Here is a 71927-nt window from a genome sequence, read left to right on the forward strand (position 1 = left end):
GCTGTCATTGAGTGTTTCAATGACGCTGCCTAAAATAATACTTTTTTCTTGTATAATTCTTTCCCCGAAATATTAAAATTAAATTCTAAACTGGTCTTAAAAATAACTTATTTGTTTTTTTTTTTCCTAGTGTCATATAGGTCTTGCTGTTTGCCTTTTCAAAAATGTGAGCCTTTTAAAAGGATATATCTTTGCTAAATGAGCCCCAAATAAAGGTGGAAAGGTGGGCCTCTGTGTCCAACAGTATCTCACTCATTTTGTGAAGTATTCACGAAAAAAATTAATTAATTTTCGTGGTGCATTCACGTTATTGCCCGCCTTTCGTAAAGTCTTCACGAAAATAATAGATTAATTTTCACGCTGCCTATTCACTTGAATTGCCTGACTGTTGCCTAGCGACCCACTAGTTTGATGCCCTTTCGGTACATGGTAATCAAACATTTCAAACAAGCAATTTAGGGTTAGGTTTAGGGTTAAGGTTAGGGTCACGGTTAGGGTTAGGGTTAGGGTTAAGGTTAGGGTTAGGGTTAAGTTTAGGTTTAGGGGACATAAGGCGTAAGTACCGAAAGGGCGTTGAATTAGTGAGTCCCGAGTGTATCAGCAGTGTTCTGTCAGCACCCCCTCCCCGCCCCTGCAGACGTTGGGATAACCATAGCAGCAGTGGGGCAATTCAAGTGAATAGGCAGCGTGAAAATTAATCTATTATTTTCGTGAAGACTTTACGAAAGCCGGGCAATAACGTGAATGCACCACGAAAATGACTATTTTTTTCGTGAAGACTTTACGAAAGGCATGAGATAGGGCTCCTGTGTGAGACCGTTGGTGGTGTTTTAGACTCGATCCAAATGAAAATCTTTTATCACACAGTTTGCATTGGAAGGGTCTCTCTCCGGTGTGAGTGCGTTGGTGCTCTCTGAGATTTCCTGCTGTTGTAAAACATTTCCCACACAGTCCACACTGATAAAACTTTACTCCTGAGTGAGTGTGTTGGTGCACTTTGAGACTTGATGCGTGTGAAAAGCTTTTCTCACACAGGTTGCATTGGAAGGGTTTCTCTCCGGTGTGAATGCGTTGGTGCTCTCTGAGATTCGCTGTCCTTGCAAAAGTTTTGTCACAATGTTGACAGCAGTAGTTCTTCTCTCCTGAGTGAAGGATTTGATGCGTTCTGGAGATTTCCTGCTTGTGAGAAGCATCGGCCACACTGATCACATTTGTAGGGTCTCTCTCCTGAGTGAGTGCGTTGGTGCTGTCGAAGAGCTGCTCCACCAGCAAACTTTTTACCACACTGATTGCAAAGGTAGGCCCTCTCTCCTGTGTGTCCTGACTGATGGAGACTTCTCAAGTCCACGTCCATTCCATCTTGTTCCTAAAACCCATGAAGAGACAAAAGAATACTAATCGAGTTAATCAATAATCGATCAAATCGAAATTCACATAATCGATTCACAGGGCACAAAATCATTTTTTTTGGATCTTTTTCTTTTTGTTTAATTTAGGTCTATGGAAAATACCCAGTAGGTATTAGTCAATTAGGCCTAGGCCTACTTATTACAAATTAGCAATCTGTTAACACTGTCAAGCCACAGCCCTTTGACATTTTTATATAAAAATAAATCCTGGCACCAAGAAGGGAACGGATTGAATCGATTCGGAATGAATCGAATCCAATTGAATTGTGATTAATTGATTCAAAGCCCTAAGAATCTAAATCGAATCGATACAGGAACATGGCTGCAATACCCAGCCCTACTAATCGCAATAATTTACAAAGCGTCACATTTAGCACTTTTGATTTCAACTTGGCATTTATAATTGAGCTGAAGTAGTCACTGACATTTCTCAAAGCCATCGCTATGCCACTTAGAATTACAGCTACACTAGTGCAATGCATTGCTCAATGATGCAGATGTTTCCCTACAGCAAAGTTCCACTTGTTGTGGAGAGGAATTGAAAATACATTACATTGTGTTCCTTTTTTATTGCATCTTTGTCTGCCTGTCCTCTGAATTGGCTACAAATCTCATAATGCAAGTTCATTGATTCATTGCTTAGTGGCTTAGCGGAAAAAGCGGAAATAGTCGAAATTTCTAATTTCACAAACGATTTTCAGAGTGCTGTCCTGTCATAACCAGACGTTTACATTCAACAACATTTCATGATTTGCAAATTATGATGACTCATTTACATTGATGTTTTGAAGTCAGAGGCGTGCTCAGTCCCTTTAGAAAGATGAAAAAGGTATTCTTGTGGGTGCTCTTTGGTTCAAGGCGCAATGTCAAAAAAAGTTGCTTGAAAAGAGAAAAAACTTTTCTTCACCAAGGCACTCCAAAACGTATAGTTAAAAATGTCTTTATTAGGCCCTATTATGACATGTCCATTAAGGACTTTAAATTTGCCCATGCGTAGCGGCAGTTGAGCCTTTTTCAGGGCATTTATATGAAGGAGCGCAGAGGCAGTCAGAACCAATGAGGTCCTATAGAGCTATTTAGAAGATTTTTTTCAATTCATTTCCCTAAAGGCTGTCTGCCTTACTTTAGTCAACTAGCCTACGTCTAGGACAAGGATAAGAAAGTTAGCCCCCTAGCTTAATAGAGACATTTTTTTAGAATGTCATTGGGCACGTTTACATGATGTTTTTAATTCGGATTCGATAATTCAGAATGAAATAATTCTGTAGAGTTTACATTGCACTTTAATTTAATTCCGAACTGTGTAGTGTTTACATGACCTTTTCAAAGCGTAATTAAGCTTAATTAAATTGAGTTCATCCTGAATTAAATGTCTCATGTAAACGAGGCCATTACGAACAGATTTACTTTGTCTACCTGTCGAACCTGTCTTTGCCGGGGTAGGGCTTATTTCTGTGTGAGAGCGTTGGTGTTGCTTTAGACTCGACGCTGCTGAAAACCTTTTCTCACAGTGGGTGCAATGATATGGTCTCTCGCCAGTGTGAGAGCGTTGGTGGACTCTCAGGTGTCCTGCCCACGAAAAAGTTCTGTCGCACACTTGCATTGGAAGGGTTTCTCTCCGGTGTGAATGCGTTGGTGCTCTCTCAGATTTCCTGCCCTCGAAAAACGCTTCCCACAATGATCACATTGATGGGCCTTCTCTCCCATGTGAAAACGCTGGTGTTCTTTGAAGCTTGATGCAAATGAGAATCTTTTATTACACAGTTTGCATTGGAAGGGTTTTTCTCCAGTGTGAATGCGTTGGTGGTCTCTGAGCAACTGTATCTCACGCCTTTCGTGAAGTATTCACGAAAAAAATAACTTCAATTTTCGTGGTGCATTCACGTTATTGCCCGTTTTTCGTGGTTGGGCAACGAAACGCTGCCTATTCATTTGAATTGCCCGACTGCTGCCTAGCGACCCACTAGTTTGACGCCCTTTCGGTACCGTCACCAAACATTTCAAACAAGCAATTTAGGGTTAGGGTTAGGTTTAGGGTTAAGGTTAGGGTTAAGGTTAGGGTTAGGTTTAGGGTTAAGGTTAGGGTTAGGGTTAGGTTTAGGTTCAGGTTTAGGGTTAAGGTTAGGGTTAGGTTTAGGTTTAGGGTCGTATGACATAAGGCGTAAGTACCGAAAGGGCGTCGAATTACTGAGTCCCGAGTGTATCAGCAGTGTTCTGTCAGTACCCCCTCCCCGCCCCTGCAGACGCTTGGATAACCATAGCAGCAGTCGGGCAATTCAAATGAATAGGCAGCGTTTCGTTGACCAACCACGAAAAACGGGCAATAACATGAAAGCACGTGTTATTTTTTCGTGAAAACTTCACGAAATGACGTGAGATAGGGCTCCTCTGAGATATCCTGCACTTGAGAAACATTTCCCACACAGATCACACTGGTGGGACTTCTCCCTTGTGTGAATGTGCTCGTGTCTGTCTAGTTTTGCTGCCGTAGAAAAATGTTTCCCACAATCTCTGCAACGGTTCGGCTTCTCTCCCGTGAGCCTGCGTTGATGCGTCCTGAGGTTTCCCGCTTGTGAAAAGCATTGGCCACACTGATCACATTTGTAAGGCCTTTCTCCTGAGTGAAGGCGTTGGTGCGCTTTGAGACTTGAAGCACCTGAAAATCTTTTGTTACACTGTCCACACTGATAAGACTTTACTCCTGAGTGAGTGTGTTGGTGCACTTTGAGACTTGATGCAAATGAAAACCTTTTATCACACAGTTTGCATTGCAAGGGTTTCTCTCCGGTGTGAATGCGTTGGTGCTCTCTGAGATTTGCTGCCCTTGAAAAGGTTTTGTCACACTCATCACAGCGATAAAAATTCTCTCCCGTGTGAGTGCGTTGGTGTCCTTCTAGTTCTGCTGCCGTAGAAAACTCTTTACCACACTGTCCGCAAATGTTCGGCCTCTCTCCCGTGTGCCTGCGTTGATGCGTTCTGAGATTTCCTGCTTGTGAAAAGCATTTGCCACACTGATGGCATTTGTAGGGTCTATGTCCTGTGTGAATGCGTTGGTGCACTTTGAGACTTGACGCAGATGAAAATCTTCTGTCACACTGTTTGCAGCAATAGGACTTTTCTCCCGTGTGAATGTGTTGGTGCATTTTGAGACCTGATGCAAATGAAAATCGTTTATGACACTGATCACATGTGTAGGGCTTCTTTCCTGAGTGAGAGTGTTGATGCACTTTGAGACTTGATGCAAATGAAAATCTTTTCTCACACAGTTTGCATTGGAAGGGTTTCTCTCTGGTGTGAATGCGTTGGTGCACTCTGAGATTCGCTGCCCTTGAAAAGGTTTTGTCACAATGTTGACAGCAGTAGGAATTCTCTCTGGTGTGAGTGTGTTGGTGTACTCTTAGGCTTCCTGCCCTTGAAAAACATTTGCCACACTGTTTGCAGTAGTAGGTCATCTCTCCTGTTTGCCCGGAATTGGGCAGACTTCTCATGTCCATGTGCATTCCATCTTGTTCCTAAAACCCACAGAGACGAAACAATATTGTTCATCACAATCATTTACAAAACGACACATTTATCACTTTAGATTTCAACTGCCATTGCCAGGCATGGGCATTTCTCAAAGCCATCATTCCTGCTATGGCGCAACAAAAATAAAGCTACACTAGTCCAATGCATAGCTCAATGATGTATGTGTTTCCCGACAGCAAAATTCCACCTGACATGGTGATGAATTGAAAACACATTACATAGTGCTCCTCTAATATCACACACTGTTCATATGTAACAATAAAATAGAAATAAACAATATTAATTTCATCATTACAGGTAACTTGTTAGTGGTTAATGAGGAAGAAGAAACTGTGACACTGAATACACTGCATTACAAATTATTTTGCAAATATAGTCTCGTTTCATTGGGGTCATTTCACGTGGAATCAGACACTGGGACCAGACCGACACAGATTTCAATCATACTTGCTGTGCCTGTTTAGTAGCAAGGTAGCACCCCAGAACTGCATTTGTGTGAATCTGACACCAATATTAAGGGAGAAACAGACTAGCAAAGGTTTACATATGAGGGTAGGACACTATACATTCAGCCTTGATTATATCAGTCAGTGTAAGTCACAACAGGATGTCTGAGGTGTTGTTTGAAAGCTTTTTTCTGGCTCTACAAATTACACACACAGCATGGAATACAACAACCTTCAGAATATGAATTATGATGCATTGTAAAATTAGAAATTGAACATAAAAAAACCTCAAATTTTAAAATGGCCGGTTTCTTGTCTAAATATAGCCTGTAAGGTCATAAACAACACCTGAAAAGGGGGTGTTTGGTTCTTTATTCATTTCAGAGATAATGGAACATAAATGTTGAAATGAGTTGTAATGAAGTAGTAATAGAGTAGTGTGAGGGACTGGACTGGACTGGACTGGCCATCTGGCATAGCAGGCATTTTCCCGGTGGGCCCTGCACCCTCGTCGGTCCCTATTCAAAGCATTCAAAAATGACACAGCTTCTGCCCGTTGTCAATGGACACAGTGGAAGCCTGACCATTTTCAGCATTCAGAGAAGGCAGGGTTGAAAGAAAAAGCTCAGTAAAGGAATTTTCTGAATGTTCAAGCATCAAAGGGTATGTTGTACCTTTATATGATGGCAACTAGTGGCTAGCATGTGTTGAGGAATGTATGCCGAGCACTGGAGAGGTGAAACTGAACTTCCTGCATCCTCATGGACCATCTCCATCCTTCACATATTCCGTTAGACATGCTGTCATGTGATATTACTATCGTATTACCATATTATTTACTAGATGATTTGTATGATGCCATATTTTTGAGTCCCATTATCTCTGAAATGAATAAAGAAACAAACAGCACAGCAAGTATGATTGAAATCTGTGTCGGTCGGGTCCCAAAATGTCTGATTTCATGTGAAATGACTCCCTGATCTCAATGAGTAGAGCTGGATTTCGATTCAAATTTCAAGACTCGTTTTTTTTTCGACTCGCTCCAATTCAATCTGATTTCGATCTGATTTCGATTCGATCCGGGAGTTAAAAACGTAGGCTATTTCATGACTAGAGAAGCAACATATTAAATCTCATATTATATCGATATTACTGTAGACAGCGAATCTTACAAGTATTTGGTAGGTACTGATGGCTGGAAGACTGATGAAAATGTTAACCACGGGGGAAATTAATAATAAAAAAAAATATTTATAACAAATAACTATTAATAAGAAATCGATCTTTGGACGGATGAATCGATTATCGGAAATTCAATCGATTTTTTCAACACAGCTCTATCTTGAGACAATATAGTCCTGTATGTAACAGTGTAGCTACTTGAGAACACAATGGCAAGCAGCCTAATGACCATTGTACATAAGTTTGCCATCAACTTGGCTGAAGAATCCGACATACAGCTGAAATGAATCGATGGACACTATGAGATTCGAGCACATTGAAATGGACAAAAATCATCAGTCACACTTTATTCAGTTGACAGGCTTTCATTAGGCCTACGCCACAACCATTTTTGACCACAGGTCGCCATTATTCTTTGACTTGTGTTTGTAGACTGGTCTTGTCATCGTTTTGTTCAGTGCTCATTGGACCTTTTTTATCTCAATAAAGCAAGTGAGTGTCACAAGTAGTGTGTGCGAAGCATCAAACACAGTGGATAAACACTGGCAAGTTATTCCATTTTTGGTGAAACCGGAGAGACTGGATAAGATAGCCTACTTTTAGAATCTCTGGTGACACTATGGCCATTAATAGGCCTACTTGTTCCCTGGCATCTCAGCGAATTGACAAACAAACAAAACTAGGCTATTCTGTGGAGAAATGAATCGGCTCGGCCACATCAAAATGAGAGATTATCCTTAAATGTAATTTTGAACAAATGTTATGCTCATTAAAGAAGGAAATAGTAGCCTATGTAGCTCAGGTTTTTATTTGTTTAAAATCCCTCAAATCAAAAGGCGAGGGACCTGATATCTCCAATCAACTTCATCAAAGACTGTTCACTTTTTCACCCCTCCTCTCATTCTCTCTCCCTCCCTTGTGTTTGACCAAAAGCCGCCTCACCCGTACCCATCCTCAGCTGTTAGTAACAGGAGCCTGAGGGAGTTGTTTCATCATAGATGAAACAAATGTATAGGCTGGGAGTATAAAATGTTCTTCATCCATTTATTGAATTTACCGCAAGCTCAACGTGGAAGTTCAGAAAATCACCCCTCGTTTGCACTGTGCGCACGCGTTTCTAGATATTGTGTGCAGGTGTGCCACCCTGCACAAATTTGACATGGAACCGTTCGTGCACTAAATATGCATGCGCAAGCATACCTTAACACATACAAGGCAGGGCACATAGGACCCTTTCTTTGAAAATGGGTCCCAAGTTCCCCGATCCCATACAAAGGGCGGGGAACATAGGGCTCAGGGAACATAGGACCCGGGAACGCTCCCCTAAATGGCTATTTTTCCGAAAGTAATATAGGACTATACCTGCTGCAAGTCAGCTGTGGTGCCTACAGATGAGGAGGGGCTCTGGTCTGTGGGGGTGTCATCTCCACCTGCTGGAGAGGATAAGAACAGCACAGACATTGTATGTGTGTGGATAGTGAAAAGGTATCCTGGCATTGTCATCAATATGCTACAGTCAGATTACATTTCCCTCAAGATTACGTCTGGGTCAGGTGATTTGGGAGAACAATGTTCTTGCTGCTAGACTACCGGCCAATTATCGAACAGGGGAGGGGCAAGGGAGTGGAATGCACATTATTTCTCAATGTCAAGGATGATTTTGATCTGAGTGCAGCTTAAAATGCCTTCATTTAGCAACATAATTTCGTATTTTGTATAAGGTATTTCCACAAGAAATAACACACTTGCCGACACAGATGTTTAATTAAACTGAAGTGTGCCTTTTTAGTGGCAAGGCAGAACCCCAGAACTGCACTTGCATGAATCTGGCACAAATATGAAGGATATGAGGGAAAGAAACAGAATGTCTTAAATAAGGGGGCGCAACCGTCATTCTGACACCAAGTAGCTCTTGAGGGGAGCTGTCCACCCGGGAGCGTAGGCTACACACAGGGCTCGAATTGTAGGGGGATGGAGGGTATGCCACCCCCTCCCCTACAGTGAAACCATTGTAATGGTAAGCGTATTGTTGCAATACTCTGGCCACAATCTTACACAGTGCACCTTTAACAACTACATTTTCACAATTTTCTCGGGGAGAAACCCCCAAAAATTTTAATCCATCTCTGACCATACCCCCTGCTTTGATTTTACAACTCGGCCACTGAGGCTACACCTTCATCGGCGTGTCCAGAGCTGTCCGCATGTGTGGTGCTGAAATCTGTGTAGGCCTCCGAGTGAAGCACGTTGCCACTTCATGATTGAGGTCAGGGTTTTGCAGGCCCTAAGTATAACTGATCAGGAGGTCCTCTCATAATTAAATAATAATAATCTACTGACCCATATACTGTGTGTATATATATATATAATCAAATTCGTAGTTTGTGATGTTGTATTTTAGTCAATCTCAATTTAAGAGGCCCCAATTTTGGAGGCAAAGTGGTTGGTGCCCCCAAACACTGGTTGGACGCAGAGATGGTTTTGATGTTGTTTGAAAGCTCTTTTCTAACTCCACAAATTGCATTGAATAAAGCATTCGCCCGACTATGAATAATGATATAATGTTTAAAATGAAAAAAAGGTAGCAATCCGAGCAGCAGATGGATTGCTAGCAAATGAACGCATTGCCAACATTGCACATCACTTGTCAGAGTTGGTTTTTATTGCAAACGAAGGATGGGTCTACCTAGGTCTAGCCTACTTACTTTTCAGTAGACCATTATCTTCCTCCAGGTACTCTTCCTCCTTCACAGTAGCCTCCAATGTTGATTCTTCGAAGTCCAGTGAAGGTGAAATTGACGATTCACAATTCTCTTCTTTCACCGTGTTTACCTCTGTCGATGCTGAGGCGAAGGCAAAGGCAGCCTCACTAAACATTCTGGCGTGACAGCGTCTATCCTGATAAGCTCTAGTTTCATGGTCGGCATTTCATGATCCATGGTTGCTTAACATTACAGGTTGCAACCTAAAGTAGCCTACTAGTTTTCACAGTTGGTTCTGTCCACATTCTGTGCAGACTTGCTGTTTGGTTACTGAAGCCTCTTTCCTGGGTCGGTCCCTGTGAAGGTAGCGACAGTACCGATTGTTTTCAAGATAGCTCCCACTCAACGTTTTAGCAAAATAAAAGCGTGACTTAAAATGTAATCTCTCATGTTAAAGGGACAGTTTGGTCAATTTCAACATGCAGTTGTAATGCTCACACTACCCTGGACTTGTCAGTGCCTGGGATTTTTTTTCTTCTTCTTCAGCCGTTTCCGAGATCCTGGTCATTGTAATGGGGGCAGCTCTTTGTTTACAATTCAAAAAAACATTTTTATTTATTCCCCAAAACATCCAAAAGGTTATAAAACATCAGCAGACAACTAGCAAACAGCAGTACCTTTTGGGAAAATATTTGGAGTTGGCCTATGTTTCATTTTTTGAAAATGTAAACAAACGCTGCCCCCATTAGAATTGCTCATATCTCGGAAAGGGCTGAGCCGAAAAATGTGGCATCACCAGGTACTGACAAGTCAAGGGTAGCGTGAGCAATACAACTGCATGTTGAAATTGACCAAACTGTCCCTTTAAAGGGACACTGTGTGAGATGTGTTGTTGTTTATTTCCAGAATTCATGCTGCCCATTCACTAATGTTACATTTTTCATGACCACCATCAAATTCTAAGTAGGCCTATTCATTATGACTGGAAAAAATGCACTTTTCATTCATGAAAAGGGGGATCTTCCCCATGGGCCGCTATTTTGAATTTCCAGAAATAGCTCATTTTAGCTGCAAAAATGACTGTACTTGGGCCATACTAGAAAATATTAGTTTATTACTTTCATGTCAAGGTCAAATTTGGCAATAGGCAGCACAGTTGAGCAGCATAGTTGCAGTAGGCTACCTTTTTTGACCATTTCCTGCACAGTTTCCCTTTAAATTAGCTTATGCCAGAGCCGTATATACGGCTCTGGCTTATGCCATGCAAGAAACCAAGCCGCACTCAACAGCGCTAATTGCAACAACCACCAAAACATGTAAAGGAAACCTTTATTTTGATATTGATTTAGGCGCGACTTTGATGTTTCTCGCTTGTTGTCGCTGGCTACAGGAAACTTACGTTCGGTCTTTTTATCACTTTTATTTTATGCCATTTGCACATGTATCCGCTGTTGATTATTTGAAGTTTCCAACTTACATGGTAAGCGGCGGAGTAGGTGACCGTACATACTCTGGGTCTTGCCTTGTTTGGACTATTCTTTAAAAACAACCAAAAACGACGTCAGATGCTCAAGGTAACCCCGCTTGTACAGATGTCAACATCCGCCACGTGTGCTGGTGGTGCACTGTCATTATATGGTGAGTGGAACAAAGTCGTTTGCATCTTCAAAGCAGATGCAATTTGCAATCAGTTATATTTTACAGTGTTATATGGATGTTGTATTACAATCTAGAGTAGGCCCTAGATCATGTAGGCCTAGTTTTTAGAACGCGTAGTAAAGTTGTTCTATCTACAGAGGTTCTCAAAGGTCTACACAACCCGTTCAAAAGTCTTTTTTTTTTTTTTTATTAAAAAAATGACAGAAAGACAAATAAATGTAGGCCTACAGCTTTTCCACCGTCAATCTAAACGATGGACCTGTACAATGCAATTGAGAACCAAACTTAAAGCTTTAAAGGTGCACCGTGTTAGGCCTATATCTTTAGTAATTTCCAGAATCCATGCTACCCATTCACAAATGTTAGGCCTACCTTTTTAACAAATACCACAGTTAAATTCGAGAAATTTGCAGTTTTCATACATGAAAAGGGGAATCTTATTTCTAATCTAATTTTTAGCTGCAAAACTTACTGTGCTTTGGTCATACTGGTAAATTGGTTTATTATTTTAACATATTAATGAAAAGATCAAATTTGGCAATAGGCAGCACAAGTTTCAATGAGCTGCATAGTTGTAATGCCATTTGGCCATCCCAAAACCTCAGTCTTACTCTGGTGAAGCCATTCTTTTGTTGATTCAGGCATGTGCTTAGGATAAATGTCATTCTGAAAGATTAAGTTCCTCTGCATCTTCACCTTTCTAAGAGGGGGACGAAGATTTTGTGTCCCTACCTCAGTCCCTGTGGAAAATGTTCATAATTCCCTTCTCCCTGATTAAAGCCCCAGTTACTGCTGAAGAAAAACAGCACAAAAGCACAATGCTGCAACCACCACACTTCACTTTAGGACGATATGGTGTTATTGGGGTGATGTTTCGCATCAAACATACCCTTTGGAATTATGTCCAAAAGACTTCTGTAATCTCCCAAATGCATGCTGGAAGGTGTGTTGGGATCTGCTGAAACTGAGGTTGAACATTTTGGACAATTCCAAAAGGTGTGTTAGGCACAAAAAGAACACTATAGCCAAGGTAACACCATGTGTAAAGTATGGTGGTCCATCATGCTATGTGACTGTTGTTCTTCAGCTGGGACTGGGGCTTTCGTCATGGAGGAGGGAATTATGAACATTTCCACGGGGGCCATGGTAGTGGCACAAAACCTTCGTAAACCTTCTGTTAGAAAGGTGAAGATGCGGAGGAACTTAATCTTTCAGAAAAACAATAACCTTAGGCACACGCCTATATCAACAGAATAATGGCTTCACCAGAATAAGATTGAGGTTTTGGACAGAGTTCAGAGTTCAGACCTGTATCCCATTGATCATCTATTGGACGATCTGAGGCGGACTGTGCACAAGACATGCACTCGCAATCTGTCAGACTTAGAGGGCTTTTGCGAAGATGAGTGAGCAAATATTGTCACGTCCACGTGTGCCCTGCTGACAGACTCTTATGGGTGTGCATATTTATGAAACCATGTTAATTGAAGTTTTTTTTAAATGTTCTCTTCTTTTGTACAGGTTAATAGTTTAGATTGAAGGTGGGGAAAGCTTTGCATTTATTTGCCTTTCTGTCATTGTTTCACATCACAAAAATCTGGCATTTGAAGAGGGGTGTGTAGACTTTTTATTGGCACTGTATATCTTGATCATCACCACAGTGCAAAAATATAGAGCCAACACCACACACTTAAATGCCAATATTCTTCTTTCTCGTTGATCTGTTCCCTGCTAGAAAGCATCCATAATGGAAGCAGATTTGGTTGGTCATAAAATAAAGAAGAAAAAGAATAAAAAACATTCATCCGGGGAGGTACCAGAATCTACCAGTAGGCCTACACATCAGACATGTGAGGAAACAAGACTACACAAGAAGCAGCAGGAGAAAAAGAAGAAAGTGAAACCTAAGGATAACAAAATGGATGATGGCACACCAGTTGTGGCTCATGGTGATGGAGGAGACAGAAAGGCTAAGAAAAAAAGAAAGCATAAAGCAGAGAAGGTGGTAAATGTGACGTATGTGGTGATTGGTGAAGTGGACAGTGGTAGTCAGGAGAGGGGGGTGACGAAAAAGAAGAAAAGAAGATTTGAGGAGAGCGAGCAGCAACATGCTGTAGGAAGCATGGTATCAGAGGAGACTCTCACACCAGTGAAAACAGACGAAGAGGGGGCAGATCATACACCTGGGAACGGCAAGTCCAAAAAACTCAGGAGGAGTGCACCTGCATCAGCAGCCTCGGCAACACAGCCCCTTGCAGACATAGCAGATGACAAAAACCTTGAACTCAACAAGGAAGCCTTCCTGAAGGAGATCAAAGAGTACTTACCTAACCGCAGGTCATGCCCTCGGTGGTCTTTTCTGAGATCCACCATCAAGTATGACCTTTCCCGTTTCAGAGAGTTCAAGGACCAAGGTTTGTTTGTTTTGGTGACTTAAGTAAGTGTGTGTGTGTGTGTGTGTGTGTGTGTGTGTGTGTTTGTGTGTGGGTTTGTGTGGGTTTGTCTGGCAAAGCATGGTGCGTGTGTGTGCGCTTGCGCGAGAGAGAGTGTGCGTATGTCTATACTTTACAGGTGTTCCTGAAAAGTTAACTGAAGTTTTTTCTTTACATATCACACACACAAACATCCCCCCCCCCCCCCATGTGGCAGGTATCCCTGTGAACATAGGGAAGTTTACCAGGGCTGAGATCAAGCGCCTGAAGCAGAATGTAAACAACTTCATGGCTCTCTCGGGGATAGAGAGTGAGGCCAAGCTCCTCATGCCCGATCGCTTCCCGGACGATAAGAAGAACATCATCTCACGGAGAAGGAGGATGGGATTCCTCATGTCTTTGTGTGAGTATACAGTCCCATCAGCTTTTTACATGTACAATGCAAGGAAAACCAGCAATGGCTCCACTGCTCACACACCACATTCTTCTACAATGGCATGGTTTTGGGCAGTGGCCCAGTGACATTCAGGGGTGTTCATTTCAGGGCCATCACATCCAGCTCATGATTATGCATTTGAAGTGTTGAGAACACAAGTCTAGTCTGAAATGTTGGGATATATTGCTGAAATGATACCTTTTTTGACTTCTTTACTTTTCTGTACATAACACTTGTGTTAGCAGGGTAGGAATGTGCATCAAAAGACTTTGCTGGGTGATAGGAAACAAGTTGGTCCACTTCAGAGAGACTGGGCTAAATATGGAGCACTCAGGATATCATTATTTTATTGTGGTGCAAGCACGACTAACACTAACGGCAAAAAAATATCATGTGTGCTCCAGTCATCCTTGGCCCAATCTCTCTAAGTGGACCAACTTGTTTTCTACTGTCTACAGTCCTGGGGTGAGTTCCTCAAAAGAGAAGTTGTTAGCCTGTTAGCAACTTCGGTAGTTGCCAATGAGAAAATGCATTGAAAACAACAAAGTAGCTAATGTAGTCAGCAACTTTGGTTTTGAGAAATTCACCCCTGAACTGTGAGCACTAAGAAGGCTAGTGCGCAAGTGACCCCGATTTCTCTCTGCTGGATACGTACATTCAAACTTTGTACAACTGTCAAAAACAGTTGTGTTTACACACAAATTTGAATCTAATTTCATTGCATCCAGTAAACTTCCACATGCTTTGGTCTCCTAAGGGTTGAGTGAGTCAATGAGGAATATTGCTCATTGTAAGATATCAGCAATCAGTAATATAGCAACAAAGGTAATGGTCTCCATGTACTACACACTATGGAAGCACTGGATCCAAATACTTTTTCAGTATCACTTTAACAGGTTTTAATTTTGAAAAAAAGATGTTAAAATCCAAAATATAGAAGTTATTTTATCACTGCACAGCTGTGCAGCAATGTATCATAACAACCTCTCAATGTTTTTTTCCCCATAAAATAGGCTCTTACTTTGTTTTTGTGGGAAGTGTTTTTGTCTGTTTTAGCCTCGTCCTCAAGAATCAGTGATATATTTTTACACATTTTCAATTTCTCTGCTAACGTTGTTGGGTTAAAGCCCAGTGTTAGATACATTAGTTTCTGGTGAAATACAGTACAATGGTTGAGATGGAATTTGGTGCACATGCTGCTGATCAGAGAAATGTTGGTTACTGTGGCAACCCCTCAGTCCCTAGCAGCATGTCTCCAAATTGTAATGTTAACCATGGTCGTGTATATCACAAACTATCTGAAAAGGGTGTGTGTGTGTGTGTGTGTGTGTGTGTGTGTGTGTGTGTGTGTGTGTGTGTGTGTGTGTGTGTGTGTGTGTGTGTGTGTCGGTGTGTGTGTCGGTGTGTGTGTCGGTGTCGGTGTGCCTGCCTGCCTGAGCTGCAGAAATGCATTTAGTTTCAGAAAGAGTACAAATGTCTTGAGCAGAGGTCTGAAGTTGACCAGGCCTGAATGTAGTGCTGATAGTTTGTTTGTGGCTGAACAGGTGCAGGGATACCACACTCTTGGGTTGGCATACTCAACCGAGCTAAGAATATGTACAACAAGGAGAATTACTTGGGAAGGTAAACAATGTGTGAAGGGTTGCATATGAAATGTGAAATTCAAAATAAATATTGACTTTGAAATGTAAACCATGTGCACACACACACACACACACACACACACACACACACACACACACACACACACACACACACACACACACACACACACACACACACACACACACACAGACAGACAGAGACACACACACACACACACTTCCAGTCTACCGCAGGTCAGGGCCAGCTCATGATTGTTTACATGATAGCCGTAATGACTGAATGTGGCACAGTCTCAGTCTTCATTGGCAGTAGCTGAACCCCTGTTGACGAAGCTGTTTACACGTATACTGTATGGATATGTTTGAAAATGTATTGGTTTTGGCCTCTCATTTACACATAAACCGAGTTCTAGAAATCTTGTTTCTCCACTCTGCTTTTATAAAATCCTTAATCCCTTAATCTCTTTTAGGGGGCTAAAACGTACCCTTCACAATGGAGATTTTATTTTAATACATATCATGTTTATTTGTAAATGGATAACCAAAATAACTACATTTTAAATTATTTGCATACGTGTAACCAGTGCCTGTTGTGCTAGACTCCAAACTTAAGTGCTGTGGTCGTGACAGACTTTCGAAGAGTGCAAGGTAGAAGTGCATGAAATGAAAAGTGCTTGCAATGGAAGAATTGACCCAAAAATAATCCAGTTCAAGTGTGCATTTCGTCTGTCATGTGCAGGTTCACAGATAAGGAGAACAAGGAATTGATGCACCTGCACACTCTGCATGGGAATAATTGGAAGATCATCTCAGAGAAGATGGGCCGCAGTCGATTAGCAGTGATGAGTCGCTTTTATGCGCTTTGTAAGTAATCATCAGACTGAATCATACACCCAGAGACACTGATGCACTGGAGCGTGCTGCCATAACATAGATTTTCATTGTCATTCCTTCACACAATATGATCATAATAACAAATAAGTAGTACATAAGTCAACAAACCACAATTAATTTGTTAATTTTTGAAAAATAAAACAAAGACAACATTTTGAGAATATCAGAATGACATTAATGGCATTGGTAATAATAATAATAATAATAATAATAATAATAATAATAATTGTATTTGTATAGCACTGTATCATACAAGGGATGCAACTCAAAGTGCTTAACAAATGGGGGAAAAAACATAATTGTTAGAGATTGATTTAAAAGGAAAGGAAGAGATATAGAGATATAGCAGGAATGCAGAGGAAGAAGAGATAGAAAGAGATTGTAGAGTCATAAGGTCAACGTAGGTTAGGACCAGGATTCTTAGAGGTGTAAGGTCCATAGTGGCTGGGTCTAGCATAAGTCAGAGATATAGTCACACTGAAATTGGGCGCTCTGATGCGGCCCCTGGTGGAATCAGGGGTGAGGAAAAACTCCCTTTTGCCCGATTCATAGTTTGTAGGGGGAAAAAGCTCAATGAGGTCTGAGGGAAAAAAAAACCTGTAGTCAGGAAGAAACCTCAGGCAGAGACCAGCGGCCACCTAGGAGAGCCCCCTTCCAGGGCTGGTGATGACACAAGTAATTCATCTGAATGGATGTTTGGTGTGTATATTAGAATTTGGAAAATGCTATAGGCTATGGTAGCCATGTTTTGCGGGCGGCTTTATTATGCAATTCGTGGCACTATGGTCAATGATCAATAATTTACATGCCTAGTAGGGCTGTAACGATACACTCAACTCACAATTCGGTTCATATCACTCACAATTCGGTTCGTATCAAAAAATGTTTGACCTACGGTTCGATACACCCCACGTTTTTTTTTATGTGTCTTTTTAAATGTGTCTTTGTGGAATTAATTTACTGTTTTCACATTTGCCAACATAATAAAATAAAATTATTAATGAAAACTATGATTGTTTTTTATAGGTAGAATAGGTTACAAGAGGATTTTAATCATTTTTAAAAGTTTAAATATAATAAGAATGGAAGCACTATCACATATCATGTGTTTTTTCTGGACTGAAGGGTTACAGAACTTTGAAAGGGTGCATCCCAATACTGCCTACTTGCACAAGCGATACAGTATCGTAACTCTGTGTATCGCAATTTCCATACAATATTGTTACTGCCCTAATGCCTACGGACCCTCTAACTCGGTTCAAGTGAGACATTCCCTTAACTCCAGACTTTGAGGGATGAGCAAGACCGCAATTTGCACATGCTAGTTTGCTGGATCACACTGTTTTGAAGTGTTTTGAATAAAGTGCCTACTAAAAAAAAGTATTTGGCCGTAGCATGCCCTGGCACAGTTTCCTGGTGTCCCTAGTGTCTTGGGACAGTTTATGGGACACCAGCAACAATACAGAGCAGTTATCACTTCCACAGCTACAGGTATTTCAAGCCTGAACAGTTCCAAGACAGGATGACTCACTGTGTGAGTTTTGAATGTTTCAATTCTCATTTTACATCACAATCTCCCCAGGCGAAGGCTCTCCTGATAATCCAATGGTACATATCAATTATTTGAAGGTCATTATTTGAGCCAGCTTACCTCCACATCTGAAAATGAACCTCATGTTGTGTGCTAACTATGGTAGAAATTGTGCTTTCTTCACAAAGTGCACAAAGTGCAAAATGTATTCACAAACATAGTTGCTTGATTGCAGTGTGGCTTGGACAGGTTGATTTCACAGACCTGTGATTGATTTTGGAGTTGAGCTGTGTTGTGTTGGCTTCAGTAGTTACAAAAAATAGACGGCCTTGATGTTGAGCCTCTAACAGTTTCCAGAACACGAGGACAGACTAGAGGAAGCAGGTGGGGACTCTAGCAGGTGGGGACTCTCTGTAAACTCTGGGTATTTCTCAAAACCTAGTGCGCACACTTCCAAGTGTGCTCAGCCTAATTAGACACGCCCAGTGATTGGATACTCCATAGAGTTCACCAAAGAGTATCCTATCACTGCGCGTGACTAATTAGTCTGAGCACACTTGGAAGTGTGCGCACTAGGTTTTGAGAAATACCCTCTGTAATCTGACTGCTGCTCACATCTTCACTTCCTGTTCCATCTGTCATTCTTCCTGCTACTCAGGTGAGGGTCGTGGGCCATGGACAGAGGAGGAGTTTAGGACCCTGCAGAAAAGTGTGCAGCAGCAGCTGCTCAAGCGAGCAACGCCTGGTGAGGATGGAAGCATCGGCTCTGCTGTTGTCACGAAAATGGACTTGTACAAGCAGCTACCCTGGACAGCCTTGAGCAGGAAGGTTCGGACTCGTAATCGGCACCAGTGCAGGGGCAAATGGTAAGACTGGGCCTAGAAACATAACACAAACACTGTTGGCACAAGCACAACATAATCCAACAAATATCATCCCAAACATGCAACATCAGCAGACACCTTAGAGCAGAGCAGTATGTTAACTGAAGGCTTTCTCTCTTAATTCTGTTGCTACTGCGGTATTTTGAATGGGTTGACCTCCAAGATTGTATCTGTTCATGTTGTATTACCACACAAGATTTGGCGCAAATATTTCCCCCGTTCCAAATTCATCTTGCGGACAAATTGTCATCCAATGTGCCTACCTTGAAAGCTTTGCCTTCCTTTTCTGTCATCATTGCATCTGCATTGCAATGAGAGTCCGTGAGTCTGTGATCCAGAGTGCTACTGAGGACTGTGTTGGACTGTGTGCATGTGTGTTGTGTGATTGCCAATAAGAGTTTAGACCAATTGCCAATAAGGGTTTTGGGGACACTTATTGTTTTGTGTGCGTGTGTGTGTGTGTGTGTGTGTGTGTGTGTGTGTGTGTGTGTGTGTGTGTGTGTGTGTGTGTGTAGGCTGGACTACCTGAGAAATAAAATGACAACTGGCGGAGCTATGAAAGGCAGGAAGATCCTTGTGGGACAAATCCAGCTAATTAAAGCGTATGTGTCAAGTTTTTTCTTTACATAAGTAAAGCTGAGCATTAACCTGTTATGGTTATGTACAGTAAGCATGCACAGCGTGCATGGCACATATGCTTTTTAAATTAAACTGTTTGTTTACGAGTTATTGATATCAGATTTTGCACATCGTTTTCTTCCGGAAATCCAAGTCTACTGTACATTGTCAAGCTTTTTACATGGTCAGAATGCGTTATATATCATCTGACTAATACGTTTGTCGTCCACCTGTTACTGGGTGGTTGACGTGACGCCTTGTTTTTTCGTAACATTGGTTAAAAACCTACCAAACTGTTATTTTTCCTTATAAAAACAATTGTCAATGAAAGAAGATGTGGTACATTATGTTTCATATTAGTCTTAGATGAGAAGACACATTTTTGTTAAGATTTATGTAAAGGCTTATATGTCAAATATCCTGCGGTGTGACTGTAACATTAATGAAACCTGGAATATAATATATATATATAAATTAACCAACAACATTTTGAATAATGTATGAAGCATTTGGCATGATTGCATAAATATTAACTTTATATTAAGATATGTGAATGTGAAAAAACTCAAGACAGTAATATTAACTACAAGTTCAATTTCGTAACACAAATTGCGTCCTGTGGGGTGACATGTATGTCAATGTATGTGAACGGGTTGCTGCAAGGCCAACTATAAGGGTCTTAAAGACTGGCTCCTATCCAGTCAGTACCTCAGTTATTGGAGAGTCCTGTGGAAATTTAAGGTGACTATTAACCTCTTAATATGTCTTCATATTGCAATGTTTCTGTCACGCAATGCTTAGGTTCATTTTATGGTGTCCTGTGGTGTGACTGCTCTTATAGAAGGAAAAAAAAAAGGTTTTTTTTCCATAAATGAAAACACATATTAAGATTAAACACAATATCATTATCAAGTTAGCATGAGCTCAGATGTCAGTCATGTATACAAAAGGATTAAAATGGCCATAATGCAGTGAATTTCCTGTGGTGTGACTTCATTTTCCTGCGGTGTGACATGCCTATGCAATGTGTTGATGCAGGATACATTTTCCCAAAAATGGCATTAATTAGGCGAAATTCCACTGACCACTAAGTGCTTAATTTTCACTCTTTTCAATCATAAGGCTTGTTTTAATACTTTCAGTGAGTCAATTGATCTCCTGTGTCAAACACTTTGCTTGCTATAGGGTATAGGTTCACATCAACTTTCAAGCTTGTTTTGTCTTGACCCAAACCAAATGACAAATTCTGTCAGCCGTAAACACATGACTAGTCCTGAGGCCAGGGCTATACTAGCTTAATGAACAGCACTTTTTAAGCCATGGAAATTTTCTTTCTTTACTGTTTTGTGTGTGTGTGTGTGTGTGTGTGTGTGTGGATAAATTCCCATTATCAATGAAATGGCTGTGGATGACATGAATTACATTGTATGGGATGACCTCACTCATCTCTCTGGGTAGGTGGATTCTGTCTTTACTAGAAGGTTGACCAGTTGGTCTGAGTTATTTAGTGAGGTCAATCTTTAAGGCACTCTCCTACAATATTTGTGTCCCTATGTGTTGGTTTGATTGGTCTTCCTGCTAAGATTATGACCAGTCTGGGTAAATATCGTGGCCTAGTAAACTAGATTAACCCGCCTATTACATGGCTCAACCTATTATCACCCTACCTACATAATTAAGCCTTAAGCTACGTACGTGTGGTGTAATAACTTGACAGTGTGTTATACGAGATGCTACTGTTGTTTGCATGTGGTGTGGCCCCAAGAAAAGGAGGTTAGGATTGGCTTCCCATGCGAGGTGGCCAGTACAAGCCATGGCTCTATGCCGGTCACCGCACGCAGCGCATTTCAGTAGTTCATTCAGACGAATAGGAGTAGGTCTAGTTGTCTTCCCCCGACCGTGTTCTTCCTCCACAATAAATCCTTCATCACAGGTTTAGAACTGGTCCATAGGGGGTCGCGTAGGCCCTCTCACCCTGTGACCTCAGCTGTGACCATGGAACTCTTTTGTTCTCATCCACCTGTTCTTATATGGTGGTCCCAGACCAAACCAGGGTCATTTCACGTGAAATCAGACACTTTGGGACCCGACCGACCCGGATTTCAATCATACTTGGTGTGCCTTTTCAGTAGCAAGGTAGCACCCCAGAACTGCATTGGTTTGAATCTGACACTAATATTAAGGGAGAAACAGACTAGGAAAGGTTTACATGTGAGGGTAGGACACTATACATTCAGCCTTGAATATATCAGTCAGTGTTAGTCACAAAAAGATGCCTGTGGTGTTGTTTGAAAGCTCTTTTCTGGCTCTACATATTACACAATCACCTTGGAATACAACTACTCTCAGAATATGAATTATGATAAATTGAAAAATTAAAAATTGAATATCTAAAAAACTTATATTTTAAAATGGCCAGTTCCTTGTCCAAACGTAGCCGGCAATGTCATGAGCAGCACCTAAAATGCTGGTGTTCGGTTTGTTATTCATTTCAGAGAGAAGTTGACTCATAAATATGGCATCATACAGACCACTTACTAATAATATGGTAATACCATAGTAGCATCACATGACAAAACAAAAACAAAACAAAAATGGTCAGTGTCCATGGTCCCAGGTTTCAGAAACTAAGGCAGATGTCCATTTATACACACCAAATGATGATACGTGAATGTTTCAACATTCCTTCTCTGTGTACCTGTGCCATCTTCCCTTTACCGTACTTTAAAGAGATAATCAATGGCTACACTCTCATTTTGTACTCTACCAGTGCATTTGAAGCAACAGCTGTGTCTTTTGTAGATAATGTATAAGTACGTCCCATTGCAGTTACAGGTTCCACTACCAGAAGCACATCCTGATGATCCATGACAAGTCTATCTAGTCTGAAGGGAAAAGTGAAGGATGGAGATGGCCCATGAGGATGCAGGAAGTTCAGTTTCACCTCTCCAGTGCTCGGCATACATTCCTCAGCACATGCTAGCCACCAGTTGCCATCATATACAGCTACAACATACCCTTTGATGCTTGAAAATGTAACACATTCCTTTACTGAGCTCACTCTTTCAACTCTGCCTTCTCTGAATGCTGAAAATGGCCTAACTTCCACTGTGTCCATTGACAATGGGCAGAAGCTGTGTAGTTTTTGAGTACCTGGAATAGTTCTTGCAGATTCAAACCTTTTCAACAGGTTCTCAGCGTCATGATGGTACATCTCTGTTGTGGCAAACTGGCAATGGATGTTCTTGACATTATCCTTGACAAATTCAAACAGTTGGTATGGCGTTACAATTTAATTGTCAATAGGACGTTGCAGACTTGCTCGTGCAGCAAGCCATTTAACTGTCCCTCCAACGCCATCACATGGACCTTTGCCATGTGATGTGGCAAAAAAGTGCCACTCTGCAGGTATGTGAAAATCTGCCTCGTGGTGGCACAAATTTGTTGTGTTTTTAAGGTTCTTATATTGTGCAGCACAGCCATCAGAAAAAAATATAGGATCTTCTTTGGACGTTCTGTCATTGATGAAGTGTCACTGAGGAACTGAATTAGGAGCTTCTGAAACAGATGTACAGCAATTGTATCATGAATGTTGCAGTCTGAAATAACAACAAAACAGATTTTTTTTTCCCCAGTTTTAACTGATCTTGGTAGTAGCATACAAATGGATGGATTGTGGCCTGCACTGGTTGTTCCAGTGAAATGATTGAATAGCATCTTGAATTATAAAACTATAGTTTTAAAAACGTTCCTGGTTCAAGGGAGTCAGTCAAGGATAATGTCAAGAACATCCATTGCCAGTTTGCCACAACAGAGATGTACCATCATGAAGCTGAGAACCTGTTGAAAAGGTTTGAATCTGCAAGAACTATTCCAGGTACTCAAAAACTACACAGCTTCTGCCCATTGTCAATGGACACAGTGGAAGTTAGGCCATTTTCAGCATTCAGAGAAGGCAGAGTTGAAAGAGTGAGCTCAGTAAAGGAATGTGTTACATTTTCAAGCATCAAAGGGTATGTTGTAGCTGTATATGATGGCAACTGGTGGCTAGCATGTGCTGAGGAATGTATGCCGAGCACTGAAGAGGTGAAACTGAACTTCCTGCATCCTCATGGGCCATCTCCATCCTTCACTTTTCCCTTCAGACCAGATAGACTTGTCATGGATCATCAGGATGTGCTTCTGGTAGTGGAACCTGTAACTGCAACGGGACGTACTTATACATTATCTACAAAAGACACAGCTGTTGCTTCAAATGCACTGGTAGAGTACAAAATGAGAGTGTAGCCATTGATTATCTCTTTAAAGTACGGTAAAGGGAAGATGGCACAGGTACACAGAGAAGGAATGTTGAAACATTCACATATCATCATTTGGTGTGTATAAATGGACATCTGCCTTAGTTTCTGAAACCTGGGACCATGGACACTGACCATTTTTGTTTTGTTTTTGTTTTGTCATGTGATGCTACTATGGTATTACCATATTATTAGTAAGTGGTGTGTATGACGCCATATTTGTGAGTCAAATTCTCTCTGAAATGAATAACAAACCGAACACCAGCATTTTAGGTGCTGCTCATGACATTGCCGGCTACGTTTGGACAAGGAACTGGCCATTTTAAAATATAGGTTTTTTAGATATTCAATTTTTAATTTTTCAATTTATCATAATTCATATTCTGAGAGTAGTTGTATTCCAAGGTGATTGTGTAATATGTAGAGCCAGAAAAGAGCTTTCAAACAACACCACAGGCATCTTTTTGTGACTAACACTGACTGATATATTCAAGGCTGAATGTATAGTGTCCTACCCTCACATGTAAACCTTTCCTAGTCTGTTTCTCCCTTAATATTAGTGTCAGATTCAAACCAATGCAGTTCTGGGGTGCTACCTTGCTGCTAAAAAGGCACACCAATTATGATCGAAATCCGGGTCGGTCGGGTCCCAAAGTGTCTGATTTCACGTGAAATGACCCACCAGTGCTTTCCCCTCACCTGGGCCGGAACGAGATGAGTCATGTGGTCGTGTTCAGTCTTATCTACGTTGTAGGTAAAACTACATTTATTGGACGTGAGGAATATTCTTCCTCACGCAGGGGCACCAAAATATGTAGGTAAAACTACATTTATGGGTACGGGGACTATTCTTCCTCACACACGGGCACCAAAATATGTAGGGTCAACTACAATTAATGGGTACGACGTTAAATGTAAGGGAAGTACAGTAATGTCATTATAATTACAAGTATACAATTCTTATACAGTTCCAAATATGTAATGTGTTATTACTATATGTGAGGAATAAGAGTATAAGAAATGATGCATGAAGAGTGTGTTAAACTCTTCACGCTGGGTATCAATAATGTGTAGGTGTGTACTTATGGAATCGTCAATTGTCTAATTAATGATTGCATAAAACACGGTTCATGACCGTCTCATAAAATCATGACCATTATTGACAAATAATCTGAAGGTTTTGTGTGAATTCTTTTCTGGTTGACTTCGTAGAAATTGTTCAAATAAGACAAACACAGTTCACCACAATGTACATTTATTGTAAAAGCATCATCCGGTCATAACACTGATACAGCCAATGTGACTTGCAGGGCATAAGAACTTAGGTAAAATATACAATATATACACGGGGTATGAGAGGATGCGCTCTGTGTGTGTGTGTGTGTGTGTGTGTACGCTATGCGAGAGAGAGAAAGAGAGAGAGAGAGAGGAGGGGCGAGTGGCGAGCGCTTTCTGTGAGCGCCGCGCACCTCTATTACCGCGTGTGCCGAGCGGTGGGAGGAGAGAGAGAGAGAGAGAGAGAGAGAGAGAGAGAGAGAGAGAGAGAGAGAGAGAGAGAGAGAGAGAGAGATGTATGTTCTATGAACTATGGCTCAAATGATTCTGCGCAGCGCTGCGCGCAGGACCGAAATATGAGATACGAGGAGGGGCGTTAAGCTTTCGGCTGATAAAGCGGGAACTTATCTTCAAGATAGAATTCAACCTAATCAGAGAATACTGTCCTTTGTCTAAAGGCGTTACAGTATGTGTGGGGGGAGGGAAAAGGGAGCGCTTGGCGCGCTTTTCCGACAATAGCTTACGTCCTCAACTCGATAACTCTATGGGTTAAAACACGGGTACGTGTATCTCTGTGAGTGGATAATTTACATGTGGGTGCAAGTATGCCAATCCTGCAACTACAGTAAACTAAGAATAGCGTGTGGCTATTTGTGGTGATGAGAGGGGAGAAGGAGAGAAAGAAAAGAAAGAACAGATAGAACAAAATAACCCAAAATAAAATATATCACACTCTACAAGTGTGGATATTTAAACACAACTCCTCAAAGCTATGTAACAGTTCTAACTGCGTATGTGCCCCATTTCAGTGCTTACTGTTATCCTTGGTAGAAGGGGAAAGAAATCCTTTGATCTCTCGGGCAAGGTGGGTGTGTGCGCCTTGGTGCGCACGAGTTCCTTTTGTTCTCTAAGCGATACCACGCGGTTCCGGCGCGAGGCTGCGATATGTCCAAAAAAAAGGTCTTGCTTCGTTGAACGGGGAAAAGGAAAGTGGTATTTCGTTGTGTAGTCCGATTTTCTTTGCGGTGCCGTCCTGCGAAGGTCCAGTGAAAGGCGGGTGCACGTAGGTCCGTTCCACGCGTAGTCACTATACTGGCTGTCCACACTCTCTTGGGGGACAGACCATCAGGCTCAGCCGAGTCTTCGTAGACTCTAGGCGAGGTCCTTGATTTCGGTACTAGTAAAAGATTAACAATTGTCCGTACAAAAGTTATCCTATAGCGCGTGAGTTCCTCGTGGGTCCTGACTCACTGTTCTCCTTGTAGGGTCCGCAAAAGTCAAATGCAATACAAACGAAAACCGGTTGAAGGAAGAAATATATCGACTGTAGTGTTAACCTGGCCAAGATAACTTACAGTTTCAATAATTTCTAAAATAGACGTCTCTCCAAGGAGACGTGTCCCGGCACGTTTCACATCTCGATGGAGGAAGTCGGGGTCGCTAACTCTATTGTTTCATACCTCTACCTGGGCTTTATACATACGGGGCGGGGCTGAGCCGCGTATGTAATTTGATCAGGTACAGTAGGAAACAAAATGGTGTCTGTATTTTACAAAATGGCAGACATTTGTAAAATGAGGGGAAATGAATTAAACTTTAGGGGTAATAACGCCTACAACGTGTACAGACCTGTCCCTTCGTAACACCGTCTAGTGGACAGAAATATTCTTACCTGCCGAGTTGGTCCCTGTAAGCCCTGGTCCTTGTACTGTAAGGTTGCCACAACGGGCACCAGCCCTGACCCACCAATCACAGCAAAGATTTCCCCTCTCTGTTTGAATCTTTCAGGTAATCTGATTGGTCATAACATTAGCCAAAGTCGTGCAGAGGCAATCTGAACCATAACAACAACCGTTTGATCTCACCCACAGCCCTTAGCTATCTTAATGGGGCTATGTCAGACTAATATTGTCATGTTACTCTGGTTAGCCAGGCTACAAATATTGACCTTCAAAATGTCCAAGCAGGTTATGATACGTTATGATTTTGTTGACGTTTGGTTTTATGTTGGCTGTACTGCAGAAACACCCACCCGGACTATTTAAGGATGAGGTTCCACCAGCTGAAAGTGACCGAGGTACCAGGATGGAACACAATGGAGGATTTCTGTGGTGAGTGCTGCTGCCCCTGCTGGTTAAAGCTTAATAGTGCTGTCTTAGTGCTGTCTTACACGTCACGTGTCTGAGCTTTCCAAATAATGGGCTTGTTGTGTGGTGGTGAATAACGTGATGTATAACAAGATCAGAGAAGATTAGGTGGTGGAGGAAGTATAAAAATTCATATTGAAATGGCTTACATTTTCAAACATGTTGTTTGAAGTTCTTGAAGTAATTTCTTGCTATTTGTATTGTGTCGTACCCAGCAAAGTCACATGGCAAAAAATGATCTGGTCTGATGTAATTGTGTATGAGCCGATATAAAGTAAACACTTTGTAACCTCTTTCTCTTACTCTTTTTCTCTCTCTTTCTCCCCGGTCTTTGTCCTTTGTATTGTTCAATGTGCTATGAATTTTGCCTCTCCTTCCCTCCCTGCTTGCCAGATATCATCAACTACTTGTATGAGAAGACGCTTCCACTGCTGGAGGAGGAGGTGAAGAATTGCCCGGAGGAAGAGGAGGAGCCTACGGAGGAGCGTGACTCTTTTAAGCTCTCGGAGATCTTCCCAGACCTTTAAACAGCTGTATGAGACGTTTCCCTACCTCTGAATATCATTCTATGGTCTCCCCCTGCCTGTGAGCAACTGAATCAGATTTCCATCGACCTCTGAGCTTTTGACCTCTCCAGTTAAGGTCGCTTAACACACCAAACTTGCATTTCTGCTTGCAATGGGCCTCCCACTGGACATATGAAAACCCACCTATAATGTGAAGTGGATTTTCCACCTGGAACCTTTTTCCTGTTCAATCCACTCAGGTGGTAAATGCCTTCCACCTTCTGCCGAGTGGAATGTTAATAGTTCAATTTGCATCAATGTTCAATGAAAGAACGGTTTGTGTGTGTGCTTTGTGTGTGTGTGTTCAAAATGTTCGAATTTTTCTACAATTTTTTATGCTTTTAACAATAAAAGGTCTATGTTTTTTCTCTGTGTGAAGAATTTACACATACAGTATATATACACCAGACCTGAACTGAAAATTGATGTGTGATGTACACCCAAAGCTGGGGAGCCTGGGTACATGCACCTCATTTGAAGGTCTAATTCATGGTTAAGTTTACAAATTAGTTGTCATTGTGTTGAGTACAACGGCAAAAACATGTTCAAGTATTTAGGTAAGCAACCGGTAGCACTTGAAATATAGACCTGTGCATAGAACGTTTTGAGTGAGTTGAAGAGGCGTCAAGTAGACATCAATAGATGTTCATGTTATGGAGCTGTATCACTGGCTTCATAGTCTCAGGTAACTGAATGCATTTTCCTGCACAGCACACAGTTCAGTGGAGGGACTGGGTCATACTGGAGGTTTAAAAGTGTCAGTCCTGATGCTCTGCTGATTGTCATAGGATACGGTGCAAGTGTAGATAGTGTAATCATCATCATTGTTTTTAGATAGTAGTCTTTAATTGCATTCAGAAGCAATTTGCATCTCAACAAGCCCAAGACAAACTAGATGGAACTTTTATCAGAAACTGGTATCAGAACTATTATGAAATTAAAAGCACTGCCGTTGCGGGACATCATTTATGTTCAGTCAATTTTCTGACCCATTTCATCCTAATGAACACATAAAGTCATCACACTGGTAGATTGACTTAGGTATAGGCAGGGTGCGATTTGTGTGTGTGGGGGGTGGGTTCTGATAATGCCCCTTTTTACACATAATTATAATCACTTTAATGTAATTCCATTGATATTGCTTAAAATCTGAAACATATCCCCCCTTCTGGTTTTGACAAATCGCACACTGGGTATACTAATGGTGTTTGAATAGGTATGGCGTTTGAATCCCACTTCATGAAGAGCCAGTTGAGTCCTGCTGAGGTCTCTCCCACTGGATGGCTTCTGGCCCAGGCCTTGAGAGTGCAGGAGCACTGACCCAGGAGATCACCCACTTTTAATTGAACACTGGCCGACCCATTGTCTGTCCACACAGTTACTCTCACTCCTTGTGCTCCTAGCTGAACACTATCCACCTGATCACATTCTTTCGCCACGCATAAGATCTGCCGGTCATACTACTGTTGTGGACATATTGTCCATGATCACACAGTAGAGCTGACCTTCATTGGGAGTGGAATGGACACATGCACATACTGTGATTCTGAATTCTAGCACATTCTGACAAACATCTGCCCGATGGTCTTCCATTTTGTTTGAAGAGTGAAGAGTTACAATCTGAGACTTGAAATATAAGTATCATTTTAATGTAGAGATGTTTGACATCAACTAGTCATTTTGTAACAGCTGTTTGCTCAATATAGGCTGTATAGATCTGCTTATAGCATTGTACATATACCGGTAACCACAACATGACTATGAAATTGTAGAGGTTTAAGGCAGTAAGTGAAGCAGTAACATTAACAGTCATAGGGGGCGTGAGTGTGTGTATTGCCTTTTGCGTTGTAGAGAAAACAATGCACTCAGCCTAGGTGAAACCAGTGTCAGTATAATTTCGTAACTGTTGTTTAGTGGGAGTTAACCTGTAGCAGCTTTAGAAACAGCATGACCTTGTATTGACGATGAGCATTTGACACTGGTTAGTGAAGCGGCGCGTAGAGTGACCAATGGATGGGGAGTTCTGTTTATGGGAAGTCTGTCTAAAACCCTGGGGTTGCCTGATCTGTATGGATACTTGCCCTGTAAACATATTCTATCCCTAATGCATACATACACACACACACAAAACATTCAAACATGTACATACATACATACATACATACATACATACATACATAAACACACACACACTGTGGTTGTCAAAAATGTCCTGCTCTAATCCGTCCCCCAGACCGCAGTTGACCCTGACTCAGGCCTGGTTCTGATCCGGTAGAGAACAGCAGTGCCAGACCAGGCCCAGATCTGAGATGCAGAGTCAGTCAACGCCTGGGGTGGGGTGGGGTAGGGTAGGCACTAGACAGAGATGTCAAAAACCCTGCTCAGAAGTGAAAACCTTGCCACGACTCAGCACAATCAGCTAAATCATAACTGGTCTTAGTTTGTGACAGGGTTTCTACGTTCTGTACACGGGACTGACACCTCTGGGTAGTGTGGGAAGCAGGGGGGGATTAGGGTCTGTCTACAGGCCGGCCATGGCTCTCTCCAGTGGGTCAGTGCTCCAGTACTCAAAGTCCCAGCCCAGGAACCAGCCTGAGAAGGTGGGAGGCTCGAAGCCCTGCTTGATCTTCACCACCGGGGTGCGGCGGTCCCGGTTGGATGGGTCCGTCTCAATGTAGCGGGACGCTGCAAAGATATGGAACAGATTGGAAAGCACATCGGTTATGAATTGGCTATGGCTAACATTTACCTATAAGGTAACAATTCTAACATTTATATGTGTATAGGTATTTAATATGTGTATAGGTATAAATCATTGCTGTGTGTGTATTGGTTTGAGCAGACATCCGCAAACACATGGATTTGTTTTAGTTTCCTGACCTGATGTCATGGCCTCTTTCTTCTCCTCATCGTTGGCTTCATTTCCGACCCAGACAAACACCTTCACACACACACAGGAAATGTACTGTATGTGTCATATGATTGTTTACCAAGCAATATTTCTCTCAGCTTTACGCATCAGAAGTTAATTTAAAGACTTTCTGTAAATGTACAATACTGTAATACAACACGTTTTCCTCTCTTTATAAGAGAGGGGGAGAATGCCTGTTGCTGGTAAATAGATAGTTCTATTTAATTGTTGGGAAAGCGCTGTCATAAAGATGTACATTTTATTACAATCACATATTCTGTTCAACCCCTCTTCGCACACAAACACGAGCACGCATACACACACACACACGCACACACACACAGTTCTACCTGATCCCATGTGTCCAGAATCATCACATCATCTGGGGCCAAATCCTCCTGTGTCATCTCACCGGGAATCTCTTCAATCTGGACAGGTCATAACAGAGAAGTCGATGACACACACACACCAAGTTTTACGTCACACACAGCAAATAATGATAACAGATAGGATTTAGCGAAACTCCCCTGGTCCTCCCTGATCTCTTGAGTAAATGTCAAAGTGATAAAACTGACACCTGTTGTTTAGGTAGATGCTGTGACAAACAGCGCTAAGGTGCCCGTACCATATACGGGCAGATTGCCCATGGAAGGACCTAGGCAGAAATATTCTAGTAAGGGGAGATAGGACAGGTACATAGAAATTAACGGTGAAGATTCGTAACGCAAATATGGCGTCTACCCGCACATCTCCCGCCTTTCTGGTAACAAGAGCCAATGTGCCTGCTGAGCTGCGTTGCCAGTGATCCAATCATCTGGCTGCATCGGCGCACGCGAAATTATGCACATGCTCAGTTGTGAAAAGCCGTTGCTCTCGTGCCGTTATGGAACTACTGCGCCTGCGCTCTGTCAAAAAAACCGTGAGAAAAGTGGCTCAAAAAGCTTTATTTTGACTCGTATGACACAACCAAGTAGTCTAGATTGATCAGTTTTTCACGGTCGTTTCAACCATATGGTTTTCACAACCGCTGGGTTCCCCTCCGTCCTATACTCAGTTTCCCCATTCATTTTTCCCATTGACTCTCAGATCTGGTCTACTTAATCGCGAAATAGCACTCTGAAGGTGTCACCAAGATGGCCGCCATATGTCCCCTCTCAATCTAAACTCTCTCCGACCTAGGTTTGAGTGTGCCCTGGATCATTTTCCAACCCTAGCCCATCTCTCTCTCTCCCACTCACTTTCCTGGCATGCCTTCCCTGTCCTGTCAAAGGCATATATAGCCTCGATTTTGTAAGCGTTTTGTGTTGAGATCAGAGTTTCAGAACAAGGTCACTGTAGGTGTGCATGACTGAGGTAATAAATGACAGGTGGAGAGGCCTCACCAGGAACTGTCCGGTCTTGTTGGAGCAGGCGAACAGTCGTGGAGGGTGCACGTCCATCTTGTTCTTCAGCCTGGCAGACGTGCGGTACTCGGCCTTGCCCCCGAGGGCATCCCAGAAGTCATCTGTGAGAACAGAAGGAACATGATGAACTTCAGTCACCTTCACTGTGGTTTACCTTGAGCTCCCATCTTCTCTCAAGAGCTGAACGCCAAGCTTTTCTGTTTTGTACACATGCTATGTGTACAGCACTTGTTAATAACACACATGTAGTAACTGTGCGTAAGTAAAGGAAATTTGTTAAGGATATGTTGTATTGTGTTTGATAGATAGTTTGTAAGAAGATATGACTATTTGAATCTGATATGTACTCCATTTGTATTTGTGCGTGTGTGTGTGTGTGTGTGTGTGTGTGTGTGTGTGTGTGTGTGTGTGTGTGTGTGTGTGTGTGTGTGTGTGTGTGTGTGCAAAATGTTTGATGTGTTGCTCGTACCTTCCTCATCCCCCTCTGCCACCTCCGAAAGCTCCACCCCGAGAATCTCACTGAGCTGTGTGGCTCCGCCTTTCTCCACATCGCTGCAGCCATGCCCCGCCCACAGCACCGAGGAGGAGGAGCTCAGCAGCACAAAGGCATCGTTGGAGTTCAGGTTGGCTGCCACGGCCTCCACCTACAGTGGAGACAGGTGAGGAGAAAAGGGGAGAGGAGAGGAGAGAAAAGGGAGGAGAAGAGGAGAGGGAGAGGAGAGGAGAGAAAAGGGAGAGGAGAGGGAGAGGAGTGAGTGGAGGAGGAGATAAGCCCAGTTGATGTCTACATGGTATCCCAAAAAATGTATGTACCTATATATATCGTATATATACATGTTTTAATTGAAAGTAGATGTTTAAGTAGAGCACAATGAAGTGTAATACAGACATAACTTTAGTGTTTTGTCACAGTGTATTTTGAAAATGTCAGCTATGAAAGTGTCAGCTACATGCGAGTGTAATTTTTTAATGTAATGTAACCAAGTCATCTGCACGTCGTCTTACCTCCACAGCGCGGGTGTTGCCTGCTGTGTTGGCCCGGACCTGGAAGAGGCGCGTGTCTGCGGCCTGGGTCTGGCCGCCATCTCTGGAGGTTCCACCCCGGTACACCACCAGTGGCTTCCCACCAAACAGGCTCATCAGCTGGGCAGGCTCCTTACCTTGGATCACCCTCACCTGAGGAAGCCGGCAGCAAGCAATACACACACACAAACACATAAATGCACGGAAACGCGAGCACACTCACTCACATAAATGCACGCAAACGCGAGAACACACACAGACACACCTTTTTAGATACCCAACTTTGCACATTACACATTTGTGCACTTTACACATTTTCTCATGTGTGCATGGTGTGTACTGTGTTCTCTCTCTCTCTCAGATATACACACGCACACACGCACACACACCTGTTTTTAGATACCCATCTTTTAGGACATTCCATTATAATGACAAGTTCCCATTCCCAAAATACATTCAACTGTATGCCAGTGTTACACAATTTATCCAAGGTAATCCCATCGGTCTGATCAGACTGCTGTAATTGGAGGACCTCACCTGCACAGCCCCTCCTCCCAACTCATCATCCAATTGTGCTCCCAGAATAGCCGACGCCCCCTTTTCGTCCTGGCTCGAGTCGTCTCCTTGCCTGTGGAAACAATGACAGTTGTTTCAGTTCCTCTCCAGGGTTTGCCATTTGCACCTGCAAACCGGCCAAATGCGGGTAAAACTAGGCAGTGGCTAATAATTTCAGTCTTCTTCAGTTGTGTTAATAGCACTGATCCTCGTGCTTTAGCACTTGATCTTCTGATCTTGAAAGAAGGCCACAAGAAAGAAATGACAAGAAAACTGATTTGTAGAAAAGGCTGGATGGCTAGTGATTTGGTAAGGCTACACAATGCAATGAAAGAGTTTTATTGTCATGTACTCATACAGTTGTTGATGAAAAATGTTTTTCACAGAAAATATTCTCAAAAAACAAGGTAGAAGGCCAGCGAGCCAAAAAAGTTCCTATCAACGGTTATTATCCATGCTAACATTTAAGTGCCTTTCACCCTTGCAGGCCCTTCCCAACAGGGGGCGCTGTCTCGTTGATGACATCATGTGTCAGGTATGTCCGCAGGCGGGCGGGCGTGCCCAGCCCTGTGCCCCTGGCTCACCTGAGGAGTGGCTCCTCTACACCAGAGATTATTTAAGTATATAGAGATATGCCAATGTAATAGGTTGCTATAGGCACCTAACATGACCAGGTTCCGGTCTGCCTCAAGGAGCGTGTCATAATACTCCTAGTATTGAATACACTGTGTGCAGAATTATTAGGCAAACATGTTTTTTGACTATATTGTCCATTTTATGCGTATTTTCTGCCACCAACCTTTATGAACATGAAAACCTATTGGATTTAAGCATTCCAGATCATGCATATATGTATAATAAGATGGGGGTGTGATCAAAGGAGCCCAACACCCAATATCCGGTGTGCATAATTATTAGGCAACTTTGCTTTCTCCTGGGAAAATGGGCCACAAAATAGATCTAACAAACTCTGAAAAGTCTATAAACAATTTTGAAGTCTTCCAGGGATGTGGCTCTCTTGAAATTGGCAAGACGTTGGTAACGTTAGCACAGAAGTATCAAATGCACCGTTGCAAAGTCATCAGTCTCACATGAAATGTCACTGCCAAAAATTTGAAGAATTTAAGGTGAAACTACAAGAAAAGTATTACCCTGCAGTGCTATCATATTCCAGAATGCAAACTTACATCAGGTGTCCAGAAGAACAGGTTGTTGAGCACTCAGAGACATAGCAAAGGTAAGACGGGATGACACCAGACAACCATTTAACAAGTTAATTAAGTCAAGACTGGGTCAAGAAATACCCTAGGACAGAGTTTTTAAAGGTATTATGGACTGGTGAAAGTGACTATTGACAGACAGGGTGGATGAGCCCATAGCTGGATCTGTGAGGGAAAAGTTTGCAACTTTCAAGAAGACAATGGTATTTATGCAGTATTCTGCTGGCATTTGAGTAGAACTCAGGAACTCATCTGAGTGTGCACATTACCGATCTAGCCATGGGCTCATCGATCTGGTCCATTAATAGTCACTTTCACAAGTTCATAAAACCATTGACAAAATTGTCTAAAGACCTTTCTTGACCCAGTCTTGACTGCATTTCTTGTTGAGTGGTCTTCAGGTTTCAACCTGTTTTACCTTGGTCATGTCTCTGAGTGCTGAATACAATGTTCTTGTGGACACACAATGTAGGTTTCAGTTCTGGGATATAACAGCACTGCGGGGTAATCATTTTGTGATAGTTTGACCTTCAATTCTTCTCAATCCGGCAGTTACTTTGTGAGCACAATGCATGTGACACTGATGACTTCGTAACGGTGCATTAGACGGATATGACCAATATCTGGGCAATTTCAAGACAGTCACATCCCTCTGGAAGACTTCAAAATTGTTTATAGACTTTTCAGAGTTTGTTAGATCTCTTTTGTGGCCTATTTTCCCAGAGGAAAACAAAGTTGCCTAATAATTATGCACACTAATTTTGCCCTGATATAGGGTATTGGGCCCCTCCGATCACACTGTCTCTTATTATACCAATATGCATGATCTGGAATGCTTAAATCCAATAGGTGTTCATGTCCATAGAGGTTGGTGGCGGAAAATATGCATATAATGGACAATATGGTCAAAAAACATGTTTGCCTAATAATTCTGCACACAGTGTAGAACAGTCCTTAGGTCTGCCTAGGTCTGCCTAAAGGGGGATTTACCCCTCCTCCCCTTGCAATAATAGAACCCGGAAACAATGGGCCAATGGAACCTCTCTGTCGCTCTACTCTCTCTGTCTACACTCTGCTGTTTATGCAACAGGACTCTAGAACAGAGAGAGGAGGTAACTGGATATCAGCACAGGATACACTACACACACAACCATCTGGTCACGCCTGCCTTCCCCTCAACACACACCTCTAATAGCTAACCACTATCTGTGTCACACCACCGTTGTTTGTTTATCTGGTGTGTGTGTGTGTGTGTGTGTGTGTGTGTGTGTGTGTGTTTTCCAGCTGGTGAAAATGTTTTTTTTGTCTCCTAGACTGTGGACAGATGATTATCTTAGCAGCAACATGTTCTCCTCTCCATCTCTAGATTTATGTTTGCGTATCAGTGTAACTATGGTAACTTGTCTCAGTGTGCAGGGAAAAATGGTTTGTTTCCACCTCGGTGTGTTCCCGAGTTGGTCTTAAGTTTCATCACCTTTTGTCTTGATATCATATTGCCCTCCGCTGTCTTCAAACTCAAAAGAATGAAACAGCGCAACACTGCTACAGTTATGTGAAAACCACTTTAATCTGTAGAAAACTGATTTGTACTGCAGCAGTGATGTGCTGTTCCATTTGTATCGTCTGAATTAGTCATGACATAATAGTCATTGACAGCAGAAAACAGAAACCAAACAAAAAGGTGTGCAGGTTTCATTTAGCCTTTGTCGTTGCTGTAACAATGAAATTTCACTCTGGGAGGGATGAAGTCTGTCTGTCTGTCTGTCTGTCTGTCTGTCTGTCTGTCTGTCTGTCTGTCTGTCTGTCTGTCTGTCTGTCTGTCTGTCTGTCTGTCCAAACTCACCAGATGTAGATGATCTGGCCCCGTCGGCCCCCGTGCTGGTAGCCGTACTGGACGATGTAACTGTCCCCTCCGTAGAACTGGCCATAGGTGGAGGGGTCCACCTCCACCTTGTCGGAGCCCTCAATGCGCCACACCTGGGAGAGGACAGAGAGGAGTCATGCACGTTTTCACATCGTCGTTGACGCACACTCAAAAAACTCACATGCATACAACACACAAATGTAAACCTTTTCTTACAATACACAAATGTGTATTGACACACACACTGAAAAAACAATACAGAACTTACAACACTGGCACCAATCTCTCCAAATGTATGGACAGACCCACCTTCCCCACATGGATACACATGCACATATGCAATGCATCTACGTACGTGTATATGCACATTTGCACATCTCTCTTTCTCTCTCTCACACACACGCACGCGTGCACACACACACACACACACACACACACACACACACACACACACACACACGACACACACGCACACGCACACGCGCACACACGCACACACACCTGTTTTTCTCCGCTGCCGTCGTCCATGATGCCGTGCTGCGCGGCCATGGCGGGGGAGTCGTGGAGGGCGGAGGCGTCGAAGGGCACCTTCTCGATCTTGGCGATCTTGTTGGAGACGTAGGCCTCGCCCATTCCCTGGGTCTCGTCCACGTCGCGCCACACCTTGAAGAACTGCTTGAAGAGCGGCGTCTCGCCGAACTGCGGTAGGATCTGCACCTGCGTGTGGCGCGGGTAGCCCATCTTGCTGATGAACTGCTCCGACGCCTTCAGCGTGGCGTGGCGCTCCTCCGTATTGGCGTCCTTTCCTGCGGCGGTGGCAGACAGGGCACACACAAGGGACACACACAAGGGCACAATAGAGGGTCAATCAGCAAAGTCTCCAATGGCTTACAACTTAACTCTTTCGGATAACAAGAAATGCATAAAAGAGAATGTTCAATGACCGAAGATAAAGTGGTTATTGCGAGTGTGTGCGCAAGATATCGCTCTTCTCTGCTCTTACTGCATGTTTGATGTTGCCTTTGTGTAAGGTAAGTAAGTGTGTGTGATGTTCTTCTGTGGCTAGTAGAGAAAGCCTCTTTAAAGGGGTATGCCACTATTTTGGGGCTTAATACAGTTTAAATCGTTGGCTGGGGTTTATATAGGTGGTAAAGTGTCTTATTTTTCATGTGAAGCGTTGTCTTGCTTTAAGACAAGTTAAAAGAGGGAGTATGTCGCTAAGCTAATGAAAGTCAATGCATCCATGTAGCATTGCTACATGCTACACGGATCCATTGACTTTCACTAGCTTAGCGACATGCTCCCTCTTTTAACTTGTCTTAAAACAAGACAACGGCTTACATGAAAAATAAGACATTTTACCACCTATATAAACCTTGGACAACGATTTTAACTGTATTAAGCCCCAAAATAGTGGCATACCCCTTTAAGTATGGGTGATATGGAATTCAAACCCGAAACCACGTGATTTCATCTATCTAATCATTAGGCCACGGCTGCTGCAGCCATGTAAGATATTATGTTCACTGCCCCTAACACTGTGTGGCTGTAGTCATCTGCACAAGCCAATTGCACTGATCTCTGCCATGGAGATACAGGAAGTCAGACGTTTTTTTTTTTTTTTTTTTTTACATTACATCGAATTTGGCAGACACTTTTAAACCAAAACGATAGTCATAGCCAACATCACTAGCAGATACAAAGTGCACAGGAAATATACAGAACAAGTGATGATGCTAAATAGAGTTTTTTTTGCCTAAAACATGAATGCCAGGTTGTAAACTCTGCTGACCTTTCCAGACGAAAATCTTGCCGTTGGAGCCATTGTCCAGGATGAAGCAGTCTGAGGACTCCAGGTCACTCTGGGAGAAGGGGTTCTGGTCTGACACCACAGTCAAAGACATGTCCCCACTTGCATTTGACACCTGCATGGTGAACAGTATCCAAAATGATTGACCATCCTTGCAAACTTACAGTCCATTAAATGCTCAACTCCAATATATTGCTACCACTCCAAATTATGAATTCACAGGATCAAAGGCATTTTTGTTTGTAGTTTATTACAAACCAAGTTATAGTATGTTATGGTTTTATTTATTTATTTTTCACACATCGGAGATTGTAAATTTATATCATATATGAATCCCACACTAAATAACACTAAATCATTTGCATTGTTCTGAACACTACTACTTACCTATTTGAGTGGCTTAGAACAGTCTCTGGAAATGCATTTATGATTATTACAGAATGAAAATGGCACCTTGTATAATTTGGCCATCTTCCTGTTGGAAACGTCGGTCTTCGTGTCTTCAGCGTGTGTGTCTGGCAAGTCAGGCTTTTCACCCAGAACCTGAAAGTCAGGTGACAGATTGACCGTCGGGTTAAAATGGCACCAGTCTTTATACAACTGAAAAATGAAAAAAGGTCGCACCATGCATAGGTTTCTTTATTACACAGACGCGTTTCGGCGCTCTGCCTTCCTCAGTGTGCCTCTGAGGAAGGCAGAGCGCCGAAACGCGTCTGTGTAATAAAGAAACCTATGCATGGTGCGACCTTTATTCATTTTTCAGTTTTACAATATTTTGGTCAGCACCCTTAAAAGGAAGAAAAAAACTGTTGGGTGACGCCTGCTCCAACCCTTATGAACCAGTCTTAATACAAAAATATACATTGTGATAATAAAACGAGTGCAATGATTACGAGGGATTATTTTTCTTGTTTTGGCATGAGCATGTGTGCACATCACCATAATGGCAGTGGAAAAGGTGTAGAGTGGAGGCCATAAAAATTGCACAAGTGTGTGACTGTGTGTGTGTGAGAGAGATAGATAGTCTCTCATGTGTGACTCATTCAGGTGTGATTTTTGGCAATTATTCCTGAGGGTGTGGAATGTGTTCATGCAACTGCTGCAAGTTTTGTTGGCTACATAATTACTATGGGTGTGTCTGGGATTTCAACACCTCCATGTGTGTGTGTGTGTGTGTGTGTGTGTTAGTCACTCACCTCCAGCATCTTCTCGCTCTCTGATCCCTCCTCGCAGATGTGCAGCTTTGCCCGTCCACAACGTTCGTTGTCACGGATACCTTTGGACACGTTTGTGGCCTTCAGTCTCTCAAAGCGGTTACTATGGGCGCCACACCACTGGAAGATCTCCTGTTCACGGTGACAAATTTAGATCAAACACCATAAGTACATAACCCGGTCTAGAGCTCAACTAATGTCAGACACGACAGGAAGATTGAGTTGTTTGATTTCAATGGATGATGCTAAGTTTTATTTCATGTAAATAGTTCAGTTTCAATGAGTAAAACTCTTCTTGACTAATCAACATGTAATTATTGGCTTAATTTTTTTAATATACAAGTATTACATGTTTTTAACTTATTTTACTTTATTGGGATGTTGTTTAACCTGTATGTTCACTTGAATAGCTCTGTTATTGTATGATGTGTGGGATGGTGAGGGTGGAGTTGCTAACCACTAACCACTATCTGTGTCACACCACCTTTGTTTGTTGATCTGGTGTGTGTGTGTGTGTGTGTGTGTGTGTGTGTGTGTTGTTGTCGTTTCCTCACATCTCCCAGGTCTAGGATGAAGACGTCTCCCTGGTTGAAGCTATCCCAGCTGACGGGCACCTCGGTTGCCCGGACGACACGCCGCCCCCTCACATGAAGCACACGCTTGACTTCCTCCTCATCCACCATTCTGAAGCCTGAGGCCACGCCACCTTTCTGCCAGTGGTCGTAACAATCAAACAGTCAGCGACTTTACAGCGCACATCGATAATGAGAACACCCCTTTTGAAAAGTAGCATCTTGAACAATATTTCAATAAGCCCACATGTTACTTCCAAAACGTGCATAGAATATGTTTAATAAAACATCTCTTGAGCTTACAAAACAAAAGTAAGGTAAAGAGTAAAATGTATTGTTCCATTTTTGTGAGTTCAGAATGAGTGCGTCCCTATGTTAAAATCCCATAGAGGGGTTCATGGTCTGCTTCAGTAGCTTCTTTTTTTCTTCTTTTTAAAAAACACAACTTAATTTCCCAATTTCTCAGCTGGATCTCATCATGTCCGCTCACCCTGGTGTTTTGCAACCTCGCACTAAGCTAACTTTTGCAAGTGTGATTTTGTGCCCACAGATAATGTAAGTAAGCGGTCGAGAACCTGCTGATGACTAACTGTCTGACTTGTTTAGATGATTAACCCATTGATGCCTGAAGCACCTGCAAAAAACGCCTGCTGAATGCATAAGACCTTGTTGGGAAAGTTGCCCTCAGCCTATAAAAACCCAAATATCTTAGTCTCTGATGCACATAAAACATGAAATAAATTGCATTTAAACCCTAAGACCCTCATCTTGCATTAGAATGTGTTCATTCAGCTGTAACATACCCACATTTTTATTAAAAAAGCTAAAATCTCCAGAGCCTGATTGCAGCGTATATGTGTCTCCAGGCACCAAAGGTCAAACAACATACTATACGAGTCATCAGGCTAAAATGGGTCAAATAACTCAAAAGGGGGATCCTCCTTACTCTGTACTTGAGTCCAGATTTGAAGTAGCCAGCGAAGGTCTTGGACTCATAGCCCTGGACCTCGCGGTACTGGATGGGCTTGCCCCCGAGGTAGTCGTCCATCTGGATGGTGAAGATGGCCGCCGCTCCACTCTCATCCTGCGTGCACTCCTCACCTGAGCAGTCAGACAGAAGACAATTATCACATTACATTAGACTACACTTAACTGACGCTTTTATTTAAATGGCAATTCCAGCCATGTTCTGCATCATCCCAAAAGTTATGCAACATCAGCAGACATTTCACAACACAGTAATAACTTTTGGGATGATAATCGGAGTATGTTAAGACAAAAAACACAACAACATGTAAACCATGTCCCCATCTGAATTCCCAGGATTTAGGATATAATATGTTGCATTGTCTGATACTGACAACCCAATGGCAACAACATTGATAATACAACTGCATGTTATCCTTTAAAGAAGCTTACAGTTAATTACAGGCTATAGATGGGTACTGCCCCTTGAGCAATGTGAGGTTAAATGCCTTGCTCAAGGCAATTTCATCCATGGATGATATGAATTCGTACAGCAACCATCCAATTCAAACAACAACTTCCTAACCATTAAGCCAAACATGCACAAGTGACAACCTAATGAGTCCAATCAATTAAGGACCACTGATCAGGCAGTCATTAAAAATGTATACAGTACATAGACAAACAATCATAGGCAGGACAGCTGCTCTGGTCCTTATTCATTAATCATTGATACAGCATAGTGTGGGGGTTCGTGACCAGGACTGGGAAATGAAAGAGCAAAGAGGTTTGCCAGCTACGTTTAAGGGTCTGAAGTCATGTGGTCCATCCTGAGCAAATGCTACAGGAGTACTATCCATTGAGACGATCAAACGAGGCCACTGGACTTCTTTTTGTCACTTGAAGAGGTTTTGTCTGCTCATCTGTCAGGCTTCCTCCGTTGTTTAATTCTGAAGTGGGAATCAGAAGCAAGGCAATCCTACAACTAGACTGTTGCTAGACCGTTGCTAGTTGTAGGAACTGAATCTTCACAGACCTTGTGGTGGTGTAAGAGTGTATAAGAGTGCCTGCTTAATGTCGCACCATATATCCAGCTTTAGATTTCTATATGATTGTGGTTCAGGCTTTTTTTTTTCTCGAAAACTCATTTCCTAATAGATTCCAGTTAGCTTTGACTTGTATGCTACCCACAATGAGATTGCCTGATGAAGGTCTAGTACCGAAACATCGTTCATTAAAGAAAGAACAGCGAAATGGTCAGTGTGCGGGAGTTTCTTTAAACTATTGCTGAGTGACCCATGGTGCCATCTCCGACGCACTTGCTAGCTGAGGTGTGCGAAAAAAGCCGAAGTTTAACGAAGTAGCCAGTAACACATGACATAACTACATGGAGACGTCGGTCCCACTCATAGACATGTGAAGTTACACCCCCTCCGGGCACATATGAGACCTAAGCATTGATCACTATGGATCCATTTAAATGTCTAATCTCCTCATCCCCTCCTTGTGCTTCTGGCCTTGTGATTACGAGGCAAGATGTCATTGACAACACAAGTTTTATTCAACATTTCGCAAAAAACGGAATTCAAAGGTCATTTTCTCATTTGCAAATCCCCCAAAAGTTGTTGACAGCGGGGAAACGTTATTGCTTTCTCCACTGAGGCGGGGCGTCAGCAAAACACGAGGCCACAAGCACAAGACGAGGACGGAAGGTTAGACATGAGATGCAACCTTTATGGATCAAGCATCTACAGTACAGAGAAAGACTGTGACATCTTATTTCGTGTATTTTTTAGAGATTAGTGCTATAGGTCCCATGGGGCTGACCGGAAGGGGTGTGACGTCCGTATAGGAATCCTAAGTAGCTCCCTTCTATGGGACCTTATATCCAAAAACAACCAATGGCAGTCCAGAAAAGGTCTCTTCCTGCCCTCCCATTGGCTGTTTTTTGGATCTTTGGTTACATGGAAGGGCATTAATAGAATCCTTATAATAAACACGTAGGCGACAGTCAGTATGCATTATTAACATGTGCATGCCCCCACCCGACCCACCTTGCCAGAAGTGCAGGTCGTACTGCAGGTGTCCCGAGCGTTGCTTGATGGTGTTGAGGACCAGGTAGGCGTCGCCGGAGAAGAAGGCGCCCTGGAGGTGCTGGGGGACGGGCGCCAGGTCCATCTTCTCGATGCGCCACACCTGCAGACCCGCATCCTTACCAGCCTTCTCAAACTCAGGGTGGTACACCATCGCTGCTACTAGTAGAGACAATAGAGAAGGAGCAATGCAGAGATGCAGGGGGTGTGTGGGGGGTGGGGGGGGGCATGTAGACAGACAGATCACATGTGTGAGGTGGGGGACAGGACACTGAGAGAGGGAGTCAGCAGTGTATGAATTATCCATGACAAACAGATCTCGTATGATGAAACATCTGCACTATAGCCCGACGGAATATCTTGCATTCTGATTGAGGTTTAAATGGCTCTACACACTGAATATGGCACCCAATGAAAAGTCTCTACTCAGAAAAGAGCCCATCAGTGTTGGAGGAAGAGGACTAGCATTATGCAGTGTTTCTGCTGCAGCTCATATGATCCACCGCAGCAGACTAGCTGACGTGAGTTCCCTGCCCTGAGGCTTGGCCTCCATTGTGTGTATTTGACTGTGGTTTCCCACACAGGGTGGATCCCATCTGTGTGGAGGTGGGGGTGGGGGAGCAGGAAAGTTAAAGGTGCAGCACAAGAACAGAGCGGAGCCCACACCCTAGCAGTGGCACACAGCCTTTTAATTAGCCTACCTACCTGTCTTAACCATTAACCCTCTCTCAACCCAAAATGTGGCTAAAATATGTCAATATGTAGCCTAAACATTGTAGACTACATAAAGTCATCTGCAAAACCTCTTGCCACCTGAGAGACTACATAACAAGTCATCTGCAAAACCTCTAGCCATCTGATAAGGAATTCCCCCCACGCACACATTCAATCAGCTGACAAAGTGGGTAGAAAGAGAGGCATTGTAGGGTCGCCACATCTATTTTCGCTTCCCTTTTACATGAATTACTGCATTTCATTTGTAAGCCTTATAAGTAAGATATGTCTGATATAAACTCTGGTGTAATCAAACTTCAACACCGTAGCAGGTAAACAAAAGAAAATTAACATGCCTCGATGCATAACAAAACGTTAATCGTGGCAAAGCGTGTGCATCAAATACCTTGTCAGAATTCCTGTTGTATGATAGTTGATTAGAGCCGAGCGATAAGGTGACAGCTCCACTGGGTTTCAGAGGCGACTCCCTTCTACAGGTATGCTTCCTCCTTCAAATAGTAGGCTACCTGGATCTGATCTTGTCCCCGCCCCCAAAGTCAGATGAGATGGAAAACAACAGCATTTTAACATTCATGCACAGCATTTTAGTATTTTATGATAAATCAGTTCATGTTAACATCTTGGGGTATGAATAAACAACCTTGAGTTTGACCAATGCCCTGCATCTTAGCCATAAGAGCAATAGCCGGCCTAAATAAATTCATGTAGACTTTATCCGGATACCTACCTTTTATGGAATCAATGTGCAGTTGTAGCCTACTGTAGGTGGATGGAAATTGCAACCAACTTGTCTGAACTGGGAAAGAGAGGCAGGTTGGAAGATGTTTTGAAACAATCCCGATTTGCGCAACGCTTGACAGCTACGCCCGAATAGGCTACTCAATTTAACGGGCATATACATAGGCTAATATCTTTGCATATGATAAAAGGTTAAACAAATCAACAAATTAACAACACAGCACTGAAATGACAACTAAAGCATTTGAATGAGAAGAGATAATGCAGCGTCTACATACCGGGCTGCGATGCTCCTTTGCCAGAAGTTTATTGTAAAGTGCGTATAATTTGTATGGAATGTTCAAGGGGGCCAAAGGAGCCTCTAGATTGCGAAATTTTCAGCTGAGATTGCATTCACTCCGGATAACCAAGACGCTGAGGTTAATGATGACATTACTCGGGAACGCGCTTGCAGTGCCCTGTCAGGTTGATGCTGGAGCGCACACTACAGACCAGAGACGCGCAGAAGTGACGCGCATGTCAACAGCAGCATCTAGCTAGGTGTATTCTGTCTGCCAGCTGATTCTTCACTGAACCGGCTTCGCTATTTTATTACCTGCTACTACATACATAGCTGTAGGGTAAGTCTAAATATTCTTCATATATCAGGTTCACTCTTCACGTTAATAGCAAACACTGTCACGATTAATGTGTAGGCATTAGCGTTTCACCCGTGTAACGTTGATTAGCCGCATAGCTTCCTAGCTTACAAGTTAGCAACGGCTAAATGATCTGGCGTTGCTATCCAGATTGGACACACTGTGGCGAGAGCGATGAGCCAAGTTGTCTAATGTATTTAGCAGTATGTTGTTCATATGCCACTGATTATGCACTGAAAAATAAGAGTGCTCTTCTGGTATGCTACATAAGATAACATGATGACTCGCATGATACAGTTACGGACCGCATAGTAACCTCGGCTAACGGACCGGTTAACGTACTTTGGCCTAACTCGGCCTTACTAATTGAATACACGCAATGTGTGGGTAATGTTATGACTTTATGAAGCAAATGTCAGCCATTTGTCATTTGCACCTCCGTCATAAAACAGCCCCGTTGGTCATGTGCATACACTCAAGGACATTGCTTATTTACAACAGCTAACGTCGGATACGAGAAAGCGCAGGCTTGATAGCAACAGCTAGGTAACATAAGCTGACATTGCAGAGTAGTCAACATTGGCTTACGTTACCTAAAGAGTTGCTAGTAGGCAAAATGGGAAGCAGTGTCAATTCAAACGGATTCCTATTTTGTTTTTAAACGATGAGAAAACCCCAACTGTGCGGCAGGTGATTTAAGACAGATGAAAGGTTGATCGGAAATGCTGGGTAGCGCACAGGCCTGAAGTTCCTTAACTAGCTTCATGGCTATTGAGCTAATGGCAGTTACAACTAGAGCCGACCAGGAAACATAGGTTAAAAAAATCGCTGTTGTTTTCTTGTGAATCTGGTGTTGACAATTCCATTCGTCAATGTCTATGTTTCATGCGGTGGTCTGGTATTTGCTTATATCCACCTGTACAATGAAGAATGTTAATTCGGGGATGGCTAGCCTAGGACCAATAGTGTCTACAGGCCAAGAGCTCTAGACGGGTGAAATTGTAAAAGGAAAGCACACGGAGGATGTCGGACAAGCAGCAAGATACATTGTAATTGTAAGCGATACAAGGTAGAGTAGGTACTGCCTTTGATTATTATCAAGATCTATGGAAGTGGCTGCCGCTGTTCTCTGTAGACCGGTGCACCGACTGCTCTACGGAAATCCGTTCCTATGTGTCTTCTTGTGTTATAAGTGTTTGTAAGACTTCTATTCGGGAAGATAAGATGTCAACACGCACAGTATGCCTGCCCCAAACTCAGGATTTACAGAAGCACAATAATTCAAGTCCATTATCGATTTTACTCATCCCCAATAGCATGGCCTATCTAAGCACCAACCCGGGCATTTCCCCTTGCTCGGCTCTGGGACTTGACAGGTCAGCTGCCACCAGCAGAATCGAGGTTCAGCCTCCAGTCTTGCTACACTGCCTCCTCCACATCACTTTGTGACTGTCCTGCGGAATCAGCTGCAAGTTTAATGTGTTTCAATGAAGTGACGTTGATTGACGATTAAGTGAAATTCTGTTTAATTGTACCCTAATTGTCATTCTGTGGTGTGTGAGATCTCAGCAGTTTCCATGAGGGGTTGTTACATTGTGGCTCCTAATTTAAACTTTGGTCTCGGTCGATGTAGGCCTATTGGTTAAATTACACAAAAGCTGCTTTGTGGTCTATAGCACATTGCATTTATCTATATTCAAGTATGGAATGGACGTTTTTAAGTAAGCTTATGGTTTTTCACAGTATTGCTTGAACATGGTAGCCTGCTAGTCAAAGCAGTTCATGGAAGCTGCTTCAGAGCTGTTTTTGGAGTTGAAAGACATTTCAGTTTTCAGGTTTCACCCAGTTTTCATCACTCTTCGGGTCTCACTGTTTTGTGTTATTGGGTGACTCTTCTTGATTTGTTCATCCACAGCACTTCTCATACTTATTTCCTTGTTGGGATGAGGGACAAGGTGTGAAGGCAGGAAGGAAGGAAGGAAGGAAGGAAGGAAGGAAGGAAGGAATTGTTAAAAAAAAGAAAAGGGTGGCAACCCTGTTTGTATTTCTAAGGCCAACACTGTGACCCATTGGTGTCACCCACAGACTGTTGTCTCTAGAAAGTCTGCTAAGCTTACTTAACATAATGTTGTGAGCAGCTGTTTGAAGTCACCTACTGAAGCATAGGAAGTGGTTGAATAAAATACATTTAAGAATAACCTGGTAGATGTAAATTTCACGTTCTAGGCTGACGGCACTTACATTAAAACTATTAACAATTTTCCATATCGAACCGATGATTAAGTTTTAATTGTCACGCCTAAATGTGGTGCATCATATGGCGAGTGGTTTGCACTGCTGTAATATTGCAAAACAGCTTTTGCATGAGTGCAGAGTGTAGCCTAAAGATGGCTTGAAACTCAGGCTGTGCTGCCCAGTGCTGGAGCTGGTCTGTTTGCGTGATTATTCATGTTGACCTAGACTAGCCAGCCCTATCTGCCAGCTGCTCCTGTCTACAGTAAGTGGAAGCCCTGTTTGTTTAGATGAAGTAGAGCGGTCTGTGCGGGTGTGGAAGGATGTTTGGTTTGTGTTTTGTTGGCGGTCGATATATTTTACATGGTGTGTTTGTACATCGCCTCTATTGTAAGAATGCATGAATACATTTGAGACGACAATACGTGTAAATAATGACATCATAAAATTGGTCTCCTTTTTTCCCTCCAGAATTCACCATGACGACCGCACCATACAACTATTCCTACATTTTTAAATACATCATCATCGGTGAGTACCCTCCAGCTCCAAATGCAACTGATCTAATGTCGAGAGCACAGATTCTGTGCACAGCATGTGTTGATGACTGAATTGATTCTGACAAACACTACTCTGGAGACTCTTGTTGTAACTATACACTGTATATCCTAATGGCTGGACTGAAGACGTGGTGTGTGATGTGCCTGTATAGTGTGTGTGACTGTGTTGTTTTGTGTGTCTCTGACTCTCCACAGGGGACATGGGCGTGGGCAAGTCGTGCTTACTCCACCAGTTCACGGAGAAGAAGTGTGAGTAGCAGCAGTGGTGTGGGCGTGGGGGGTCTGGCGTCTGCTCTCCTCTGGGGTGTTGTTGGGGTGCAGTGTCTGGCATCTGTCCTCTATGCTGGAAGGGTGTGTGTGTGTGTGTGTGTGTGTGTGTGTGTGTGTGTGTGTGTGTGTGTGTGTGTGTGTGTGTGTGTGTGTATGTGAAAGGTGTGTGTGTGTGTGTGTTTTGGTGGGGTCATTTATAGTCTGTGGAGGGCATATAAGGGAGGAGTGTGTGTGTCGGAATACTTTGATCTTTGTTGTGGGGTGTGGCAGTGATGGGAATGATGAAACGATAACAAGCCACTTTGATGCAAATTATGCTCCAGTAACCTGGGTATCACCAGCCGATATCACAAGTGATATTCATCTATTCCATCTAGTTTGTCATAGGGCAGGTTAATTTAAACTGTCAAAAATACTATCTAAAAAGCTTAATGGAAAGCTGGTTTCCCATCTGGTGTCGACATTGATCCAGTCGGCACGTCAGGTCCGCCCACCCAAAATGAGGGTGGAGGATGCAGAGGGGAAAATGGCTAGTCTCAAATGAATAGGCTCGTTCGTGACGAAGCAGTGCTGCTTTTGCTAAGCAGCGAGCAGGGGCACTTTGCCAGTTTGATGCATTCTGGTTAGAAAATCCTAACCACAATGCATCAAACTGGCAAAATGCGCCTGCTCGCTGCTTAGCAAAAGCAGCACTGCTTCATCACGAACGTGCCTAATGGCAGTGAACAGCAGCTATTAGCCGAGCGTTATCAACACTCATGTCTCATTGATCCAATGCATTCAAGAATTACACACACACACACACACACACAAGTGATATGCTTTTCATTTTATCAATGGAAAACGAATGCGGAGGTTGTCATAGATCCAATGCGACCATTTTGTTTTAATTGATGACTTCTTTAGTGTTTGTCCATAGAGATTTCCTCCTCACGAAGCTTCGCAGGTAGTGATGATGTTGAGGAAGTGTCAGCTATTGTTCGTAAGGGATATATGCCAAATGGTAAACACTATGGAGAAATCACTATGGACAAACATTCACAAAGTTCTGCAGGGGCTCACATCTGCATTAGTTTTTGATTTATCAACAATAAAGCTTGGGGCCTGAACGTGCCTTTTAGAAATACTAAACTAAAACGATGGTAAATGAATTATGTATCTCTCTGCTGACAGCTGCCACTTTAATTCATTTGATGCTTGCTGTTTCCTCTTACTCCACCCTCTCCTTTTGGGTGGACGAACCAGATGTGCCGACTGGATTAATGGTGGATCTATAAACAAACTACAAGCTTCCATTTGTCTAGGTCTTGCCCTCCGTCTAGTTCTTGCCCACCCTCCTCATTCTGTGGTTGGCATATCAAACTAAGGCGAATATTTTACAAGGCAGCATGGGAATTCCTAGGCTAACTCTCAAGGATAATTTGGTTATATTTACCAATTAGCCCAGGTCTTAACCTGATTGAAGAGCGAGCTGATTCTGTGAATGACTGGAAGAAATATGATACTGGATTGTAGCATTCAGGTTATCTGATGTAGTTTGGTTTGAAAGGCTGGTATGAGGTTTGTTTATGTGTGTTTCATGAGAATAATGAACATGGTTAATGCTACTTACATCGATCGTTAGCCACTTAAGACATAGTAAAAAATATGTTCCTCACAATTAGACTGCTTGGTGTAAAATCTCACCTCTGTTCCTGCCATTTTGAATGGCTAACTCTTTCAAAAGTAGCTGCTTATAAAGTGCAGACTTTCTGGCTTGTTGTGATGCAAACCATATCTGGTGGCACCGTGGGTTCTCTTATTAGATATAACAGAGGAAATGGCCAGTTGAGAGAGCCTTCCGCCTCCTAGATCCGGACAGGCAGACAGCAGGCCGTCCTCCCTAAGCGGGCAGAGGTTAGACTGTTTGTATTGTTAGGGGAGTAGAGGGAGATTTTAAAGGTAGTCTCACTTCCTCTTTTGCGCTCATCACACACAATGGATCAGAAAAAAACACGTTTTTAACACTTTGTATCCCCTCAGTAATTGAGATGCCACAGTTAAAAAAATAAAATAAATGCAGAGCTGGAGGCTTGATCAGTTCTCTCTCCAGTGGCATAGATGGGTTTTTTTTTGTTTATCAACTCGGTGTTGTGAGGAGGGGCAAGACACTGGCAGCCAACCATGTGAGCAAATGTTTCGACCGACAGTGGTTTCCAACAATCAGAGGTTGAGTTGTGCGCAGTTAGTTTAGCGCAGTCAGGAGAAAACAAAAATGTAGAACCCATGTATTGATCATTGTTCTTACATTTGTAAGCAGCTGTAGGCAATGATTCTGATTACTATAGTGATGAAGATCCCGACAAAAATTCGTAGCCATCATTTTGTTGATTTGTAAACGTCCATAAAAGTCCTGTATTTGTTGACACTATGTACTTGCTGCTGTGGTTGTGTAGTCATTAATGATTGCCCCCACCACGCTATTGGTGGCCGTCTGTAGATGAAATTGTAAGGATCGCAAGGTTTGGATGAAATGGCAAAGGTTGGCCAGGTGAATGATTTTGTTACATGTTTTATTGACCGTCTATCTGCTCCTAATGTGTAATGATGGCCCTCACAACATTAGTGTCAGTATGTTGTTTTTGCATGAAATTGTAACAGTTGGCAAGTGGCTGCTTTGTTGTGTGTTTGTTGACACTCTCTATCTGTTGCTGTTTTTGTTGTTGTTGTTGTTGTTATCATTGTGTAGTCATGGCCGACTGCCCCCACACCATCGGCGTGGAGTTTGGCACGCGCATCATGGAGGTGAGCGGCCAGAAGGTCAAGCTGCAGATCTGGGACACGGCGGGACAGGAGCGCTTCAGGGCCGTCACCAGGAGCTACTACAGGGGCGCCGCCGGGGCACTCATGGTCTACGACATCACCAGGTACACACACACACCAACTCACACACACACACACACACACACACACCAACTCTCACACACACACACACACCAACTCACACACACACAGCTTCAGGGCTGTCACACACAGCTACTACAGAGGGGCCACAAGGGTTTCCCAAACTTGTTATCTGGGGACCTAACATTTCAAAAGTCACACACCTTTGTGTCCCAACCCAAGCCACAAAGTCAATCTCAAAATAAAGATTAATTTCAAGGTTAACTGAATAGTCATCTGAACAGTTGGTATTACTCAAATTCTAAGCGGCGATAGTAGGCTAATTGAACCAGTGAATCCATAAGTGACAGGTCATTTGAGAATGCAGATACTGTAGCTGAGATGACAGGGCAACATGCGCGGCGATCTTCCAACAATCTTCTGCGACGTACACACACACACACACGCATACACACACACACACATATACACACACACACACACACACACACACACACACACATATACACACACGTACACACGTACACATATACACACACACACACACGTACACATATACACACACGTACACACACACACACACACACACACACACACACACACACACACATACACATACACATACACACACACACACGCACACACATACACACACACACACACACACACACACACATATACACACACGTACACGCATACACACACACACACACACACACACATATACACACACGTACACATATACACACACGTACACATATACACACACACACACACACACACACACACAAACACACACACACAAACACACACATACACATACACACACACACACACACACACACACACGCATACACACACCAGGGTGTTTTTCCAAGAACATGGTTAATGTTCATGTTGTAATCTTTGCAATGTGGAGCCATGGAATCTTTTGTTTCTCCTCATCCTTCCTTACCCAATGTTGTTTCACACTTAGCATGTACTTTACTGTACTTTTTTACACAATGTAATGTACTGTCCTGTGCTGTTTTTGGGGCACCACACATGGTGGCAGCCGTTACCCTAATTTCCCTCTGGGATCAATAAACACAAGTCTAAGTCTAACAGTATAGAAAGTAGTAAACCTGGCTGCTAATGGATAACCTGGGGCATTTTTCACAAAAGAGGTTTGTTAACTCTGCTGAGTTAGCCCAGAGTGATTTGTAATACTCCTAATAGAAGCGGCTTGCAGTTTTTACCTTTAATCAAAACAACGCCACAGGCCTTGTCTATTACAAGCATTAGCGCTTGTTCTGAGTTAACATACCGAGCTAAGAGGCTAGCCCTGCTCTTTGGAATACCTCCCCTGCAGGTATAATTCCGTTAAGGAGTCAATGAGGACTTGTTACTACCTCCAGTTTAACTTCCCCAGCTACGCTACTTGAACCACCTTCTAAGATACCCCCTAGGGTCAATATGAGTTCAGACACTCTTGAAATTGAATCTATGGGCTCTACTGAGGAGTCAGATTGGGCCCAGTGGCATCTGATCTGACACAAAGGCATTGTGTGTGCATGCGTGTGGATTCACGTTGACTTTCACTGTCACTGATTAAACGTGTGTTTGTGTGTGAATACATTTCTTGTTTGTTTTTTTGTTACAATAGGAGGAGCACGTATAACCACCTCAGCAGCTGGCTCACAGATGCCCGAAACCTCACCAACCCAAACACTGTGAGTAACAGGGCTTGACATTAACTTTTTCTATTGCCGGCCACTGTAGCTACTTGTTTTCCCGAGTCACTAGCCATCCAGCTATTCTGCTGTACATCTGACCTCAGATGAGATACTTATAGCAAGAAGATGAGTGCATGGGTTTCTACATGGAAATAAAACAAATAGAAACAGTAACTGAGCTTTTTCATTAACTTAAATACAAACAATTGATACACAAGGGGCACAGCTCAGAATGTACGCTATTCTGTTATGTCATATCAATAAATTGGCTAGTGACACTGAAATTGTTCCCAGCCAAAGCCAAGTTTTACTAGGATTTGACAGGTTGGCAGGTGCCAGTGTCAAGCCCTGGTGAGTAACCATGGCAACACGCAAGACTAACACTGTGGCCTATCAAACTGAAGCAGTGTAGAAGCTATTCTTCATGGTTGACATTTTCACATTTTTAGAGCAGTGTTTCTCGACCCTTTTTCTCTTGTGTACCCCGTAAACCTTTTTCTAATGTCATGAATACCCCCAAACATATGCTCTATAGCTTTTCCTCTCTCCCAGTGTGGCTAAAGGTCATCTTTTTTCACACACACCCTGCAGTGTGCAGGGAGTACCTCTGGTTGGGAAAAACTGGTTTAGAGGGTTTTGCATATGAACTCTTCATATGGAAGAGATTTAACAGTCGCTTTAGTCGCAACTGGTTGACAGTCGGGCTACCTCCTTTGGCAATAAGGGATGTGTTTGTGCGTGTATGACGGTGCTGTTTTCGTGTATGCCACGGATCCGAGATATGGCTCACTTTTAGCCAGTAGTCGCTGCAGTGCTAAGCAACCTCCTTGGATGTCTGAGATGGAGGGGCAAACAATTGCGCCCAGTCCTACCTCACAGGTGATCATCCTTATCAATTGATATGCATTGTAGAGTGTGTTAGTTAACAAAAGCCAAAAGCCCACCTGGGAAACTCTCATTGTCATCGTGACACAGTGCTCACTGCACACAACCATATTGCATTTATGCCTCACCTGTGCAAGCGGGGCAGCTCCCCAAGGCAGCAGCAGTGGGTCGGGAGGGTGCTATTGCTCAGGGTACCTCAGTCATGGAGGAGAATGGGGGAGAGAGCACTGGTGAATTACTCCCCCCCACCAACAAGGCAGGTTGGGGGTCAAACCGGCAACCTTTGGGCTAGAACTACTGATCTGACGTTCTAACCGCTGAACCATGACATCCCCAAGTCACAGCTGGTCATCCTGATCAATCGATGTGCATTGCAGAGGGGGTTAATCCTAATTCATAGGTGATTATCCTCATTGATATGCATTGTAGAGTGTGTTATTCCTAACTCATAGGTGATTATCCTGATGAATTGATATGCATTGTAGAGTGGGTTAGTCCTAACTCACTGGTGATGATCAATTGATATCTATTGTAGAGGGGGTTAATCCTAATTCATAGGTGATTATCCTCATTGATGTGCATTGTACAGTGTGTTATTCCTAATTCATAGGTGATTATCCTCATTGATGTGCATTGTACAGTGTGTTATTCCTACCTCATAGGTGATTATCCTGGTGAGTTGATATGCATTGTAGAGTGTGTTATTCCTAACTCATAGGTGATTATCCTGGTGAGTTGATATGCATTGTAGAGTGTGTTAGTCCTAAACTACTGCTGCGTCCCTCCAGGTCATCATCCTGATTGGGAACAAGGCAGATCTGGAGGCCCAGAGGGACGTGACGTATGAGGAGGCCAAGCAGTTCGCTGAGGAGAACGGTGAGCAGACCTTTGGCTATGTATTCCCATGAATCAGGATTGGCTCTGGGTAGATACTGGAGGGTAGCTCATTGGCTGTATATCAGCCCATGGATTTTAAGATGCTCCACTTAAGTCTGCAATGTTTTTTTGTTAATGTGTTAAGAGTATCAGGTGTGCTTTTCTCCAAATCATCATGGGTAACTGCATTAGCAACACTTGATTGCAATCACTGACCTACGAGTATATGAATTGAACGTCATTTTGTCCATATACTACACACGTCAGTGGTTGCAATGCAATTTCCCACTGGCAAACAACTAGGTGATTGCTAACTGACTAGCAATGGTGCTTTTGTGAAATCAGGTCATTGATGTAAATATGTTGGGTTGGTTTCTATGCTGGCCGGTAGCCTCACCCTGATTTGATGTTTTCTTTTTTAGGTCTGCTGTTCCTTGAAGCCAGTGCTAAAACGTAAGTGAAACTGTGTGTGAGAATGTGGAGGGGGTGAGAATGAGGAGGATGCATTGCACATTGTTTCACTGCGTCATTCATTTTTATTATCTTCATTATATTCATCGTTATTTAACCATCCCATCCTCTTCCTAAACACATGTTCTTTGCTCCCCCCCGAAATCGTGTGAAAGAAAAGAAAGGGAGTAAAAGTAAATAAAGGAAGAGGTGGACAGCAGTTGGATTAATGTCATTAGAATCAGTTTCCACATCTTTTATTAGCTTTTATATTTATCTTTATCCAGCCCCCCCCCCCCCCCCCCCTACACTTAAAGGGCAACTCCTGCCAATTTCAATGTGCTGTTGTATTGCTCACGCTACCCTTGACTTGTCAGTACCCGGTGACGCCGCAGTTTTTGGCTCAGCCCTTTGAGATATGAGCTATTCTAATGGGGGCAACTTTTGTTTACATTTTTAAAAAATGAGCATAGGCCTACTCCAAATATTTTCCCAAAAGGTATCGCTGTTTGCTAGCTGTCTGCTGATGTTGCATAACCTTTTGGATGTTTTTGGGACTAAATAAAAATGTTTTTTTGAAATGTAAACAAAAGTTGCCCCCATTAGAATAGCTCATATCTCGGAAAGGGCTGAGCCAAAAAATGCGGCGTCACCGGGTACTGACAAGTCAAGGGTAGCGTGAGCAATACAACTGCACATTGAAATTGGCAGGAGTTGCCCTTTAACTCAACTTGTGTTGACTGTGTAGCCGTGGTCTGAAGATCGGCAGGGTGCAGGTTCAAATCCCACGCTTATCTCTCCCTCTCTCTCCTTATCTCTCCCCACACCTCCATTCCACATTGGGCATTATGTATTTATGTGAGCTAATTGACACCTGAATTTCCCCTCGAGGATCAATAAAGTTACTCTACTCTACTATTCATGGCTGATGTGTCCTTGAGCAAGGCACCTAACCCCACATTGCTCCACGGACCGTAACCAATACCCTGTAGCATAACTTTGTTATTGTTGTGTTGACTAAAATGTAATGTCATGTCTCACCTCCAGGGGTGAGAATGTGGAGGACGCCTTCCTGGAAGCTGCTAAGAAGATCTACCAGAACATCCAGGACGGCAGCCTGGACCTGAACGCGGCCGAGTCGGGGGTGCAGCACAAGCCCTCGGCCCCCCAGGGAGGCCGGCTGGGGAACGAGGCGCCCACCCAGAAGGAAGGCTGCAGCTGCTAGGAGGAGCCCCACCTTCCTCCCCTACCTACCTACGGAGTGCACTCAGCCTCTCACATGCAAGCATCCTCTTCCCTCCTCCACACACACACACACACACACACACACACACACGCAGAAACACACACGACACACGCAGAAACACACACGACACACGCGTCAGTCATACACTATACACACAGAAACAACATTATTAACACAGAAAACACGCATTATATTATATACACACGTACATTATATATATATTTATATATATACACACACAAACCATACACGCTGCCCTTTGCCGCACCTATCTGAAGTTCAGTGGACAGCAGAATGTCCTAAGGACTTTTTGAGGAGGTTTTGTTTGTGTTCTTTTATGGACCTCAGATTCCAAAATGTCCTTTCTCTCTCTATCTTTTTTTTGTCTCACATTGTCTGCAAGCTTTATTCTTTCTGTATATCACCCTGGAGATATGAACTCTTCTGTGTGTGCGTGCGTGCATGCGTGTGTGTGTACGTGTGTACGTGTGTGCGTGCGTGTGCGTGCGTGTGCGTGCGTGTGCGTGTGTGTGTGTGTGTGTTCGTCTGTAAGGAGGGAATGGGTCAGATGAACATGTCTGGAGTCATGAGCTGCTGTGACATGAGTGGCTTCTCTTTCTGTCTTTCTTTTGTTCATTTTTGTTTGTTTGTTTGTTTGTTTCTGCCTCTTTTGTAAGACCTTTGCTTAACTTATTCTGGCGGATGCAGTTCTTTTGGGGAAGGGGTGGAGGTTGGGTGGGGGGCATCAGGGGCCCACACATCGTCTCTGAAGAAAAGTTGTGTTTTTTTCAGGTTTTTTTTTTTTTTTTTTAATGGATTTTAACTCACTCGACAAGATGGCGACTTTTTAGGGGCTCCTCTGGTTTGGCTTGCTGCCCTTTTCGGGAGCACTTGTGTAAAAAAAAAAAAAAAGAAAAGAAAGAAAAGACCGAAAAGCAAAGAGAGTCTTTATGATTGGCTAGTAGAGTTGTAACTGGTATGTGTGTGTGTGTGTAACAGATCCAGTAATATATGAAGAATGCTCTGCCGGGGGCAGGGCTTTGCACTTTGTAGCGGCAGGGCAGTCAGACGTGAGGAGGAAGAGGAGGAGACACGCTTACAGTACTTCCTGCCCAATCTCTCCAGCCTGAAGAGGAGGGCGTGAGGAGGGGCCCGGGCTGCTCTTAATCCCAATCTTTAATCCCCTAATCCCGCACCTCCCCGACTCCCTGCTGTGGCGACTGGGTGTGCAGGTGTGTGTGTGTGTGGCATATACATGTGATGGATGGGTGTGTGATCTCCTGTAGCATCAATGGCGTATGTATGCTCGCTGTGACATGAGAGAATGTGTGTGTGTGTGTGTGTGTGTGTGTGTGTGTGTGTGTGTGTGTGTGTGTGTGTGTGTGTGTGTGTGTTTAGCGGAGATCTCAGGCTCCCATCTTGTCTCTCATCCCCACCCCCCACCCCCATCTGCATGAGGCCTGTCGAAGCGCCGTATCACGCCGAGATTGTTTGTTTGGTTTGCACCCGCCCCCCCCACCCCCCTCTGATCATGTCATTTCTGTTGCCTTACTCTAATGACCATTGACTCCAGAGCTCAGTCAGTTCTTCTGATTTGAGATGAGTAGAGCGTCGTCCCCCTAAAACAGGCAGAGACAGGGTCCGCAGGCCGCCATCCGTCACCATGCGGGACCGCAGCAGACAGGCAAGCTTGCTCAACTCACGACCCCTAACTGACCTTTTAGAGACCAAAAGTGAGGAAGAGGAGAAGGAGCATGATGTTGGTGATGGTGATGATGGGCTCAAATCATTTCCCCAAACTTTCCTCTGTCCTCCAACATTATGCCTCGCTGTCCACAGTCCACCATTTCTGGGAATGTGCTCACCCCACCTCCCCTCGAATGAAATAATTGAGTCGAGTTGAGCCTTTCTCTGACTCTGGTGACGCAGCTTGTACCTCCAAGCTAACATGTACAGTTGGGGATTATATTATTAGCCCCCCTCTTGATTTCTCAAATAATCCTCAACTGTATCAGAGATTCTAAGAGTATAATCTCTGACTGTATCATTGAACTGACTGATGCCAGCTAGCAGGTCCCATTCAGTTCAATGTTAACATGCTAGCTTGAAACTAGGAGTAAAATATCGCCACACACCCAAAAACGCCTGGAAGAAGAACAGGAGAAAGGCAAAACTCCATTAATTAACTCCGGGGGATGGAGTGGTGGAAAATAAGCACGTATCCAGAAATGGTGGTCTGCTGCGTTTAAGGAACGTCCAGTCTAAAACCGGCTTTACCCGCAATGACGACTAGGTCGGAGGACAGAAGAAACTGGACTGGAGTTTGGTGAGATGATTAGCACCCGATGGGTACTGCATGGCATGGGCCGGGCCTGACACTACTACAGTCGTTAACGGTTCAGACGGTCACTCTGAGAACTCTGCTGATGCAGAGCCTGGCCTGACCTGCTGCATCTCCCCATTCTCAAGAAGATTTCTATTCAATTTGTATCATGTTGTAATAATAGATGTATTTTAAGTCATGTTTAAAGATTGAAAATATGTGATTCTCAAAGGAATAATAGAAACCTTTGTTTTCTTTTTTTAATTTTAATCCTGTTGATTTTGTTTTTTTTCCTCCCCCATGTCGTTTTTGATCACTGAGGTGATTCACAACAGAAAGGCAAATATATTAACCTTCTGATGATGAAAATCTGTTAACTTTGGAATGTCTTCTGTAATTGACATTTGGTTTGTATTAATATTGTTAATAAAGACTGTGCTGTAAATGCTGACTACTTCCTGTGTCCAAATGGCATTTCTTCATTCATTTGTATATTCATTGTTTATTTACATAGCATAGCATTTCTCTATGGGGGATGTACAGGGCATGTACAGGCATTGGGGTTGTCGTGCCAAAAAGCGAGTGCCTGCCAAAACACGAGTGCCCTCATTGAAACCAATGAAATGTTTTGAGGGAAAATTATACTATTTTTTGCAGAATTAATTACATAATTTATGAACTAAAAATATGCTTATGAAACAGTACTCGTCCTCCACTTAATATGAGCTATTTGAATGAAACTGTATCATTTGTTATGACAATTCTTAGATTCTTTTATGGAAATAATACCGAAATTGTAACCAGTTCTTTGTAATACTTCCAGAAGGAATGTAGATGCTTTATTGATAGGCTTTCCATCTTAAATTGTGTTGGATTTATCGGCAAAAATGGGTAAAAAATATCTGAAAAATTGGTCATTGGTTTCCATTGGTTTCAATGAGGGCACTCGTGTTCTGGCAGGCACTCGCTTTTTGGCACGACAGGGAGCCTTAGGGAGGCCTTGAGAGGGATTCAGCTGAGAGGGGGTGGTGCGGGGGAGGGGGGGGGGGGGGGGGGGGGGGGGGGGGATTCAAAATGGTTGAGAACCACTGATGGTGAGTAAGTAACTTATATTCATAAAGCACATTTAAAAACAGTGTAAAATTGACCGAAGTGCTGTACAGTGTCGAACAATAATCAAAACAGTAAAACAATTTTATCAGCATAATGAAACATTTTTGCAGCCTAAGGGCAGTAAGCATTTAAATGGATTCATTAAGTAGTTAGCTTATGCAAAGTATTAAAATGATAAAATAAAATATATATAGGGGGTTAGAGAACATAGAGGTAAGAACTGAGAAGCAAAGGCTAAGGTGTAAAATAAGTTTTTAGATTTTAAAGTAGAGGTAGAGGCGAGTCTAATGTTGGGGGGCAACTCATTCCAGAGGCGTGGGGCTGCCACAGCGAAGTCTCTGCCTCCTTTATTGACAAGACGGGACCGGGGCACAAGGAGAAGGCCTTTGTTAGTGGATCTAATTCTAAGGGATCATCTGTGTGAAGGGAAGTGTTGCAGCATGTCTGAGATGCAGGAAGGGGCCTCCCCATGTAAAGACTTTAAAACTAAAAGGAGTACTTTGAATTTGATTCTGAAACAGATGGGGAGCCAGTGCAGAGAGGAAAGGACAGGAGTGATGTGGTCAAAAAAATCTGGAGCACATTTAAACTCTCTTGGCCTGAAGAGCTTCACAGCAAGCAGCAAACTGCAACCTGAACCTGAAATGATATCCTGGGATGCTTGTCTGTCCACCAGGTGGAGTGAAAGTACAGACATTTGGCAGGTTGGAGAAACGCCACGCCCTAAACCTTCTTTGAGCGCATCAATCTTCTTTGTTCATCCAATCACTAAGTGGTTTCCAGTGGTTCTTCTATGTAAGGAATACATCACAAAACGTGTGTAAGAAGCATGATGAGCTGTGTTAAATGGAGATGAATCCTTTCAAGAGAATGGTACTGTCATCACCTTCTCAGCATCATAGTCTAGCTGCAGAATCCAACTGCAGTATTGATAGCTTTACAAAGGGGTTCAAACTTACAGCTATGTATGAAACAAGTGGCTTTCTGTCCGATATCTGGCCACAATATTTATATCACATATCGCTGAATAGAAAAAAAACAACTAGTGAAAAAGAGAAACACACATACATGCCCTCTTTGCAAACTGGTATTTGCCATCAGTCATCCAGGTTATTGAACAGATTGTCATGTTCAGGTAATGCAGTTGAGCTGGTCATGAGGCTGGGTCAATGCAGCCAAACATACAAACATAGGCTATCTACATTCTAAAGAGGTGTGTTCCAAATCTCAGTTTGGGTATGCATTGTTTTAAATAAATATATATTACTACATGAATAATGTCCAACAAGACACACTGGGTTACATATTGTCCAACAAAAGAGGATAGGAAGGATATGTTACCAGGACCAGGTATGTGTACCTTGGATTTGGGTTATTGTACTGCAGCTGATGAGCTGTAGTCTGTTCCCGTAGTAGCCAATGGGGAGAGCAATATAGTACTCCAGTGCAGTAGCGTGGCGTGCGTTATTTTTCCGAGGAAGCCAGGGAGAACAAAAAAATAATAATATAATATAATATAATATAATATAATATAATATAATATAATATCATATAATATTACATTATTATTATTAATCAGTAGCAGCGGCTGGCTGGGACAACAGCAATGCAGAAAGTTTGGCCATGAGAATAAAATCAATAAGGTATAATTTATGAGATGCGTTGCATGTTTGCGAACCAGGAAGGCATTTGCCAGAACTGCTGCGAAGCAAGGGAAGGAGAGGTCTCTAGTCTGTTTTGAACAGCACACCACGAGCGCAGCTACAGCTCTTGATCATGCGTGTGACTACTTTAGTTAAGAAATAAATAACAAGAAAATGACTATGTCTGTTCAGAGTTGGAGTAGTGACAAGCAACACCGCAAGAATTTGCACTTCACGCACGACACCAGATGCTCCACAAGCCCCCTAAACACAATTCAGTCTCATCCTTAAGTGCCAGTTCAAATGCCCCACAGAACAGAATGCAATAACACAGACAGACACCGGACATGCACTGACTGACCACTTAATAGTTATTCTACTGATGACTAGGTTCAACCGGCTGCTCTGAGTCGTGCACGTCTTGTATCGAATGTCAAATGTTGTCGACCTCTCTATGGTTGCCAGATGTATGGCGATTTCCAGCGCAAACATGCTAAAACAAAACCCATTGAAAAATAACCCTGATGCACATGGTTGAAACAGAGCACAGCAGAGCACAGAGAAGTGGCATGATGCATAGGCCTATATTTAGGACCTGGTGGCACATTATGCCATCTAATAATCACCATAGCTTATTGCCATAATAGCAAGAGCTAACAAGCAGCGAGCAACAAAGCTAAAAACAAAGCTAGCTTCACAAAACGTTAGGTGGCCTGCTTATAATCTACGTTTCTGAAACAATAAAGCAAGTTTGCCTACCGTTGTAGAAGTTATCCTGAACGTATATGTGTCCATGTGAAGATCCTGTCGTTATGTTAAATCCATTTTATGCATTGCCTGCCTTGACATTGGGAGCCATCGGCTGTGTATGCGCGCTTTAACTGTCACTACATTTTGCCCGTAATCGCTGTTCAATGTAGTTTCTAGTTCTACTGGCAGCCAGGTAAAGTGGCTGCCGATCCTGAAGTATCATCCGTTTCCCTCCTTGGCAAATCATAGACAGGCAATATGATTTACTCGTGACCAATTTTGAGCAATATGATTGGTCAAGCATTCGTTTTTTTCAAAACTCCAGAAATTTATGGCTGCCAACTCGACTTGGCACCAGTTTTTGTTTTAGCATCGAGAGACGTGTAGTACTTTGTTTCACCAGATGGTTACCCAATGGGAGGGGGTGGGGCGCTATTTCCCCAGCTGGAAAATATTCACAGAGAATGACGAGAGTGGAAGGGAATATTAAAATAGGAGACTCGTCGATATAATGTTTTAATGATTAACGGATATTAAAGCTGTTTTTGGGAAAATTAGCGGATGCCTGGCATCCCTTGGCATCTGCGACGACACGCCACTGCTCCAGTGATGTGAGAACGCATACACAGGAATTGGGATGAATGCAGATAATTAAAATTCAGCACTTAGAGAGTGGGACAAAGTAGAAGAATGTTTCATAAATTGAACTCTGATTGTTGAATGAACACCAACATGTAGGTAGGCTGCTCTTCAATGTTTCCCCAGGTCTTCCCCAGACTTTCCCTCCAGATGTTACACGTGTAGCCTACACGCTGTGTTCAGTGGCATCCACAGCCACGAGAAACTGTCATTTTTTTAAAATGCATGTAGACATAGACGTGCATAGATAGGGACGAGATGGTGCTAAAGCACCTGCCTCTTTGCCCCACTGGTCAAAAAGTGCCCTTTTGAGCACTCTTTTTTGTTATAATGTACTGTAGTCCATGTTGACATGATCATCTGCAAATGCTTGATGATCAAAAGCACGAGACAATAATGCCCACATACAATATATTCCCTTCATAGCCTTGTAAGGCAGCCATAAGTTACACATGTCCCCCACCCTCCCTTGAGCACCTGCCCCCCAAAATGTCTGTGCACGCCCTTGCATGTACAGGGAACTCTGTGCACTTTTCAGGAAAGATGTCTCTTCTCCCAAGGCTTTACCACGGGCACAACTAGTGCTTGTATGTAAAGAATACAACAACACAAAAGTGTGTAAAAAAACACGAGCTGTATTTCATTGAAGATAAGTAGTAAGTTATTCCAAGAACATAGTATAACCTGTTTCAGAATCACTGTTTTCACACAACATTTTTTTTTCACAGGATCCATCAGACTTTGTGACTCAGATATAGGACACACAAGTGCTTATTACTCACTAAAGTGCTGGGCAAACAAGGCAATGTTAATAGTTCACATCTCAGACTTCAAAAATATTCGTTGAAACACACACATACTGTACATGTACTTTGTATAATAAGTATTATATAAAGCTTCATTTTTAAGGCATGGTGGTCTTTGCTGCAAAATGTAAGGTCATCTCATATCATAGCATCATATCAGTCTCATCGGGAACACTCTGAATCTCATAGCAAAAATCCTGAAGCACTACGTTCCTCTCTTGAACCTTTGTTGAGGTAGTGCAAGACTATTGCAGTCACATGATCTGCAGTATGCTCATCACTGGTTAGGCCGTTCCCTTTGTGTGATCAGCCAAAGATGACTTGCTGCATAATTGTTACATACATGCGTTTCTCCGTTTACAAACATTCAGCAATGCAGAGGAGCAAAAAACAAAGTGGCCAATCACGTGAGCGCAGCTTTTGAGTGACAGTGGATTTCAAACAATCAGCGGTTACTAAGGCACCCTCAGCTGCGTGTACAGCACGAATGTTTGTATACAGGAAACCCCTGAATACATGGGTTTCCTGTTTGTAAACAATTCCTGGCAGCGCACTCTTCAACCTCACACTGTTAGGAACTGCTGTCACTCAAAAAATGCACTCAAATGGTTGGCTGCTTAGCATCTTGCCCCTCCTCACAGCGTGAATGGGCACAATCGTGATGAAGCAGTGTTGCTTTTGCTAGACAGTGGGCATGTGCACTTTGCCAGTTTCATGTATTCTAGTTAGAATTTTCTAACCACAAAGCATCAAACTGGCCAAGTGCGAATGCACACTGCCTAGCAAAAGCAACACTGCTTCATCACGATTGTGCCCATTCACGCTGTGAGGAGGGGCAAGATGCTAAGCAGCAGTGAAGCATTAGGCTCGTTCGTGACGACACAGTAAGATTTTTGCTAGGCAGTGGGCATGCGCACTTTGCCAGTTTGATGCATTCTGGTTAGAATTTTCCAGCAAAAATCTTACTGCGTCGTCACGACCGAGCCCAGTGGCTCATCACGATTTTGCCGAATGTTTGTAAATGGGAAACCCCTGTATAGGCCCTTCCCTCTGCGTTATCAACCATTGGCTGTGTGCACATCTGATCTGCAGCATGCATTACGATTGGTTAGCCCTTCCCTTTGCTTGGCCAACCAACAATGGCACACTATGGCTGCAAATCCTTCTAGTTCCTCCCGTCCTTTGCTCTGGCCTACGGCGTTGTGATGCTAGGCACGTCATTCATGAGAAAAGATTTTATTAAATATCTTGTTAAAAAAAAAAAAAAAAACGTCAGAAAAAATATTGTCCTCATTTGCTATCAGGATATTGAATGGATATTGGAATCAGGATCAGGAAGGGGGTTCCTGTTCTCCACGGAGGAGGAGCGACACTGAGGCACGCAAGGGAGGAACTAAAATGCTAAAATGACTTGCAGCCTAAATGACCTGCACGAGGCTCGTCACAAGCTCTTCTTCCCCTTTGCTTTTCATTTCACCCTTTGATTGAAATCAGCTCATTTCCCTTTGTGGCTGTGGCCGCTCCAGTTTGACAGGGTGATAAAACGGCTCAGAACTTCCCGAGTGCCAGCTACTGGACAGCCTCACCTGTGAACAACAGGAATACAGATTAAGGTGTGAGTCGTGTCACACATGGCAAACATATGACACAGTGCTGTGACATATGATATGTACACACACAAACACACGCCATGCTCACAGAGGTACATACACACACTCACGTAGAATGCTCACAGAGGTAAACACACACACACACAGACACACACACACACACACACACACACACACACACACACACACACACATACACACACACACAGCATGCTCACAGATCCACGGACACATACGCACACACACACACCTTGTGCTGCTTGAGTGTTTTGAGCGCGGTCTCGTCTCCCAGCAGCTGGTCTAGCCAGTCCAGGCGTCTGCGCAGGTCATCCAGACTGCCCTCTGTCTGCTGCCGTCTCACACACAGCGCCTCCTGTTGGTCAAACATGCGTCTGCGCAGCTGAGCCTGCAGAGAGGACAGTACGACATCTATTTATAAAATCGATTGCAATTCTATTACGTCAAGTTAGGGCTGTCTTTCCCATAATTGAATGTCATTTAATGACGTAGGCATAACATGTTTATGACATTGACTTGATGTTTATGAAACATGCATGACTGCGTTATTACACTGCTATGTCATACGTATAAAGCCAGACTCAAACTACACAACTCTCGATTTTGTGTCCGATTTTGACGTCTATCTTTGAACGCTGCACATGATGAGGAAATCTTGCTGGACAATCGCTTGCAATGGTATTGTCCATTGTCATAAGAGGGGTTTTCAGCCGAGACTCGGGCGGATAGTCGTCTAGTTTGAGCCTGGCTTACCAGTAAGTGAGATGGACTGTGACAGGCTTCTCCTGTAACGGGAGGCTTACTTACTTTCAGCTCATCCTCATGCATCTCCAGCTGCTCTCTCAACAGCTCCCCTCGCCTCTGCTCATCCTTAAAGTCACAGCACACACACACACACACACACACACACACACACACACACACACACACACACACACACACACACACACACACACACACACGCACACGCATACACACACACACACAGAATGCAACACCTCTTCACAGTTATCACACACACGTACAAAGTACATGTTTTTTTGCAGTGTAAAACAGTCAACACTGTTACGTATGAAGTGCTAAATTAACAGTTCAATAAATGTATTCCACACACACACACACACACACACACACACACACACACACACACACACACACACACACACACACACACACACACACACACACACACACACACACACACACACACACACACACACACACAGCTATTCAATCCAAGTCTCTTGTGATAGCAGACACACACTGTGCACATTCTCACAAATAGACAACCAAGCACAATAGAATGAAAATGCACACTTTTATCACTCTCGGCTAACGAATGCAGACAGAATGCAACACCTCTTCAGTTATCACACACATGTACAAAGTACATGTTTTTTTTGCAGTGTAAAACAGTCAACACTGTTACGTATGAAGTTAACTAAATTAACAGTTCAATAAATGTATTCCACACACACACACACACACACACACACACACACACACACACACACACACAGACACACACACACGCACGCACGCACGCACACACACACACACGCCTAATATGTACGTACCTGTGCAGCAAGTGCAGACATCCTGGATGGAGTGAGGAGGGCCCTGAGCTGGTCCTCGTCCCCGTCCTCTCCCCCACTGCTGCTGCCCCTGCTGGGGGGAGGAGAGCTGGGGCTGTGGGGGGGAGAGGGACTCTGGAGATCTCCTACAGTTAGGACAGATAGCTCTGGCTCTGGTTTGGGAACGGAACAGCGGTCAGACCGCCTGGTCTCAAGCACAATACACCTCTCCTTCTCCTGCTGGGCAGAAAGCCATGCATGCACGCATGCACACACACGGACACACACACACACACACACATGCATGTACAGTACACACAAAGGAAACAGAAAAGCTGGGTCATGTATGTTTGATCCCTTTTCGATTCAGTTAAATGTGACACACAGCCACAGCTTCTGCTTCTGCTCAGCTGTGGTTTTCGTGTGTGTGTGTGTGTGTGTGTGTGTGTGTGTGTGTGTGTGTGTGTGTGTGTGTGTGTGTGTGTGTGTGTATGTGTGTTGTACCTTCTCTCTGAGGCTCTGCAGCTCTTCGCGTACAGTGTGTAGCTCCGTCTGGAGTGTATCTGCTCTCTGCTCGCTCTCTTTCGCTGCCTAGTTCACAAACACACACATGGGAGGGCCCAAAAGTGTGAAATAAATGGTGTGCGTGTGTGTGTGCACTTGTGCATGAATGTGTGTGTGTGTGTATGATGATGATGGTGTATATGTGTGCGCGCATGTGTGTGTATGTGTGTGGGTGGTTGACATTTAAGGGCGTAACACAATTTAAATTATTCCAATTCCTGAAGAAAAATGATGGAAAAAATTGGAAAAAAATTGAAAAAAAATAAAGCACTTAGTGGTTCGTGGAATTTCGCCTAATGTTTGCCATTTTTGGGAAAAGGTGTCCTGCATCAACACTTTTCATAGGCATATCACATCGCAGGAAAATGAAGTCACACCACAGGAAATTCACTGCATTATGGTCGTTTTAATCCTTTTGTATACATGACTGACATCTGAGGTCATGCTAACTTGATAATAATATTGTGTTTAATCTTAATATGTGTTTTCATTTATAAAAAACTTTTTTTTCCTTCTATAAGAGCAGTCACACCACAGGACACCATAAAATGAGCTAAGCATTGCGTGACAGAAACATTGCAATATGAAGACATATTAAAGAGGTTAATAGTCACCTTAAACTTCCACAGCACTCCAATAACTGAGGCACTGACTGGTTAGGAGCCAGTCTTTAAGACCCTATAGTTGGCCTTGCAGCTGCCCGTTCACAAACATTGACATACATGTCACCCCACAGGACGCAATTTGTGTTACGAAATTGAACTTCTAGTTCTGTTATTCTTCCGTTTCCGGTTCCCCTTTTTATTCTACGAACCATTCGTTTTGAAGAACCGCTCAAGATAGAAAATCCGTTCAAAGACCGAAACGTTCGGCTCAGTCATACGACCAGATTTTGTATTTTTCACGGGGGTACCTCGAACTCTCTAGCGCCACCAACAGGAAAACGGTAACTTTTGAACCGTAGGTCCAAATTTCAAAAACTTGGTATCCCTGGAATCCTTGGACCAAGGCGAATTTTCCGCCTGGATAGTTTTCCCGCCATTTTGAATTTTGTAAAAATCAATAAAAATGGCGCCCCGCCCACAATTTATGGCGGATCGTCCCGAAATTTTACACAAAGCATGTTCCGAACGGGATACATCTACCCTAAAAGTTGCGGAGCGATTGATTGAACCGTCTTCGAACAGGAACCAATCGAATTTGCCGGCGAGGACGCCAAACAGGAAGTGAGGTCATATCTCGGCAACGCCTACTCGTATCACAACAAAAATTGATACACATTATCCTTACTATAGCCAGGGACTACATACCAATTTCCGTGAAAATTGGAACATGGGGGGCGCCACAATTAGTGAAAATGTGTTTAAGCTCATATTGAAGTCGCCAAACAGGAAGTTAGCTCATATCTCGGTAACGACATGTCAGATCACAACTTAATTGGATACACATGACTGACATCACCCCTAGAGTTCAAATGACAAATTGGAGGATAATTGTTTGATAACTGTTTTTTGGCCATATTGAAGAGGCAAAACAGGAAGTTAGCTTATATTTCGGCAACGCCCATATGTATTACAACCACAATGGTATTCACATTATCCTTGGACCAAGCCGAATCCAACGCACCCTTTGACAAAATTTTGGACCTCAGAAAGTTTTCCCGCAATTTTGAATGTTGTAAAAATCAATAAAAATGACGCCCCTCCCACATTTTTTGTGAGAGTGTCTCGAAAATTTTATCAGATCATGTTCAGACTGAGATACAGCTACCCTGAAAGTTACGGACTGATTTCTTGAACCGTCTTTGAACAGGAGCCAATCAAATTTGGCGGCGAAGACGCCAAACAGGAAGTTAGCTCATATCTCAGCAACGCCTACTAGTATCACAACAAAAATGAGTACACATTATCTTCACTATAGCCAAAGGCTACATACCAATTTTTGTGAAAATTGGCCCCTGGGGGGCGCCACAATTAGCGAAATTGTTTTAGGTCAATATCAGCCCCATTTACACTATGGGCCAATGGCCTCAATGTATTGGCCCAGGAACTTCAGCCAAGTAATTTAAAGCTATTTGGTGCTATTACCTTAGCCCAAAGGGTGCACAACAAAGATATGCAAGTGTACAATATGGTGTCCAGGGGGTGGTACACAAAAAAACATGTCTTTGACTTTTCTGTTATGGGGTGTTTGTGTTAGATTGTGTGTGTGTGTGTGTGTGTGTGTGTGTGTGTGCGTGCGTGCGTGCGTGTGTGCTGAACATGGATGAAGAGCAATGCATGAAGGGCAACCTCCACGAAGGGCAACATGCATAAAGGGCAACGCATGCATGAGGGGCAGCGAATGCATGGAGGGCAAGCATACTCCAGCATTTTCTGTGAGGAAATGCAATCTAGTTAATATTACTGTCTTGAGTTTTTTTCACATTCACATATCTTAATATAAAGTTCATATTTATTCAATCATGCCAAATGCTTCATACATTATTAAAAATGTTGTTGGTTAATTTTTATATATATTATATTCCAGGTTTCATTAATGTTACAGTCACACCGCAGGATATTTGACATATAAACCTTTACATAAATCTTTAAAAAAATGTTTCTTCTCATCTAAGACTAATATGAAACATAATTTACCACATCTTCTTTCATTGACATTTGTTTTTTGAAGGAAAAATAACATTTTTGTAGGTTTTTAACCAATGTTACGAAAAAAACAAGGCGTCACGTCAACCACCCGTGTGTGTGTGATGATGATGATGATGATGGTGATGTGTAAGTGCATGCACGTGTGTGTGTGTGTATGTATGTTGATGATGGTGATGATGATGATGGTGGTGCGTGTGCATATGTGTGTGTGTGCGTGTGTGTGTGTGTGCATGTGTCACCTGTTGTGTGTGCTGCAGTGTGTGTGTCTGCCTCTTGAGGTGGCTCTGGAGCTTGTGTAGTTTGGATCTCTGGCCCTCCAGCTCCCCCCTCTGGCCCTCCAGCTCCCGCTGCTGCTGGTCCAGCCTGGACTCCCACTCACACAGCTCTTGGCCTGCACACACACAGCACACACACACACACACACACACACACACACACACACACACACACACACACACACACACACACACACACACACACACACACGCGCGCGCACACACAAAATTACCTTCAATTTACAGTCACTGCCACTTGTGTGCAAAATAAATGTGGGGCTCGATTAACTTGGGATGGCATGATACAGCTGTTCACGTCAGCTAGAGGAGACACATGGTGCGTCTTCAGTTCAATTTTACACTTTGGAAATTAGTACACTGCACTACGGTTCGACGACACGAGCATCCCGCCGCACTAAATTAATCATGCATGCACTTTTTGTGCTATGTTATGCTATGTTATGGAGCTATAGTGCCATACCGGCGAAGTGATCTACACTAGTAGCGCACTGATGCCGTGCATTCACACAGTAAATACATCAAGAAACCAACGGAAACACTTCTGAGACTCATTCTTGTGTGTGAGTGTATTCTCAAACACTTGAGCTATGGTTGTACAAGGTGTTTCAAATCAAGTCAGTTTGTGAGTGCGGTGAGCACTCCAGGTGAGCATTCGCAGTTAATCGAGCCCCACGTTGATCTCACACAACGGTGACAGCAAGCAAAGTAGCCAAAGCAGTGCACATTTCACCAATAAACCATCAATTCATAGTGGAATTATGGAATAATTGGTGATGGGGATTTGTAATCATGGACCACAAATTGCAAAATGTGGAATCCTTTCCTGTCCCATTGTTTGAAGTTGGCAAAACCAACTATTGTTCCAGGTAAGAAAGCTGTCAGTTCTTCAGTGGGAGCTATTGGCAATTGCAAAGTCTATGTAGCTAACGCTAATCAGCTAACTAGCGGTCCAATTAGCATAATAATAGCGAACTATTAATGAACTGTTAGGGCATTTATCTTGCACAATGACACCCACCTAGATCCACCACTGATATAAGAACAAGAGAGCTAGACAGAGCTAAATGTTGAGGTTACAGTTACAGTTGTTGTGTGGTAGGTTGACTTAGCCAGTGACACTGCAGGAATGCTGCCTGAGTGAGAAAATAATCTACAGCTTCTCTATCAATGAAACTGTTCATGGCTGGAAAGTTTTTCCAAGTTACTGCATTTTAACTCTGTGTTTGCACTGTCTGTTCCTCTATCGAGAGAATCTACTAGACTAATGATTGAACTGGCCTTGCCCCAGGGCAGAATCCTGACATGATGTTTAGTTTAGTTTAGTTTGTGAGTGTGTGTTTGTGTGTGTGTGTTCTCGTTATTTCCTCTTTATTTAAAAAAAAAAAAAAAAAAAAAAAAAAAAAACTAACCCCTCTTTGTAATTGCACTTGTTGTTCTGTATATCTCCTGTGCACTTTGTATTTGCTTGTG

General features: G+C 43.0%; 4 protein-coding genes across 8 annotated transcripts in view; 2 read left to right on the top strand and 2 right to left on the bottom strand.

Moving 5' to 3' along the window:
- Window positions 1-10711: 10711 nt before the first annotated feature.
- Window positions 10712-27977, top strand: LOC134446218 (transcription termination factor 1-like). Of its 2 annotated transcripts, none has more exons than XM_063195537.1 (9): window positions 10712-10905; window positions 12662-13340; window positions 13576-13761; window positions 15339-15417; window positions 16138-16262; window positions 18482-18689; window positions 19223-19310; window positions 20715-20779; window positions 26921-27977. In XM_063195537.1, the coding sequence occupies exons 1-9, from the start codon at window positions 10903-10905 to the stop codon at window positions 27081-27083; spliced, it is 1596 nt and encodes a 531-aa protein (XP_063051607.1). In that variant the 5' UTR covers window positions 10712-10902; the 3' UTR covers window positions 27084-27977. The 2 variants fall into 2 exon arrangements, with proteins under 2 accessions (XP_063051607.1, XP_063051606.1); XM_063195536.1 differs by having other exon boundaries at window positions 12666-13340.
- A 1207-nt stretch (window positions 27978-29184) lies between these two features.
- gsnb (gelsolin b) lies at window positions 29185-45088 on the bottom strand. Of its 2 annotated transcripts, none has more exons than XM_063195535.1 (18): window positions 44994-45088; window positions 44705-44773; window positions 44363-44494; window positions 43204-43401; window positions 41130-41284; window positions 40166-40321; window positions 39594-39743; window positions 38851-38940; window positions 38380-38512; window positions 37089-37393; window positions 36567-36700; window positions 33481-33576; window positions 32931-33096; window positions 32395-32569; window positions 31905-32026; window positions 30873-30950; window positions 30492-30552; window positions 29185-30296 (listed from the first exon to the last, which is right to left on the bottom strand). In XM_063195535.1, the coding sequence occupies exons 4-18, from the start codon at window positions 43394-43396 to the stop codon at window positions 30133-30135; spliced, it is 2178 nt and encodes a 725-aa protein (XP_063051605.1). In that variant the 5' UTR covers window positions 43397-43401; window positions 44363-44494; window positions 44705-44773; window positions 44994-45088; the 3' UTR covers window positions 29185-30132. The 2 variants fall into 2 exon arrangements, with proteins under 2 accessions (XP_063051605.1, XP_063051604.1); XM_063195534.1 differs by having other exon boundaries at window positions 43204-43404.
- Window positions 45089-45214: 126 nt separating this feature from the next.
- On the top strand, window positions 45215-59247 carry LOC134446219 (ras-related protein Rab-14-like). The gene is made up of 8 exons (XM_063195538.1): window positions 45215-45335; window positions 48057-48116; window positions 48341-48394; window positions 51144-51321; window positions 52944-53010; window positions 54687-54774; window positions 55197-55227; window positions 56272-59247. The coding sequence occupies exons 2-8, from the start codon at window positions 48065-48067 to the stop codon at window positions 56447-56449; spliced, it is 648 nt and encodes a 215-aa protein (XP_063051608.1). The 5' UTR covers window positions 45215-45335; window positions 48057-48064; the 3' UTR covers window positions 56450-59247.
- Window positions 59248-64585: 5338 nt separating this feature from the next.
- cntrl (centriolin) overlaps window positions 64586-71927 on the bottom strand; it is a 52547-nt gene continuing 45205 nt past the window's right edge. For 2 of the 3 annotated variants that reach the window (XM_063195541.1, XM_063195539.1), the window contains exons 38-43: window positions 70401-70552; window positions 67451-67537; window positions 66950-67186; window positions 66180-66242; window positions 65605-65760; window positions 64586-65330 (exon numbers count right to left, since the gene is read on the bottom strand). In XM_063195541.1, the coding sequence (XP_063051611.1) occupies window positions 65235-65330; window positions 65605-65760; window positions 66180-66242; window positions 66950-67186; window positions 67451-67537; window positions 70401-70552 (791 nt within the window). In that variant the 3' untranslated portion in view covers window positions 64586-65234. The remainder of the gene's footprint in view (window positions 65331-65604; window positions 65761-66179; window positions 66243-66949; window positions 67187-67450; window positions 67538-70400; window positions 70553-71927) is intronic. The other variant, XM_063195540.1, reaches the window with a different exon arrangement.

This window comes from Engraulis encrasicolus, chromosome 3 (assembly GCF_034702125.1).
Source record: "Engraulis encrasicolus isolate BLACKSEA-1 chromosome 3, IST_EnEncr_1.0, whole genome shotgun sequence".
NCBI classification, from domain to species: domain Eukaryota; kingdom Metazoa; phylum Chordata; class Actinopteri; order Clupeiformes; family Engraulidae; genus Engraulis; species Engraulis encrasicolus.

Coding starts and splice junctions, on each gene's coding strand:
- LOC134446218 (XM_063195536.1), top strand. CDS start 10,833: ATGCTCAAGGTAACCCCGCTTGTACAGATGTCAACATCCGCCACGTGT. Junction 16,263..18,481: donor GAGTCGCTTTTATGCGCTTT/GTAAGTAATCAT, acceptor CCTGCTACTCAG/GTGAGGGTCGTGGGCCATGG. Junction 20,780..26,920: donor GACCTCACTCATCTCTCTGG/GTAGGTGGATTC, acceptor GCTGTACTGCAG/AAACACCCACCCGGACTATT.
- gsnb (XM_063195535.1), bottom strand. CDS start 43,396: ATGGTGTACCACCCTGAGTTTGAGAAGGCTGGTAAGGATGCGGGTCTG. Junction 38,513..38,850: donor AGATGGCCAAATTATACAAG/GTGCCATTTTCA, acceptor TTCACCATGCAG/GTGTCAAATGCAAGTGGGGA. Junction 37,394..38,379: donor CAAGATTTTCGTCTGGAAAG/GTCAGCAGAGTT, acceptor CCACCGCCGCAG/GAAAGGACGCCAATACGGAG.
- LOC134446219 (XM_063195538.1), top strand. CDS start 48,065: ATGACGACCGCACCATACAACTATTCCTACATTTTTAAATACATCATC. Junction 48,117..48,340: donor TTTTAAATACATCATCATCG/GTGAGTACCCTC, acceptor GACTCTCCACAG/GGGACATGGGCGTGGGCAAG. Junction 51,322..52,943: donor ATGGTCTACGACATCACCAG/GTACACACACAC, acceptor TTGTTACAATAG/GAGGAGCACGTATAACCACC.